The sequence below is a fragment of the Dipteris shenzhenensis genome, chromosome 22, assembly GCF_047967505.1.
Source record: "Dipteris shenzhenensis isolate YYH24624 ecotype China chromosome 22, Dip_SZ_1.0, whole genome shotgun sequence".
NCBI classification, from domain to species: domain Eukaryota; kingdom Viridiplantae; phylum Streptophyta; class Polypodiopsida; order Gleicheniales; family Dipteridaceae; genus Dipteris; species Dipteris shenzhenensis.
Window position 1 is genome coordinate 40,251,318 of NC_141617.1, and position 72,089 is coordinate 40,323,406.

General features: G+C 39.9%; 1 protein-coding gene and 2 pseudogenes across 2 annotated transcripts; all 3 read left to right on the forward strand.

Annotated features, from left to right (window-relative positions):
* The first annotated feature begins 20,096 nt into the window (after positions 1-20,096).
* On the forward strand, positions 20,097-21,050 carry LOC147888102 (phenylcoumaran benzylic ether reductase IRL1-like). The gene is made up of 3 exons (XM_087393968.1): positions 20,097-20,412; positions 20,508-20,642; positions 20,740-21,050. Exons 1-3 carry the CDS (start codon positions 20,233-20,235, stop codon positions 20,995-20,997), a joined length of 573 nt encoding a protein of 190 aa, XP_087250094.1. The 5' UTR covers positions 20,097-20,232; the 3' UTR covers positions 20,998-21,050.
* A 50-nt stretch (positions 21,051-21,100) lies between these two features.
* On the forward strand, positions 21,101-21,882 carry LOC147888103 (phenylcoumaran benzylic ether reductase PT1 pseudogene; annotated as a pseudogene). The gene is made up of 2 exons (XR_015543093.1): positions 21,101-21,533; positions 21,719-21,882. The product of XR_015543093.1 is annotated as a phenylcoumaran benzylic ether reductase PT1 pseudogene (transcript).
* Positions 21,883-42,727: 20,845 nt separating this feature from the next.
* Positions 42,728-59,501, forward strand: LOC147888104 (phenylcoumaran benzylic ether reductase IRL1-like; annotated as a pseudogene).
* The last annotated feature ends 12,588 nt before the right edge of the window (positions 59,502-72,089 follow it).

Here is a 72,089-nt window from a genome sequence, read left to right on the forward strand (position 1 = left end):
TTGAATACCAAGACCATAAACATCATGCACAATGTACCTGTGCCGACTCAACTTCTCTAGAATGATAGGATTCATGAACAATCTCTGCATAGTCGCTTGGGCTTCCAAAAAAGCCCGCACTGGAGAAGTCAAGCCACTATTGAGCATGTGTATTAGGATACACGTATCTAGGCAATAAGCCGAAACCTTTCGGCCGAAGCTTCAATAATGCCTGAAAACATTTTGTCAAAGAAAAAGACATTAAAGAAATAAAATCAGTAGCTACTCCCCATCCCAAATGCCTGAAATGCTAAAGTTACCTGCTGAGCCTATGACATCTTTGAAGATGGAGCCAACTAAGGGTACACAAGCTATTTTTTTCCCCGCCTGGTGTCCTGCCATAAAAGTGTGTGTCCTTAAGGTAGATGTGTATGCTAGAAGCAAGCGTTTGCATGCATTGTGGAAGTAGAATGTAACGTATTTAATTGTGAGAAAGGCTCGTTTTGAGAGATCAAATGGCATGGAAGAGCTATTTACATCTTACAAAAAAATCAAACAAAGTAGATTAAAGGATTGAAACATTTTTATCAGTAAGATGTAAACAGGTCTACCACGCAATGTAAGAACTGTAGCATTGAAATAAAACAAAGCTAAGTTAGAAGGACGTCCGCATCTTTGAAAACACACAAAAAAAAGTCGGAAGGAACGCGCAGAGGCATTGTACTTAATGTATGCATGTCTAGTCAAGAGTCAAGGGAACATTATTCATGACAGTGCTGCTCCATGCAGAGGCACAAAAACAAAAACGCTATCAACAATTAGACTATATACTCCTCTCGTAATCGCCATCTTGTCGTGGCTTGAGATTTATCAATTCCAAGCAACACATACACCCACGAATGAAGAAACGACTCAGTCGGCGGACCTACCAGAAAAAATGAAGGGCATTAGAGATGAGAATTACCACAGCATTGTGCTCTCTTCGTAGTGAGTTGTGCTCTCTTAGCTTCACAAAATTCATCGACTGAAAGGCAAATGTGCATGGGGAGAGAAGGCAAGAACTTTGATTCAAGCGTTTCGAACAATTCCAAGGTACTCATGCCTTTTAGGAAGAAACACCTCCGAGTGACCGAGTACATGATACATAGTTCCCACAGCTCTTGCAATAGCAGTTAAATTTGTTTCATCATTACCAAGACTCATTTGATGTTCCTGTAGAGTCCCAAAAAGGCTCATCTATATGCAACTAAAAGACACTACAAGGCATAGGCCATTTTCCGACGGAAATACCGACGCTTTTTACATTAAAAATTTTTTTTTTCACGGGCGCAAAGGTCGCTATAAAAGTCGTTAAAATCGTCGGAAAAGGAGCGTCGCTATAAACCGTCGCTATATAGCGACGCTGTTAATCGTCGCTATATAGCGACGATCTAAACGTCGCTATATAGCGACGATATAAACGTCGCTATATAGCGACTCTGTTAATCGTCGCTATATAGCGACACTGGTAAACGTCGCTATATAGCGACGATTAACAGAAGGTAAAAAAAATGGTTAGTGGGGCTAAACAGGGCCAAAAGGAAGCCCTGTTTAGCCCCACTAACCATTTTTTTTTTTTTGTAATTACAAAAGAAAGTTTTTTATAACAAAATTTCCCTTGCTTGCAGGGTGATACAAAATTGTTCTTGTGAACGATGAGGAAGAAATGCATATACATATACAACTGTGTTTGAAACAAAATTACCCTGTGAAAGGGCGATACAAAATGGCTCTAACGAGCGGATATGAAAAATGCTACTACCACTACTAATCCGAATCCGAATCCGAATCGTCTTGTTGGGCTGTTCCCTGGTCCTCGGCACCTGCATCTTCTCCCTCGTCCCCGACACCTGCGTCTTCTCCTTCGTCATCGGCACCTGCGTCTGATCCTTGCCCCTGTTGATCGCTCGTCTCTGATGATGGGACGCTTGAGCTTTGACCCTGAGACTGAACCAAATAAATCGAAAATTAGATTGGAACTTAAATTAAAAAGTGAGATTACAAGCAGGAGTAAACTTATACCGTGCGAGCAGCCACCTCAGCCCAATCGACTGTCGCTCCCATTGCCTCTTGCTCAATGAACCACGGCTTGGTTCCTATCCGAAATGCGCGCCGCGTCTCTGCATCTGTAGGAAGACGACCCATCGCAGCTTGCTGTGGATCCAATTTACGAGAGTTAGAGTTAGCTAAAGTGCATGTAATATGTAAGTAAAACAAATAGAACAATACATTAAATGGAAAGAAGTAAACTTACCACGGTTGCCTCGAACGCATACCGTCCACCTGCACCAAAGTGCGAAGTACCTACGACATCCAGCCGTCTCTTCGCAGCCCTCCTCTGACCCTCGAACATTTCAGGATGGTCCCTATTCTGCTTCTTCAAGAACTTCCAATCAGCTTTGTCTGCCCAGCTGGGTTTAGACGACCCCTTTGTAATGGAAGTACGCATGGTTGATCTGCGATGCTTTAGGACCAAACCCATGCGCTCGAGCATATAACTGTTATTAAACTCCACATTTGGCGGATTAGGAAATCTGAGTTTTAACTCATCGATCACCGCCTGCTTCTTTTGGCCATCTTGATACCGCCAATCGATATTTATGCCGCTCTTGAAGTGATGACTCATCAACCGCCTCATGGCGGCCATCACTGCTTTGCCCTTTTTGTCTTCTATTATCTCTCCGGCAGATGTGATTTGATAGGAGAGATCCCCTGATGAGTAAGGGGGACTGACGGTAGCAGAGTCTGAAGGAGTGGAAGCTGCGCGACCGCTTCCGAATCGAGGAGTAGCTGTGGGAGTAGGAGAGGGAAAGGGACCTGACTGATACTGTGTCTCCGGACCAAGTCGAGACCTAAAGAAGCATGAGTGTGCTGACTCGTCTACATCTCCTGAGTCAGCACAACATGAGCCGCCCATCCTACTCTTCCTTCCCTTGCGGGAGGCATGCGCAGGTGATGATCCCGCGGTCGAAGGGGCGCGAGGGGATGGCTGGGCTGTACGTCCACCCGTCGGTGTAGGGGAAGGAATTGCGGAGGTCCTCTGAGAGAGCAGAGAGAAGAATCTCGCTGCCTCCTCATCGCTCATCTGCGCTACAAACTCGTCGGGAGTCCCAACAAATCCATGCGCGGCTAGCAAAGGAGTCCCCTGAGGGGTAGTGGCAGTGCTACGTGGAAGAGGGGTCGGACCAGGGGTAGTCACAGTGCTAGGACCGAGAGGAGTCGGACCAGGGGTAGTCCTCGGGGTAGTCGCCTGAGAGGAATCAAAGTCCTCTGGAGCATATAGATCGTGAGCTCTCCTCCTGCGAGGCTGTCCGTACTCGTCGGATGAGCGACGTGATCCCATGTCTAACATAGACACAAACACAAAAACAGAAAACAAATAAACAAACATGAGCATTCTCATAGGCATAGGCATAGGCAAGAAGAAAGAAGAGGGAAAGGAAAGAAGAGGGAAAGGAAAGAGGGAAAGAAGAGGGAAAGATAAGAGGGAAAGAAGATGTAAAGGAAAGAAAAGAATGAGAACGAGGAAATAGAGAATGAGAGAAAGGGAAAGAGATGAGGGAAAATAGAGAATGAGAGAAGGGGGAAATGAGAGAAGGGGGAAATAGAGTGGGAAATAGAGAATGAGCTTATGCAAAAATAGAGAATGAGCTTATGCTTCTCTCATTCTCTATTTCCGCATAAGCTCACGCATGTGCATGAGCTTATGCGGAAACTTAAGCATAAGCTCATGCACATGCATGAGCATAAGCATGAGAAGGATGAGTTTCCGCATGCTTATGCTCATGCGGAAAAAGAGAAGGAGCTTATGCAGAAAAAGAGAAGGAGAGAAGCATCTCTCATTCTCTATTTCCGCATAAGCTCCTTTTCTTTTTCCGCATGAGCTTATGCTTATGCTCATGGGTGAGCATGAGCTTATGCTCATGTTTCCGCATATGCGAAAATAGAGGAGGAGAGAAGCATAAGCTTCTCTCATTCTCTATTTCCGCATATGCTCACGCAAAAGAGAAAGAGAAAGAGCTTATGCGGAAAGAGAGAAAGAGCTTATGCGGAAAAAGAGAATGAGATCCGCATATGCTTCTCTCATTCTCTATTTCCGCATAAGCTCCTGCGGAAACTTCCGCATAAGCTCATGCTCATGAATAAGCATAAGCTCATGCTTATGCTCATGCGGAAATAGAGAAGGAGCTTATGCGGAATGAGAGAAGGAGCTTGTCATGAGCTTATGCGGAATAAGAGAAGGAGCTCATGCGGAAACTTGCGGAAAATTGCATGCGGAATAAGAGAAGGAGCTTATGCGAAAAAAGAGAATGAGAGAAGCATAAGCATAAGCATGAATGAGCATAAGCATGAGCTTATGCTTATGCTTATGCATAAGCATAAGCATAAGCTCATGCATAAGCATAAGCATGAGAGAAGGGGCTTATGCGGAAATAGAGAAGGAGCTTATGCGGAATGAGAGAAGGAGCTTATGCGCAAAAAGAGAAGGAGCTTATGCGGAATGAGAGAAGGAGCTTATGCGGAATGAGAGAAGGAGCTTATGCGCAAAAAGAGAAGGAGCTTATGCGGAAAAAGAGAAGGAGCACTTGCGGAAACTTGCGCATAAGCTCTTGCGGAAACTTGCGCATAAGCTCATGACAAGCTCCTTCTCTCATTCCGCATAAGCCCCTTCTCTATTTCCGCATGAGCATAAGCATGAGCTTATGCTTATGCTTATGCATAAGCATAAGCATGAGCTTAAGCATAAGCTCATGCTTATGCTTATGCATAAGCATAAGCATAAGCTCATGCTTATGCTCATGCGGAAATAGAGAAGGGGCTTATGCGGAATGAGAGAAGGAGCTTATGCGAATGAGAGAAGGAGCTTATGCGGAATGAGAGAAGGAGCTTATGCGGAAAAAGAGAATGAGAGAAGCATATGCTTCTCTCATTCTCTATTTCCGCATAAGCTCTTCCGGAAACTTACGCATAAGCTCATGCGGAAGAATGAGCATAAGCATGAGCTTATGCTTATGCTTATGCATAAGCATAAGCATAAGCTCATGCTTATGCTCATGCGGAAAAAGAGAGGGAGCTTATGCGGAAAAAGAGAAGGAGCACTTGCGGAAACTTGCGGATAAGCTCATGCTCATGAATGAGCATAAGCATGAGCTTATGCTTATGCTTATGCATAAGCATAAGCATAAGCATAAGCATAAGCTCATGCTTATGCTCATGCGGAATGAGAGAAGGAGCTTATGCGGAATGAGAGAAGGAGCTTATGCGGAAAAAGAGAATGAGAGAAGCATATGCTTCTCTCATTCTCTATTTCCGCATAAGCTCTTGCGGAAACTTACGCATAAGCTCATGCGGAAGAATGAGCATAAGCATAAGCATAAGCATAAGCTCATGCTTATGCTCATGCGGAAATAGAGAAGGAGCTTATGCGGAAAGAGAGAAGGAGCACTTGCGGAAACTTGCGGATAAGCTCTTGCGGAAACTTACGCATAAGCTCATGCTTATGCTTATGCGGAAACTTGCGGAAACTTGCGGAAACTCATGCTTATGCTCATGCGGAAATAGAGAAGGAGCATAAGCATGAGCATAAGCATAAGCATAAGCATAAGCATGAATGAGCATAAGCATGAGCTTATGCTTATGCTTATGCATAAGCATAAGCATAAGCTCATGCATAAGCTCATGCTCATGCATAAGCTCATGCGGAAACTCATGCGCATAAGCTCTTGCGGAAACTTGCGCATAAGCTCATGACAAGCTCCTTCTCTCATTCCGCATAAGCTCCTTCTCTATTTCCGCATGAGCATAAGCATGAGCTTATGCTTATGCTTATGCATAAGCATAAGCATAAGCATAAGCTCATGCTTATGCTCATGCGGAAATAGAGAAGGAGCTTATGCGGAATGAGAGAAGGAGCTTATGCGGAAAAAGAGAATGAGAGAAGCATATGCTTCTCTCATTCTCTATTTCCGCATAAGCTCTTGCGGAAACTTACGCATAAGCTCATGCGGAAGAATGAGCATAAGCATGAGCTTATGCTTATGCTTATGCATAAGCATAAGCTTATGCTCATGCGGAAAAAGAGAGGGAGCTTATGCGGAAAAAGAGAAGGAGCACTTGCGGAAACTTGCGGATAAGCTCTTGCGGAAACTTACGCATAAGCTCATGCTCATGAATGAGCATAAGCATGAGCTTATGCTTATGCGGAATGAGAAGGAGCTTATGCGGAATGAGAGAAAGAGCTTATGCGGAAAAAGAGAGGGAGCTTATGCTCATGCGGAAAAAGAGAGGGAGCTTATGCTTATGCTCATGCGGAAAAAGAGAGGGAGCTTATGCGGAAAAAGAGAAGGAGCACTTGCGGAAACTTGCGGATAAGCTCTTGCGGAAACTTACGCATAAGCTCATGCTCATGAATGAGCATAAGCATGAGCTTATGCTTATGCTTATGCATAAGCATAAGCATAAGCTCATGCTTATGCTCATGCGGAAATAGAGAAGGAGCTTATGCGGAATGAGAGAAGGAGCTTATGCGGAAAAAGAGAATGAGAGAAGCATATGCTTCTCTCATTCTCTATTTCCGCATAAGCTCTTGCGGAAACTTACGCATAAGCTCATGCGGAAGAATGAGCATAAGCATGAGCTTATGCTTATGCTTATGCATAAGCATAAGCATAAGCTCATGCTTATGCTCATGCGGAAAAAGAGAGGGAGCTTATGCGGAAAAAGAGAAGGAGCACTTGCGGAAACTTGCGGATAAGCTCTTGCGGAAACTTACGCATAAGCTCATGCTCATGAATGAGCATAAGCATGAGCTTATGCTTATGCTTATGCATAAGCATAAGCATAAGCTCATGCTTATGCTCATGCGGAAATAGAGAAGGAGCTTATGCGGAATGAGAGAAAGAGCTTATGCGGAAAAAGAGAAGGAGCACTTGCGGAAACTTGCGCATAAGCTCTTGCGGAAACTTGCGCATAAGCTCATGACAAGCTCCTTCTCTCATTCCGCATAAGCTCCTTCTCTATTTCCGCATGAGCATAAGCATGAGCTCCTTCTCTATTTCCGCATGAGCATAAGCATGAGCTTATGCTATGCTTATGCTTATGCATAAGCATAAGCATAAGCATAAGCTCATGCTTATGCTCATGCGGAAATAGAGAAGGAGCTTATGCGGAATGAGAGAAGGAGCTTATGCGGAAAAAGAGAAGGAGCACTTGCGGAAACTTGCGCATAAGCTCTTGCGGAAACTTGCGCATAAGCTCATGACAAGCTCCTTCTCTCATTCCGCATAAGCTCCTTCTCTATTTCCGCATGAGCATAAGCTCATGCTTATGCTCATGCGGAAATAGAGAAGGAGCTTATGCGGAATGAGAGAAGGAGCTTATGCGGAAAAAGAGAATGAGAGAAGCATATGCTTCTCTCATTCTCTATTTCCGCATAAGCTCTTGCGGAAACTTACGCATAAGCTCATGCTCATGCGGAAATAGAGGAGGAGCTTATGCGGAATGAGAGAAGCATAAGCATAAGAGAATAAGAGGGATGCGGAAATAGAGAATAAGGGGGAAAGGAAAGAGAGAAGGGAAAAGAGAGAGGGGGAAAGAGAGAATAAGAGAAGAGGGAAAAAAGAGAAGGGGGAAAATGAGAAAAAGAGAAGGGGGAAGAGAGGGTTCCTACGCCCATCACTGCAGCTAGCGCTTAAGGCGCTAGCTGCAGGCAAATGCAAATAACAAAAAGCTTAAATGGAAAGAAGAGGAAGCACTTACCTGTAAAAGTATGTCCCGCTCGGTGTAGTGGACTGGGCCCACAAAAGAGAGACTATGTCCCGCTCGGTGTAGTGGACTGGCCCTACAAAAGAGAGAAAACAACCCATTTTTTCAAATAAGATGTTAGTGGAAAGAGGAGATCACAAAAGCAACTTCTTGAAAGGAGACAAGGAAAGAGAAGATTGAGGAGACAAGGAAAGGAGGAGATTGAGGAGAAGAGAAGGAAGAGAAATACAGAAAGAAGAGGTGAGTTTCTTTCTTTCTTTCTTGAAATTTCGTTTTTTGTTTGAATCCTTTCTAATCAAGCATGAAAACTAGTTTAAAACTTTAGCAATACAAGTAGAAACACTCAGAAAACCAAAGCTAACAAACAAACAACCTACATTGTTGAAAAAAACTTACCTTTTGAAGAACTTTCTTTCTGGAAACCAAAGAGGGAAAGAGGAGAGAGAGGGTGCACAAGAGGTAGGAGGAGGGTGAGGAGTGGGAAATAGGGTAGGAGGTTGCTTGGAATAGATGGGAGGTCAGTGAAAATAGGTGGGAGGAGATTTTGGAGAGCTTAGTTTAGAGATTAGGAAAGCTTTGAGCAAAACGCCGCGGGTTTCGGCGTTTCGGGTTTTAACCCACAGCGTCGCTATATAGCGACGCTTATTCGTCGCTATATAGCGACGTTTTTAAGTGAAAACGTCGCTATATAGCGACGCTTTCAATTAAAATCGTCGCTATATAGCGACGGAACAGAGCGTCGCTATATAGCGACGCTTACTGTTTGTTTTTTAATGAGGCCTCTTGTGACTCAAACATGCTATGCCTATAATTGTCAATATCTCCTCTTACTACACAGCCTTACTATATAGGATTTTTTGTTTCAATCCTTACTATATAGCGATGTCATTCTTTTTATATAGCCTCAAGAGAAGCTCAAATTAAACATGCTATGCTCATAATTGTGTACATCTCCTCTTCATGCTTATGTTTTGGTTTTATAAGTGTAGATGGAAGGGACGAGTGGAAGCTCATCCGATGATGCGCCAACGCCCGGGAGCACGAAGTGGCTTACGGAGAGGTTATATTGTCATTGCACTCATTGCAAGCGAGAAGTACGACATCAACGTCGTATTATCATGCGCCACTTGCGGATGTATGGGGAGGAGCCGGAACCAGTACCCCCCGTTGGTGTTGCACATGTTGATGGATCATCGGTAAGTCAAAGCTATTTAAGTTCGCAATCTTATTGTATACCCGGAATTAGAAGATCTTCTATTTACACGAATGAGCTTATGACAGGATGACGAGGGTGACGAGGGTACACATATACCTTCTCACTTTCAACAAGACTATAGTCTCCCAGATGACGACGAGGGTATGGTCGACATGATGGATTCCATTTTTAGGGGCACTACATCCCACGTACACGTGATGTCAGAGTCTGAGGTGAAAATGCGAGAGTTGCAATCAACACAATTGTACGAGGGTGCCAGGATGTCTAAACTACGTGCTTGTCTCTCAATCTTGAATCTACAAGTACAGTATGGGTGGTCGGATACAAGTGTCTCGACCTTAATGAGGTTAGCCCTTGCATTAATTTGATTGACTCATTATTTGGATATTGTTTGTTTTGAGAATCATCATTTGGATAGTGTCTTTGTCATAGGTTGCTCCAAAAGATGTTGCCTGCACCAAATACCATGCCCGCATCAAGAGATGAAGCGAAAAAGATGCTAACAATGGTGGGTATGGATTATGATACCATCCATGCTTGCCGTAATGATTGTATTCTCTTTCGTCGTGAGCATGGAGATTTGGCTAGTTGTCCAAAGTGTGGGGAACAACGATATAGAGATGACTTGTAGGGTGAGAGGATACCGGTAAAGGTCTTAAGACACTTTCCCATCATTGCAAGAATACAACACATGTTTCGATGCAAATCCATAGCGGAGTTGATGACATGGCATGCATCTCATCGGTCCACTGATCACACATTGAGGATTCCCACAGATTGTGCGGCTTGGAAGCACATGGATAATCAGTGGCCGGACTTTGCGAGAGAGCCACGCAACTTACATCTTGGGCTAGCCATGGACGGTGTGAATCCTTTCGGGTTACGCTCGACATCTTGGTCGACATGGCCCATAGTCGTGGTGAATTACAATATCCCACCATGGCTAACAATAAAAAAGGGACACCTCATGCTTGCACTACTTGTGCCAGGAAAGTACAAGGCAAGAAACATGGACGTGTACATGGCACCTTTGATAGAGGAGTTACAGATATTATGGAGAGGAGTGCAGGTCTTTGATATTTCCAGAGCTCCTAGGCATACCAGTGATATTTCCGTCAAGGGTATCTTGATGTGGACCATGCATGACTACCCAGGATATGGAGAGTGCGCAGGTACGTGGTTATGTCTTTACATGTACAATGAGGGATTATGCTTTTTTTACTCTCTTTTGCACGCATGTCTTGTACTAACATATTCATGCACGCGTGCAGGGCTTGCTACAAGTGGGTACCATGCTTGTCCTGTTTGTGGACCCGCTCTGAAATCGCTTGCACGCTACTCCAAACACATGAGGAAAAATGTTTATGAAGGTCATGCTCGATACCTTCCGCTCGACCATCTCGCACGTGGAGGTCAGCTTGATCCACCACCATCATATTTAAAAGCAAGTGATTGGATTCAAGCTTGGAGGGAGAATGGAGAGGAACCTCCTCCTGGTATGAAGAGGCTATCGATCTTTCACGAGCTTCCTTATTGGGGTCAGTTACAAATCAATCATCTCTTGGATCCCATGCATATCTTTAAGAATGTGGGGGCTACCATTTGGGCACACTTGGTTGGTTCCAAGGACTCGAGAGGAGTGCGAGAAGACTTGCGTGCTATGAATAGGATGTCTTGTTTGTGGCCCCAAGTGCATGCTTCAGGAAAAGTTGTCCTCCCGAAAGCAACGTGGATCCTCTCTACGAGGGAGGAGGCAGCGATCAAGGCAGACATTGCCTCTTTTCAAACACCGACAGGGTACATGCGTTGCTTGAAAGGAGCATTTTCAAAGGACAATAAGCTTAGTGGCCTCAAGTCCCATGATTGGCACAAGGTCTTACAGGTATTCTAAGTAGAATTAGTGTACCGATAATAGTGATGCATTAGCGTAATTATTATTATATTATATTGTTGACATGATTTCATTGTTGCTTTGATAGTTCATCCTTCCAATTACAATAAAAGGGTGCTTACAAGAAGATGTTAGAAATGCTATATTCAAGATCTGTGGTATTGTGAGGTATGCTTACTATCAATTCGCATTATCTATTTTCTTCATGGACATGTGAAATAGGTGGATATCTCAAATATCTTACATATGCATGGACATGTGAAATAGGTGGATATCTCAAAAAGAGATCTCTATATCGAGCATCGAGAAGGCTAGGGTGGAATCCATCGAAGCCGTATGCTTGCTTGAGAAGCACTTTCCCTCAAGCATTATGACAACTCAAGTCCACTTGCTTGTGCACATAGTTGATGAGGTGGCTATAGCAGGTACCGTTCATAATCGATGGATGTTTTTTCTCGAGCGGTTTATGAAAACTTTAAAGGGGTTTGTAAGACAAAGAGCAAGACCAGAAGCAAGCATGGCAGAGGGATGGCTTGTGCAAGAGTCATTAGTATATATCACAGAGTTTCTTGCATCCACGGATCCTGATATGCCGCAAGCTTGGCACAACAAGGATGATGATCGCATCATTGGCGAGGTCCCCCAAGGAAAAGGGATTGAAAGAAAGATGAGCGAAGAGCAAATGGAGAAATTCAATAAGTTTTGTATCCTCAATAGCCCTGAGATGCAGAAGTGGATTGAGAGATATGAAGTGGCCAAAGCAGAAAGAATAAATGCAAGGACGAGATTCAGAGTAATGTACAGGCGATCACAACCATATCCACGAGATCTGGCTCTTCTCCCTACTCACATGTCACTTGATTGGCTACAACTAGCTATACGTAAAGCCGAACGTGATGGAGAGACAATAAACGAGCGCGAGCGGGAGTTATCATCTGGATGTATGGTGCATGTAAGTTTCTTATCTCTTGATGTAATTAAGTAATTATTTGTGGCAATATATGCTATAAAATAGGTGCATCTTCATTGTTTTAATGATGCTCTTTTACAGTACAAAAAGTACAGTGCATTATGGTCATATGGACGACATTTTCGCATAGAACGCATCGATTCAAAGAGAGTCACGTATGATTGTGGAGTCATGGCTAACTTCACACAAGATAGCCGAGCAAGTGCTTCGGATACCAATCTTCTCTCCTCACAGTTGGATTATTGTGGAACCATACGCGACATCTATGAAATTGATTTCAGACGATTTACTATTTTCATTCTTGATGTAAAATGGTTTAGAACTACTTACAACGGTCCCCATGCAACTGTGAGAAAAGATGGTAGCGGTCTCTTTGCAATAGACTCCACCAAACATTGGACCGATGAAAGTGATACTTTTGTTCTTCCCGAGCACTGTGAGCAGGTGCATACTAATGATTTAATTAGTCGAAGCTTTCGTTTTTTAAGTCCATTGATATATATATAATTGACGACATTTGGCACGTGATTTTTCATCTTCAATATAGGTGGTTTTTCATCCGGATCGTTCTGATCCAAGATGGTGGTACGTGATCCAAGTTGCGCCACGAAGTAAGCAGATTTTTGAAGATCGAGATGTGGATATGGAGATGCCACTACCAAATCCGGATCCAATTGATGAATCTAGCGAAGAAGATGTAGATCACCATATGAGGCAAGAGGAAGATGCGCATAATGACATCGCACGGGAGGAGGATGGAGATCACGATATTGACGAGGAAGACAACAATCGTCAAGATCGATCACCACACTTAAGCTTAATTGAAGAAGATGATCAAATACTTTTAGGTGAACGTACGATGCTAGAGTACGATGATGATATAGGAGATCAACTCGGTATAGAGTTGGAGATAGACTTACTTGGCGCCTTAGACTTGGCTCAAGATGAAACAGTTGATGTAAATGCTCTTATTTAATTTGATTTTTCTCATCTCCAACTTGGACATGAATATATGAGCTTCAAAGGCTTGATGTACATGCTCTCATTTTTTATTTCTCTATGAGCTCAAACATGTATGAAAATTTAAAAAATTTTGTCATTGGAAGAAAATAAATTTTAAGACTTAAAAAAAAAAAAAAACCTCTCTGTAAAACGTCGCTATAATATAGTCTCAGTGTCGCTATATAGCGATTTTTAAAAGTCGCTATATAGCGACTTTAATAGAAGTCGCTATATAGCGACCTTTCATAGTCGCTATATAGCGACTATTACTAACGTCGCTATATAGCGACGATTCTTAAAAGTCGCTATATAGCGACGATTTACGACACCCGATTTTTATACCGACGATTAACGCTAAGCGGGCGCTAATCGTCGGTACGTAAATGTCGCAATAGGATGCGTGTGTAGTAGTGAGAGTTCTCAAAAGGTACGTGGGATTATGGATGCCAATATAACAAACCCACAAATATTCCATGGATTTATTGATGTAAATCAAATTGGTAGTGTGGATGATGGATTTATTGATGTAAATCAAATTGGTAGTGTGGATGATGGAACATGTTATTGGATTCTTAGAAGCCTTGTCATGGTGGAAGAGCAATAAGCAACCAACACTAGCTTTATCATCTACTCAATATAGAGGATCTACCAACTATACGTGTGAAGCAGTTTAAGAATTGATAATGGTAGTAATCGATTATTATTTATTCCAAACAAGAGGAATAAAGAGATTAGCATATGTTGTATTAAGGATGGTGTAAATTGCACCATAGATATAGGAGATAGGGTCAAACCATAACTCTAAGAGGCTCATGTATATTAATAACCCTGTGTCAACAAGGACTAAGTAAATTGTGTAAAAATGTTTGCATAGAGTAATAGCAAAGCTCGATTGGTAATTACATGTGCCTAACATCATATTAGAAAGATATGATAGGATAGGCATATTCAAAACTCTTTATCTCTTAGAAAGATCTAGGTGTACTTGTAAAATTTTTTCATGAACTTACACTAATTGATAGGATCCATTGGACCCTAGCTTAAAATTGGTTTTGATAGGCCCCGACTTATTAGCTGTATAGAGTAATACAAGCATACCCTTCTTTAAATGATTGGGCACAATATGTCGATCATCCGTGTCAGGCTTTCCTTTTATACTGTATCACCTCTTTGTCCACGTAGCTTGAAGATGTATCTCATCCAGGTGGCTTCGCTGATCCAATCGTCCCTTTGATTGCTTTTGGCTCACCTAAATGATGCTTGTAGCTACTCAAAGACTTTGAACCACAAATTCTAAGGGGACAACTGCTTCCAAGCCAAAAGCCATACAAAAAGGTTTGAGATTGGTAGTTACCTTTTTAGCCATTCTATAAGCCCACAAAGCTGAGTATAACTTGATGTCCCATTCTCCTTTAGTAGATTGTATTGTCTTTATGAGCATGAGCTTCAAGGTCTTATTGGCTTCACCATTACCATGAGCATAATAAGTAGTAAAAATTGTGTGCATGATTTTCAATTCCTTTTTAAGTACTTGCATCATATCATTGAGAAAATATGCACCTTCATCACTGACAAGCTAGAGAGGACAACCATACCAGCATATAATATTTGCATAGACAAATTTAGCTATGCTTTGAGCTGAGTTATCTTGGATGCCTTAGTTTGTGCCCACTTCATAGCATAGTCAATGGCAACATGTATATACTTGTTTTGAATAAACTTTGTGGGTTTAAAGGCACCAAAATCCAAACCCCAATGTTGAAAGGCTTCCCAAGTCTTGGGAGGTTGTGAAGGCATAGATTGCTTAGCCAATAATCGTCCAGTGCATTGACATACATCACACTACATACATCTATTTTGAGCATCTTTGAACAATGTCTCCCACCATAAACCTACTTGTAACATTGTTTGAGCAGTTAACTCACCTTGAAAGTGCCCTTCTGATGGACTCGAGTGAGCCTGCTACACCACCCTTGCACGTTCATGAGGTAACACCCATTAGCAAAGAATCCCATCTACACATTATTAGTAGAGCTATCCACTAATCAGAGTATATTTCCAAGCCTTAAGGGCTATTTGTCTGTGCTTTATCTCGAGGCATAGTCTTAGGAAATGTGCCTTGAGACAGGTAATTGACCAACTCAACATATTCATTCTCACAATAATCAATTGCGAACAAATTAGCATGTGGTAGTTCCATTTAAACTCCTTCTGCAATAGCAACATCCAACAAACAATCCATCCTTGAATAAAAAGTCTTGTTGATGAGACAAAGTAAGGCTTGATGATCCGCATAGAACACAAAAGGATTTTCGGGTAAAGAATGCCTTAACTTCTACACACTGAAAACCATTCCTAGAGCTTCTTGCTCGGTGATGCTATAGTCTGACTCTGTAGGTGTACGCAACCTACTAGCAACCACCAAATTTTGTACCAAAATAGTAAAAATCCATTTAGGCTCTTGGATGTAGCACACTGAAAAATGCTCAAGTAAGAACTTTAAAATGTTAGTTTATCTATTTCATGATTTGGCATAGCATTTATGACACACTAACAAACAAGAGCGAGAACTTCAAAATGTCAGTGTGCCATGATCCAATCATACTTGCAAAAGTGGCCAAAGTCCTCTCTAGAAAAGATCCAATCGTACTTGCAAAATCAAGATGTAGAGAGAGAAATACTAAAACTAAAGAGAGAAACCAAAAGCCTAAAATCTTTTCGGTCCCCCACTTTGTGGAGGGACTCAAAAGATCCCCCCACTTTGTGTAGGGTTTAAAAGGTCCCCCCACTTTGTGTAGGGACTAAAGAGGTTCCCCCACTTTGTGTAAGGACTCAAGAGACTCCCCCACTTTGTGTAGAGACCCAAGGGGTCCCCCCAAAAAGTGGAGGGACTCTTGTCCAAGAGGTTCCACCCCACCATCTCTCTATTTCTCTCAATACTCCACCGCCCCCTTCCTCTCCCCACTCTCCATTCCACCATCCCCTTTTCTCTCTCCACCCCACCATCCCGCTACCTCTCTCTATACCCCTTCCTATCTCCACCCCACCTTACAAGCAACTTACAATGCAACCCACCAAGTAATCACTTTTGCTATAATTACTAAAGCAATTTTGTGAAAACTATTTTTTATCATACTTTTGTCACTCTTAGCTGTTTGATATACTTATAAACATTTTGTAAAAAATTCTAGCTTAATGAAATCATTTTTATTTTCAAGCATGCTAGATAAAGATTCAAATTTGAGTATTGAATGGGTGAAACATTATGTCACCATACATTTGTGCATTTTTTGTAATCACATGTAATGGTTTTTTGTGCTCTTATGTTTCAAAAATAGTCCTATGACTCTACCTTAAGGTCACGAGAGGGGATCATCAAAAAATGTATCTACATCAAGTTGTGATTTCTTTGCCAAAACATCAAAAGGACACTTTTATGTCTTGTTATGCTACCAAACTAGTTTTGAGAGCCTCAAGGGATGAAGAATGTTCCAAATTGATTGTTTCATGTCACCCTATACCTTTAATGATCTACTAAGAGTTGCTATTCTTGATAGATTCAATGAATAGGCCACCAAGGAGGGGAGGTAAGTTAGAGGAGGAGTTCTTAATCTTGATGGAGCTGCATTGAGTAGGCGACCAAGGAGGGAGATCAAGTCTATGAAAATCTAATTTGTAGGGTAACTTTTTCGTACTTTCATAGCTAGTTTAGTACCACTCAAGAGAAGGAAAATGTTGGAAGTTGTAGTTAAATAGCACATAGGATATAGATTGAGAGCCTCAAGGGATGGGAAATGTTTCAAATTGATGGTGTCTACATGTCCCCCTATACCTTTGATAATAGATGAAATGTTGCTAATCTTGATGAAGATGCATTGATTAGGCCACCAAGGAGGGGGATAACTTAGAAATAGATGCAGAGCCTATATTACGTAGCTATCATAGAGTATTGTTACTTGTTAGTGCTCTACATTTCTCAATGTTATTGATCATTGTCTTTGCTTCTCCTACTACCACTGTGCATTTCAATTGTTTCCCATCATTCTCTACCTCCAAATCAGAAGTGCAAAGGTGGATCAAGAAGACAAGACTATTATGCATCCTAGAGACACTTAAAACTACATTCCATGCCATTGCTAGTTCTAAGAGACCATAAAATAGATTTTGGAAGGGGACTTTGTGGAGGCTAATGGCCATTGCCATGCCTTCTTAGTCAACTTGATAGGTGAGATATTGTCCTTTCCAGTAAATCATTACATCAAGATACAAATAGCTAACAGCTCTATTTTAGTACAAGTGTTTGGGAAACATGTTTCAAGAGAATTCAAGCTAAGTAACTAGCTATGAGAAGGATAATTCCAATTCTCGTAACATGCTTAAAGCTTTAAAGCTTAAAGCACCTTCATAAAGCCTTAAGCTTTATGCATATGCATAAAACTTTGGAGCTTTAAGCATATGCTTCAAGCCTATATCCTTCCCATTGCTTTCCCTTTCTTTTGAAATGAATGTATATTTAGTTAATTAATTAGTATGCATTTATTTAGGAGTAATTATTTTTGAGAACACAGTGTTGAAATGGATGGAGACTTGACCATTGTGCTCCAAGGAATCCTCACTCTCCCTGAAAAAATGCATGTTTAAATAGAATGCATTCTAAAGTTAAAATAAAATCTCTTAAAAGTTTTAAATAAACTCTCCCATTTCATTTCGTGAAGGATGCCAAGCAGAGGATAAAGTGGTAAGGGTAAAAAGCGATCCTTTGCTAATAGTACTACCTCGAGTAGTAGTATGGACAAGGTTCGGAAATTACTCGCGAAGCTAGATCCCAATACTAGGTAAAGACTCATGTGCAAGTGGGACAAGGAGAGACAGCAAGTGTTGAGTCCGTCGGCCTCTGTATAGAGAGAGAGAGAGAGAGAGAGAGAGACTCATAAATATGTAAGCATAGCACATGGGTTCAACAAAAGGAGTTTTTAAAATTTTTCTTTCATATTTTTACATATAGAAGGGTACCACCTAAAGTGGGTATTCATAGATTGAATAGACAAATGGTTTTTTTTATTCATGAATAATTAATATGTAAGGGACTTTACATAGGCCTGGAACACAATGATATATAGGATTTACATATAATGACCCTTATATAATTAATATACAAGGGACTTTAAGTAGGCCTTGAATGCACGTGATATAGAGGATTTACATATAATGGGCCCCCCAAGAGAGAGAGAGAGAGAGAGAGAGAGAGAGAGAGTCCACAACTGCCAAAAAAAAAAGTCTATCTTGTGACAAGACAATATAGTTTGTGAAATGCTTATAGTTTAGAAATTCACATACTAAAAAGGTAATTTAATTCATAGTCATATAAAATTTGAACTCTTATAAAGAGAAGAATGTGAGAGCAAGAGGGGTTTGAATTTACCCTTTGGATGCATGTCCTACATAGACTTTTCTACTATTGAACCCCTTAAGTATGAATCAAAGGCCCACTTTTAGACTTGTAATATTTAAGGGTCCTTAAGCAGAAAAACGCACCTTGTGCTTAGTTAATTATTATAATTCTTATAGTATTATCTTTGCATTCTTTGGTTGGGACTAATATATCGATGTCTTATTCCTTCCTATTTATGGTTGGAATATCTTCACACTAGGAAAGGGTATCTTATTTGCTCTTGGATAATATTTAGAGTGAATTTTGAAAGCAAACTCTCTCTCTCTATGTGTGTGTGTGTGTGTGTGTGTGTGTGTGTGTGTGTGTGAGCCATCCTTCCCCACCAAGTTTTGTAAAACTAGCATGGGTCTTGGTGGTTGAACATTTGGTTCATGTCATGCTATGTGTGTTTGATTCCTAAGAATCACTTTGGATGAGCCAATTTGTCTCATTGGCATTCAAGTTCTTATGAAGTAAAAGACCATATCTCTCTCTCTCTCTCTCTCTCTCTCTCTCTCTCTCTCTCTCTCTCTCTCTCTCAGGGTCTTTGTTGTAATGCATATATCTACTTGTGGCTCTTGGAGCTTTAAAAATCACATTGTGGTGAAGGGTGGTAATAGTTGGAGGCTATGGGAAACATGAAGGATCCAAGATAATAGCAATCTTTGATGAGCATCCTAACTTCTCAAGTTGTGTGTGTGTGTGTGTGTGTGTGTGTGTGTGTGTGTGTGTGTGTGTGTGTGTGTGTGTGTGTGTGTGTGAGAGAGAGAGAGAGAAGCAAATTCAAGCCTAAGAATAAAAGTAATAAGTTGTGAAATATTTGTAACTCATTAAGCCCTAGCCTAAGGGGTCACACCTAAAAATATATAACTATAATATGTGAGTTTTTAGGTCTAATAAATACATAGAATTTCATGTACAAAAGGGGATTTTAATTCACAAAATCATAAAATGTAAATTATTATAAGAAAAAAAATGTAGGTCCAAAAAGGGGTTTGAATATTACGCCCTGAAGGCTAGATCATGTCATATGTAGGTTTTTTAGCACTATATCCCCTAGGCAAGAAGCATGTTCCACGTTTACACTTGTAGTCTCATTGATTTTGGGAGACCTTTAGTAGAAAAAGACACCTAATGTCTTAAGTATTATATTTGCTTGCCATATTTTTCTTTCAACTCTTTAGGGTTTGCATTTGAGGCCCATTTTGGGCATATTTAAGGGTGAATATGATTCCAACCATAAAGAGGAGGGAATAGCCATCTAAGAGAGCATTCCCACGCCTTGGCTATATTGTAGGAGGCTTTCATAGCTAAAAAACCTCATGGCAACGAGGGAACACTTGGGAGTTTTGTCTCAAAGTGGCTTCGAGTTCTATAAAACACTCTAAAAGTTACGGCTCCCTCCATAACACAATTTGCATTGTTAGTTGGGAGCTTCTCCAACCCGATCAGCAAGTTGAAACTCTTGCGACCAGTCCATTTTTTTGGCTTTCAAAAAATGCAGATGTTTAAAGCTCCTTAGTGGAAATGCCATCTAACCAAAGGGAGTTTGCTCTTGGGGTTAGCGATTTTAGCTTGGTTTTTAAAGCAATCTCTCTCTCTCTCTCTCTCTCTCTCTCTCTCTCTCTCTCTCTCTCTCTCTCTCCCTCGTGTTAAAAAATCATTCTCTTCTTTTTCTTCTTCTCTCTCTCATCATGCATGTTGTTTTGCTGTTTGTGAGTCTTTTCATGGGTCGTTGAAATGTTTCTTTTCATGGGCCATGCTCCTATAACTCGGAATTCGAATGCTCACGCCTGACTTTTGAAATTCTGTGCCTGCAAAGTCCGAAGACCAAGTCATTGTGTACAGGAACCGTCGGAGATCAGTGTCTGCTGTGGCGATGATATAAAACTAGAGCTTCAGCCTGTGAGAGGCATTGTCTTTGGCTCTTCGCTGTGGCCATGGAAGCCCAGAAGAGCAGAGTGCTAGTCATCGGAGCCACAGGTTACATCGGCAAATTCATCGCTCTCTCCAGTGCGTCCTTTCATCACCCCACCTTTGTCCTCCTCCGACCCGCTACCATTTTGTCTAAATCCCACTTGATCGCCTCGTTGCAAGCTTCTGGCATCACTATCCTCAAGGTTCGTTGTACTCTCACTCTTGATTTTTATTTCTCAGTCCTCCTGTGAGTCTTTTCGGTTGCGGCATAGAGATGGAGTGTTTTAGTTTACTGCAGGGCTCCTTGGAAGATTACGAAAGCGTCTTGGCTGCAGTAAAACGAGTAGACATTGTGATATCGGCAGTGACAGAAGAGCAGTTGTTGAACCAGATTAATATCATCACTGCCATCAAGGAAGTGGGAACGATCAAGGTAATCCACTCGGCCCTGCTAGCAATATGGCAGCAGCTTCAAGTTATGGCTTACGTCAATGATTCGTCATTGTCGCTCCCTGTCGTTGTGCATGCAGCGCTTTCTTCCATCAGAATTCGGCATCGATGCTGATCATGTGCAAGGCCTGGAGCTTGTCCAGTCCACTTCCAATTCTAAATTGAAAATTCGTAGAGCTACAGAGGATGCAGGGATACCTCACACGTTCGTGTCGAGTTTTGGCTTTGGACATTATTATCTCAAGAGTCTCATGCAACCGGAACTTCCGTCTCCACCGAGGGATAAAATTAAGATCTATGGTGACGGTAATGTGAAAGGTGATGGATTGCCCAAATAAAAGAGCTAATAACCGATGCATGATTTGCCTGATCTTGTCTAGGTATATGGATTTAGGCTGATATGCACCTCAATTTGGGCATCTTGCTTCGTTGCTAGTCGCAAAGACATGCATATAAATGCAATTTGTTTTGTGGTGCAAATTGTGGGGAATCCGACCAGGCAGCATATCAACAATGAGGAGGATCTTGATTGAAAAAATAACATGTGTTCAAGACTAGAGTGGATCTCTTCAACCTAAAGAGCTTATTAAAATACTTCCTTTGTGTAAGCTTGGTCCTCTCTATCTGCATCTATCATAGAGATATTGATCAATTGTCATATGCTTAACAGTTGTCCTTTTGAGCGAAGAGGATATTGCATTGTACACTATGAAGATTATTGATGATCCAAGGACTTTAAATAAAACTGTGCATTTAAGGCCATCTGCAAATATTGTCTCCCAATCTGAGGTGGTGGAATTATGGGAAAGAAAAATTGGGAAGAACCTTGATAAAACCATTATCTCAGAGGAAGAATTGATAAAGCAGGTGAAAGGTAAGATACATATGGCTAACTCATGCTTGGATTTAGAACTTTATTTGACACTGACATCCAAGAGAGAAAAGAGAGTTCTAAGGGGCCTTTATCTATTGCATGGAGATTTAGCAACTTCTTGATCTAATTGATTTCTAGCTTCTTGATCTAATGGTTTTCTATGGTATTTACTTTTTCATTTACAGGTGCTCCTTACCCAAGAAATATGTATGATGCATACACCCATGTCATATTTGTGAAAGGTGGATATTGTAACTTCGAACTTGGTGCCAATGATGTAGAAGCCTCGCAACTCTATCCAAAAATACAATGTACAACTGTGGATGCAATGCTTGAGAAGTATCTATAATAAAAATTTAAGATGGTAGTATTTACATCTCAATCATGTACTCAGGGGGTCAACATATAAACCCTATACATCACATGCATTCAAGGTCTATTTGTAAAATTCCCTATCTATGACTCTTTCATTAATAAGATGCACCCTTTTCCTATTCAATAAGTTGATTTTTTCCTTACGACACCATTTTGTAAGTGAAAATGTGAGAAAAATAAAACCGGATATTTCCTTCTTGAAGGAACTAAAAAGAAGTCATGATGAGATCAACAATGAAGGAGAAAGAGTACTTTATTCATGAGAGGGAGTTCCAATATATAGACCGGTGATACATTGTATGTGAGCTCAAGAGAGAGCATCCTAGATCCACAAATCACTCCACTGATCTCTCCATAAATCTCTCAATCATCCACTAGAACCTTCCACACTCACACCTACTGATTGACACATCATCAACCACACCCACTATAGGCACACTCACCACACAAGTGGTCACACACATGGACACACAAGCACACACACACAAACATAGGTATACCTTCATCAATTTGTTTAGACACCCCCTCACAAATTGATAACCTTGACCCCTAGCAATAGTCTATGGGAAACTTCGTGGCTTGCCCACCCTTGGTGGCAACACACATGATCCCAACCTAGACTCACTCTAAGTTGCATTGGCAGTAGACTCATTTGGACACCCTAGCTCCAACATGATCTCACTTTAATTTTGGTCCCTGGTTTACAATCTCTCTTGAAGGTTTCTTGACAAAATGACTAGCAATGCTTACAAAACCCAATCCAATCTTTTTAGGAGGACATCCCAAGGCAGAGACCACACACATAAAAATTCTAAATTGAATATGTGGGGAAAGATCCCCCTTTGATGGCATGTCCTTGGCATGTCTTGTCCTTTTCCTTCTTCTCTTCCAAGCTACCATAGTGTGAGGTTCATTGTCATTGGAGGGGTTCTTGGTGTAGCCAATCTTGTAACTCCTTTGCTCTTTGATCTTTCTTGCATCCCATATGCCTTCAAATAGATTGAATATGAAGAGGGTCTTACCACTTGTCATTGCAAGGGCAGTGTCTACTCTTGTACAAAGGTAAGGGTCATATCACTCATGAGGCAATACATGAATGTAAGGCAAAATATGACCATCCAAGTGCAAATAGCCTTCAACTATCATGATAGAAACTACATTCATCACTTAGTCACCTTCAAGCATCAAATAGGCTACATCATTGTTGTCAATGAAGTTCATCATCCAAACATAGACATAGTCAAACATAGTCAAACTAGACAGCAACCCAAAGATCAATCTTGAATCGATGCTAGAAAACATTATACAAGAAGATGACCAAAAGCAAAAGTGAAAAATGATGAACAAGGAAACTTTTAACCACTTTGCCCCTTCAGAATTTCGACCTTTGACCATATATTTGAGTGTTTTCCCCAAACTGAACAATTTGAAGTTGGAGGCCTCAATTGAAGACTTCTAAAGCAACAAACAAAGGGCTTTCTAGTGGAATGGAAGCCGTTACTGTGCAGAGTGTCCAGCGTGAATAAGAGGTGAATTTTCACACTAAATATTGTGGCTCCTTTCAACCTTCAAGAAGGTCGTTGACTCTCAGAATGCAATATCGATTCTTCATGGTTATTTTATTTAAGGCACGGTAATCAATGCACATACAAAAAGTCCCATTTTTCTTCTTGACAAGAAGAACAGGTACCTGAACTACTAGGTCGAATCAACTCTTGAGCCAAATGGTCTTCTACTTGGGAATGAATCACTTGTTGCTGAATGGGATTATGTTTATATGGTGCCTTGCATGGCGGAGCACTACCTAGGATAAGATCAATCTTATGGTCCTTAGGTCTAGACTCTGGAAGGTGAGGGGGTAAGTCTTCTATCAAACAATCAGTATAGGTAGCTAGAAGAGGATCAGGAGACTCCTGCTTAGTTTTTTTAGTCATGGGACTAGCCTTGACCTTGATGACCATAACAAGATATGCTTTGTCATGTTTGGCCATAGCTCTTTTAGCTTGGGTATGTGACAATAAAGACACATAACTACAATGGGAATTGCTTGCGAGACTTGCAAATCATTGATAACACAACAAAAACTATACACAAGAATATGCACGATCTTTCAAAACTCAAAAATGGAAAAGATGATGGGTGTGATCTCCCCCCATAGGAGTGGTGCTTGTCTTCCACTTCCTATGTATTTGATCAGTTAAACAATTTTGAACAACAACTGATACAAGCTCATTTCCTTCTCTTCGTGCACTACTTGGAGATAAAGCCACACACAACCTTTCCAAAAAACATTGCCTTTTCTAGAAATAGAGTTTGTTGTTCCCACTTTAGTAAATAAGCTTAAGCTAAGCCTCTAATGTTCCAAAAATTAAAATATATACATGAGCATTTGCAATTTCAAAAACTAGGCTTTCTTAGTAAGCCTCAAGTTTATTCACCACATCACTGGTTGTGCCTTATGTGCACAAAAATGTTTGCCACCAATAGCCATTGCCCGATTAGTTACTCTTCCCCTGAATCACAACATCCATCAATAATGAAAATATTTCAAGCATAAGAAACCTTGGAATCAATCACCAATATTATTCAATCTTTCAGCATTTAAGTGATGAAAAATCAAAACATCATAGATGGATGGTGTACAAATGTGGAGATGGAACTAAAGAACTGGTGCCCCATTACAATGTTAAACACTAGCTACAAAATCTTCACAAAGTCACTAGCACTAAGACTCAGAGACAAGATGGAAATTTGGATCCGGGAAGACCTAAAGGCTTATATTAAAGGCAGGCATATCTTAGAGGCAATTCTCACTCTTTGGGAGGGATTGGAACACATAGAGGAAACCAGCCAAGATATTTGTTTTCTCAAGATAGATTTCGACAAATCCTATGAAAGAATGGAGTGGGGTTTTATTTTATCATCACTAAAGAATATGGGGATTGGGCCCATCTTTGTAAAATTTGTGAAAGTTCTTCTTCAAGCAAGAGAAAGAGTGGAAATAAATGGCAGAGTCTCTCCCTCCTTTGCTCTCAAGAGGTTAATTAGATAGGGATGCCCATTAGCCCCATTAGCTCCCTTGCTCTTCTCCATTGTGGCAAAATATCTCAGTTGGATCACCCAAAAGGAAGTTGATAGGGGAATGATAGTAGTAGTAGGCATTCACATAGAAGGAAGAGAATAGATTGTTTGCCAGCAATTCATGGGTGACACCAACCTCACTCATGATGATAGTGGAAGTGAGAGAGGGAGAGAGAGGAGTGCACACAAGATTACTAATTGTACACTAAGTTGTATTCCATGAAAACTGAGAAGGTATACATGGACCCCTTAGGGTTAGGGTAAGGGTTTATTGAGGGTTTTCCCATAACTTTTATGGTGCAATTTACACACCATTTTCAACACCCCCTCTTAAATTTCACTGCATAAGAAGAGGGTGCTTTACAAAACACAATTTTTGGATTTTAAGCCTTGTGAACCAAATTGCTTCACATGCTGCATGGGTGGATCCTCTATACTCTACTTTGGTGGAAGACAGTGCCACTATTGGTTCCTTCTTGCTTTACCATGACAAAGCGGTAGAGCCAAGACTAAATAAATATCCACTAGTGGGTCTTCTATCATTTACACTTCTTGCCCAATCAGCATCTGAGTATCCATGGAAGTGTAAGTCAGATGGCTTGTCATAATGTAGTCCATGATCCCATGTACCATGAAGGTATTCAAGTATTCTCTTTTGCTGTAAGGAGGTGAGACTCCTTGGGATTCTGCATGAATTGACTAAGCACACCAATTGCATATAAGATATTTGGTAAGGTGACAATCAAGTAGATCAAGTTGCCAATGAGCTTTCTATATTATTGAGGATCTGAAGCTGGAGAAGTGTCAAGTGGTGACAAATCGATATTGCATTCCATATAAGTAGGGAGTGTCTTGCAGTAATGTAGGTGACAGTGCTTAAGTACCTTTTGAGTGTACTTGCCCTAAGAAATTATAATTCTTGTAGCATTTCTCCATATTTCTATTCTAAAAAAATCATGGAGTTCTCCCATATCCTTCATGTCAAGTTCAGAGGTGAGCTGACTCTTTGTTTCTGACATGAGATGTCCATTGGAGCCAATGATGATTAGTCATCAACATAATGGTGATGATTAGTCATCAACATAAAGCACTACAAGAAGGATGTCTTCTGCAATCTTTCTAATGTAAAGAGATGGATCTAAATTTGATGGATGAAAACTAGATGTTAGAAAGTCACTATAATTCCTTGCATTCCATGCACTAGGAGCGTGTTTCAAACCATAAAGTGATTTTTTCACCTTGCAGACCTTGTGTTTCATCTTGCTCTAATAGCATATCTTTGAAGTTGTACCATGTAGATTTTATCTATGATTTGGTTTGTGCTACACTTAGAGAGGATGGAATCTGATCAGGAGGGGTGTCAATGAAGAGGGAAGCGATTTGATAAGGAGGGGTGTCGATGAAGAGGTTTCTACAAATGATGCAAAGACAAAAATAAATCATGAGCTAGTGAGCAATTTTGATTTTTGGAGCGCCTCCAAATTCCACGTGGATGAAAAAATACTACCCATGGAAGAAAGACAAAATATTTTAATCACAAGAGGGCCCAAAAATGATGATGGATGCATTGATGATGTGGATAGTGGGTGCATATGGTGAAGCATAGTGTGCTTGTGAGGCACTGATGCTAAGGTATTAGTGAGCTGGCATAGCCACATGTTAGATCAGGTGATAGGTAGAGCTGACATGGCATTGCCATGTGGGTAGGTGATGTGCCACAAGTGGATAAGATATAATGCAACATCGATTGGATGAGGCTGCCATGTGGCATAACTTTGACCAAGCCTCTTGGACCCAAGGTAGCTCTTATCTACCATGTCTTGTTAGAGAGTTAACCAACACTATCTAGAATGTTGACCTAGGGTCAACCCTCCTTAACTCAGATAAGGACTAGACTTGAATAAACTAAGAGAAACTTAGAGTAAGACTGGACTAACCCACCTGAACCATGGTTTCTTTCAATCGGTCATGTGTCAACCAACAGAGATACTTGGAGAAGAGAAGGAAAGATGGAGGTCCATCATCAATGATGATGTGGTGACAAAAGAGATTTTTTATTATGACTCCTTGTGTGAGCCGTGGGTTGAGAAATGATTGCTCTTCCAAAAGTAGGGAGCTAACAGGTCCGTTGAGCTTTGGTGCTTGTTCTGCCATGAGGTTGGTTGTGTGGAGTTGCTCGTTCTGCCATGAGGTTTTTTGTGTGGAGTTTTTCGTTCTCATGGAGCCGTGTAGAGCTTGGAAGCTTGTTGAGTGCTGGTTGGTTTGGCATTGGAGGAATCTCTAGGCAGAGGCCATTGAGATAGAAGATTAGAGGCATGGATGCACTACCCATGGTCATTGTAGCTTGCTTAGGTGTTGCTGTTGCATGGTTGTGAGGGTCATGTTACAAGCTAGGTTGACTAGGCGTGTCATCCACATAGATAGAGGTAGCTATTAGCTAGCCATTGAGCTAGTCATTAGTCAAAGGATCTTGCTTGTTGCTGTGCTCATTGTAGTCTCTCATGCTTGTTGATTGGAAGAGTTGTGTGGCATGGCGGTTTATGATGTGGTTTGTTGCTTGGAGATGTGTTTGAAGCTGGAGAGACATTTGAGGTGTTGCATAACCTTGAGTGGATAAAGGTATCCGGCTTGAGTGATGACGATAGGTGTTGATCTGATGTGTGGTTTGCCATACAGTCGACTGATGTGAGAGTCGATTATGGCTATGAGTTGCTTGCCTGGGTTGAAGTTGCTGGAATTCTAGAGCTTGGTATGTCATGGTGGGAGAGGCTCTATATGCAGTAGGGTAAGCCGTGTTGAGAGAGCCTTGTGTGTGCCCAATAGTTCCGTTTGAGGTGCTCATTATGGAGCTCATCATGGAGCTCTCATTGCAGAGTGTTGAGGTCATTTGTAGTGATGTTTGGACTTGGAGACACAACCTTTGGACCCTTTGTATGGAGAGTGGAACTGTGTAGTAACCGTTGGATGAGCCAAGCTTTGCGAACCGAATCACAATGTTAGTCAAGAGCCTTACTATGAGCCTCCAAGGTGGTTGATGGGGTGCAGCCCTAGAGCTGTCTGAGCAACCAATGTGATGTCTCCACACATCAACTCGCCATCACTAACAACTACCAGCAATTTTTAGTAAAGAGCTTCTGGAGTCAGGCACGACTCCCTCAATACTCCATGAAAATTCCTTCTCTAATAATTATTTCTCTATTGCAGACTTCTCTCACATAGAAATGACTTCATGTCTTTCACACACTAAAGTCTCTCTCATTCTTTGAATACCTCTCAGAAGAACTACAATATCTCTTCAAGAAAAGAAGAACTCTCAAACACTAGGAGATCTCTCTCTCACAAATGAATATCTTACATGAAGAAGAAGACCTCAGTGAAACACTTATTTCATTAATTTTGGACTTGTCAATGTACATATTCATTTTATAGATAGTTTTGTACTAGCTTTTCGATAAAAGTTAAGAAAACCCCACTCTTCAAAACATAGATAAAAACATAAAAACGAGCAATTTTTAAGAGTTTTTTGAAGGAAATGAAATCAAAATTATAAAATTTAACATGACACAGAGAGTTTTTTAAAGCAAATAAAATTAAAATTATGAAAATTAATGTAACATCTTATATAGCCTGTTGCATGGTCTCGATTTATTTTTATACTTAAATTTCTATTCAAAAAATCTACTTTAGGAAAATATTCTTCCCAAACCAAAAGGTGACACTACCTTTTTGGAATAAAGAGTTTATTTACTTACACTACCATTTTGTAATAATAATGCAAAACTAAGAAACATAATTCTTACATTACTTTATAGTGCAAAAATCCTAGTATAAACTTTTATTTTCAAGAATCCTCATTTAAAAGTTTAACTTTTCCTTAACTTGTTGATAACTTAAATAAATAAAAATCATTTAAATCCATGGAAAAACTGTGTGTACTCTATGTGTGTGTGTGTGTGTGTGTGTGTGTGTGTGTGTGTGTGTGTGTGTGTGTGTGTGTCTATGTACGTGCATACATAGGTACATGCATACAAACGTACGTACATATGTATTATACACACATACACACACATATACATAGTTAAGGTCCATGCACATGTGAGATTAATTTACCATGAGAGTCCTCTAAAATCTCCAAAACTTAATAATGGTGTTAATAAATGCCTTTTTAGAGTTTCAAAACTCTAAAATCTCCAAGAGTTAATGACAGTGCCAATGAGCACCTTTTAGAGTTTCAAAAAGCAACAATGGTATAATCTCAAAGAACTTTATAATGATGCCAACATTAAGCACCTTGCAATAGTTTCAAAAGCGTTTTAAGAACACACCTTCAGATGATGCATCTTGATGGAGGGGGAAAGAGAGAGAAAGAAGGAAAAGGTAGGGGAAGGGGGAGAGAGATGGAATGGAGGGGGAAGGCTTAGGGAAGGAAAGAAGGTAAGGGGAAGAGAGAGAGAGAGAGAGAGAGAGAGAGAAGGGGGGGAGGAGAGGGCAAGGAAGGTCGTAATTTTATTTTATTTTATTTTTTTGCAGCCCCTTGCATGGCCACGGGGAAGGAAAGAAGGGAAGAGGAAGAACAAGGGGAGGGAAGGAGAGAGAGAGAGAGAGAGAGAGAGAGAGAGAGAGAAGAGAGAGAGAGAGAGAGAGAGAGAGAGAGAGAGAGAGAGAGAGAGAGAGAGAGAGAGAGGTTTGAACATTTAAAGGGTGCCCAAATGATACTTTGCACAGGCCTCAATCTAGGGGATTTTAAGTGCCTTGCAAAGTATAGTGGCTATTGGGTCCCACTATGCATTATTTAGAACCAGAACAAGGGATGCATGGGCAAAAACATGGAAATGTTTGTTCTTGACCATCAAAATGGGATTAGATTGTCATGATATTTTTCACATGCCTATATGTGGGTGAGTTCCAGTCCTTCATAAAGTATCGTGGCCATCAGGTCCCATTTGCATGACTAGAATACCACTAAGGCATTATTCAAATCCCAAAGAGGGGATGCATGGGAAAAAATACGGAAATGCTTGTTCTTGACCATGCAAATGGAATACAATGGTCATGATATTTTGCATAGGCCTCAAACTAGGTGAGTTTATATCTCTTGCAAAATATAATGGCTATTGGGTTCCATTTGCATGACTAGAATACCACCGAAGCATTATTTAGAACTAGAAGATCTGATGGTCATGATATTTTGAATGGGCCTCAATGTAGATTATTAAGAGTTTCTTGCAAAGTATCGTAGCCATCAGGCCCCATTTTCATGACTAGAATACCACCAGGTCATTATTTAGAACTAGAAGAGGAGATGCAAGGGCAAAAACATGGAAATGTTTGTTCTAGACCATGCAAATGGGACCCGATAATCATGATATTTTTTACGAGGCTCAATGTGTATGATTTTAAGTCCCTTGCAAAGTATCATGGCCATTGGGTCCCATTTTCATGAGACTAGAATACCACGGGGTAGTCGATAGAGCGAGCGAGAAAAAGCGAGCGGGCCCAAAAAAGCGAGCGATCTTTTCCACAATCCCTTATAGAGGTAGCCAACATAGCTCTGTGAAATCCACTATTTGGGAAGAATCTCCAAAATGAAACTTAACCTACTTTCCATATTTGGGAGAGTAAAGCAAGTTGATAATATATTATAATTATCTTGATAATGTAACTTGGACTTGGTAGCATAGGAGAGACTAAAGCAACTAACACTTTTCCAACAACTCAATTCTCATATCCTTTAGTGAGTCTATTGACGATGACTTGCACAATTTATTGATATTTCATAGTCCCTCATATGGCTGCAAGTTGTATATTCATGCCTATGAGTCTCACTATATATGCATGTCAAAAGCTTTTATTGATTTGCTTTCTCTTCATCAAGATCCTAGGTATTCATTTTCCTCATATAAAGTTGCAAACATATCTCACGCCTTTTTTAATGTTTTCATTGTATTTAACTATCCAAGCACAACATCTTGTACATTTTGCTTTCTCAAATGGTAATTGTATTTGTCCTTCCTATCCCATTTAAATTGTGCATGTGAAATACATTATGTCTATGAAATACATGTTTCTTGTAGTTGACATGATTTGGGTGTCAAATGACTTGTATACAAACCCGAGGTCAAAAAGTGATGTTTTGGACTAACAGCACAAGAAAAGATACAAAATTGATCAGAATTATCTCAATAATGTAACTTCCAATATGTGTCATTAGTAATCAAAATAAAGTGAAGTGTCACTTCAAAACGTGGGATTGCATCACATACACAACAATTCTTCTGCATTCAAAATGGGTTTTATTTTCCTACAATCAAAACATCCACATTGCTTGAAATTATACTTAATAACATTAATACCACTTCACCCATATGTGGGAGAACCCAAGTATCATTTGAAAGCATAGGATTGCATAATACATAGAGAAATATTACCACATTACTGTCAGCTCACCCATATGTCAAGAAACCCAAGTGTCATTTGAAAGCATAGGATTTCATAATACATAGAGCAATATTACCATATTCAAAATGGGACTTCTTCTCACAAGTATCACCAAGCTCTCATCAAAATGGTCTTTTAAATCATATTCTACTCCTCTTGGCACTCATCATCAACAAAGTAAATGCGAGCTCGTGACCTATCTGAATGCCTCTCATCATATCTTCTTTTAGTTGACATGAATCTTGCCATTTCTTCTGCATAGCATGGTAACAAACTACAATCAAACATACATTCAATGAAACCATAGTAAGTCAAAATGTTAAAGACACAATAACAACAATCCAAAAATATCCAAATGTCATCAAAGAAAGATCTAAGTTCAGTACCATACTAATCATCATATGGATTTGTGATGGGGTCCACTCTATCTTCATCCCCATCACCATCATGCTCTGACCTCACCCGTTTCCCGGAATGGTCTGCTACAAGTGGCTCAACAATGGTAGCCATAATACTGCTATCTGAATCAAAAGAAAAACAAGGTCTACCAGTAGCCTGACAAGCACGCATGAGAGGAGCTGTGCCACAACCCATCTCTAAAACCAATCCTCCTGGAACACATAAGAGAGACAAAAGGCACCCAACAAAGTAGCAACATCGCTCAAGTCCACCTCGAGCCATCTGAGAAGACATAGGCACTATTGTCCTCTCACTGAGAGGCACATAGTGAGTCCATAAATCAGATAGCGGATCAATGGAAAGGTTTTGAAATAGTGGAACACTCTCTTCCAAATAAATTGATGGAGTCTTCTTAGCTCTACATACTAGAGCCAACATAGATGACTGCATCTGTGAATCATGCATAGAGAACCACATACCAAAGAATGACCTTAGCCAACAAGTATCATAGCATGAAAGACTACATGTGACCACACATATGGAACAAAAATGAAATATATGATTTTACCATCAAAATCTAGCATGCATACTACATGTAACATGGCATCTATCAATCCCACATAAAGAAACACATTAAAAATTTCATGAATGTAGCATTACAACACACCATGCATGGAATTGTAGCATACCTTAAGAGTTATACCATGGTATTTACAATATCCATGTGGAAGCTTGTCATGAATGACTACACGTCTGACAACTTCCAAGCCTTGAACAAATGCAAAGCACTCCATCCACGAAATACAGTGTCCTACAATCAAATGACACTATCTCATACAAGAAAAATGGGAATAGAGGACATATAACAACAATAGTGCTAGATATTGAACCTTACCTACCATAGGACATATAACTGCCAGCCAACCACTATCTGATAATGAAGCTGCTGCAACGGCAAGCCCATAACGCACATGGTCCTCCAATAAGAGGTTCCAAACTGGGATGGGTTCTCTCTCATCAAGTGGAAATCCAGTGGGAAAGTCAACCAATATAAAATCCGCAACCCACTTAATCTTCTTACCCAACCGCATGTAGTCTCGATCAGGGCTAACTACATTCATGAAAAACTCATGCAAAATAGTATACTTTTCATTTTTCTTGGACTGTGAAAAGTCCATGCCCATGGTTATGTAATCACCCACCATACAAGCATATAATGAAGTGATACCACGAGTCGATAGACTATCTGGTGACTGTGCCTTATGAAATACATAATGTTGTACCAACTTTGTGATAGATTGTGAACCTACATGGAAAATTTTTATCAAACACAACCAAAGGAAATTTTGAAACACCGATAGTAAGAACAAAAATAAACTAGAACCTTACTTGCATGCTCCATTTGATCCTGATCTTGCCTTGGTGGACTAGATGGCTCCTCATCTAAATGGATAGGAAAGAATAACATTAGTATACTATTCCAAACCCTCATCATAAACAACATTAGAAACTCAACATGTATGTATATTTCTTACCTTTCTTTTGAGCTTGTTCTTGTTTTTGTTCTTGTGTTTTTGTTTTTCTAGAGCTTCCCCCCATTTTATCCTTACTTTCTTCAATGTCCTTAGATGAGGCATATTTCTTGTGAAAGTCTCTCTCATGCACCAAGACTTGTCCCTTGGGGAAGTCTATCCACCAAGGACAATTTGCAAGTTCCCATTGAGAGTGATTGTGCATGCCAGGAGGATACATACAAGCAGCATGACCAATTTCCACCCAACTCTTGCACAAATTTGGAATCTCTAAGATCTTTCTCTCTCTTGCCAAATGAGCAAGATACCTACAAATCAACAATCACTAATTATTTGGACCTCCTATATAAAGAAAGGTTCACAAAAAATTTGAGACAAATAAAAATGATTGTCAAGTTCAATGTTGTTATAAGCTTCACAAAACATATAGAAAGGCACCATCATTAAAACTAAAAGGGACCAACCTGTAGACGACCCTGTGAGCAGCCATGTCCAACTCAGAGAGACCGTCTGCTTTCTTTCCTCCCTTACTCTCAATCTTTGAATCCTTTGATCGTAGAGCTAAGAACAAATGCTTTCTTCCTTCTAATTTTATGTCCTCCATGTACTGTTGCATTGTGTAATCTTTTGGTGTCTCTAAAGGAACGCCCATGGTTGTTACAATCCTCAAGTCATCAAGAACTTTCAAAGCCTGGATCTCTACTTTCTCAAGAAATATCTCTCTATTAATCCATCTACACAAGTGAAAAACATAGTATTCACACAACTAAGACTTATGGCACTTTTATAATACATACAAACACTGCAAAATAAGTTTATTTATGAAAGGAACAACTCACCCTCTATACTCCACATCCCCCACAGGCATGAAATACATATCCCTCATTGGTTTAGTAGCCTCCAACAAGGAAAGAAAAATGATTTTTTTCTCCAATCTCAAATCAGACTTTGCTATGAGTTGTAGCTTCTCCAAAGTTACACAAGAGTCCAGACCATCAAATCGCAAGGCAAATAACTTTTCCAACCAGGCCTCACCCAAGCCTGGATCTATGCAATTCAAAACCTATCCAAGCATTGCATGTTAGATGCATAAAATGATTAAAAAATGTAACAACAAGAAGAATTAAACCCTCACCTTTCCCATCCTGTCAGCAATTCTCTTTTGAATTAGGACGCGTTGCATTCCTTCAGCTTCTATTCTTTGGTCTATAGGCATCTTTGTGGATATCTTATCAATTGCTTTTTTAAGCTCTGTATTGTACTCAACCTACACAAAAGATTTCCTTTTATAGAAAGAAAAGGAATGAAAGAGAATAAGCACCAAGAGAAGTGTAGCATTAAACCTGAAAGACCAATCTTGCAAGATAGCCTCTTGTCAATGGAAACCAGGGCCTTTTTCCTTTACTCTCATGAGCCCTCCAGTTCTCTATGGATTTCACTTCATTAGGAGACAATGATTTCATAAATATCGTAGGATCACACTCACAAATGTTGTGTGCATTTATAAGTGTGTCTCGGAGGCTAGGTTTGATGATGGCATGCTCATTCATACTACAAGATACATCAAAAGATTAGTTCCTTTGTACAAAATAAAAATAATGAAGGTAAAGAATTATACAAGACAAAATAATGGAAGAAAAAAAGGTATCAAAGTACTTACAAATTCATGCGCTGTAGCCCAGCCAATAGAGCAATCTCACTTATTTTTCTAGGATCAATTATTGTGCAAACCACTCTTATGTGTCGTTTTTTGTTTGTAGGAAAGATATCCTTTATAACACTCATCCAAGCAGTAGTCCTATGATTTCCCTCCCAAACAAAAAACATCCTTCTTGACATAAATTTAAATTCATGACTTGATAGCAAGTCATTCTGAAACTCTTCATCAACATCTCTCCAAGTGGGAGACCACCTCTCCATCATATCATCTGTCAGTACTACCTCCTCTCCATCACTTTTGCAAAATGAAAGATCCTTTCTCTGGAAGGTAGCCCTCCACTTGGAATGCGCTTTTTAGTGAAGACACATCATCACGCAATCCTCGTACTCGTGCATAGGGGATCAACCTACATAATGGAATGCGAGGACAATGATCTGAATCAAGCATCCTACATTTTCCAATCACATCACCTCCTCCTTCCACTTGCACTTCAGTGTCATCCAATTCAACCTCCTCCAATCTTGGTCCTTCATCTCTTGGAGCAGAGGATGTATCAGGCTCAGAACCTGTTGCACTCCCTGGTTCTTCTGTCCCACCTACTGATGATTGGGCAGGGGGATCTATTTTCTTTCCTCTTGTTGACTTTGGAAGCAGAGCCTCTTGAGGCTTTTTACCTTTCCTTCCAGTCATCCTGAAATAAAATACAAAAATAACACCTTTTCATACACTGGTGACATATGAAATGAGATTGCAAGACAATGAAAATCTAATCCAAGAGCAAACATAGCATAGCAAACTATAGAAAAAATCTATTGTTCATGGCACATGCTATTCTTCTCCAAAACATTCTATGAAGATCAAGAGTTCAATGTGAGCACAACTGTTAAATTTTTTAAACACTAACCAGAGTCATGTTTAAACTATCATTTTGAACACATGCATTTAGGGTCTTTCATAGAGGACTTTCCTCAATCAAGGAGTTCCTCCTTTAACTTGAGGCATGATTCAAGAATGCAGATTAAAAGCAAAAGCATACAATGTGTTGGCAAAATCAACCTTGTGGTCAAAATAACTTGCAGAATTGAAAGCTACATAGATGACATTTATGTCGACCTTATATCTACTTCACTCTTCCTCTTTGAGATCTTATATCCAAAGAGCATTCATATCTAATAAAAATCTTAAAATGTATAGGTTGAATGCAACTGTGAAAGCACACATTAGTAGTGTGCATTTTAGTGCTATTTCTACCAAAATGGACAGCGCATCAACACGCTGTCCATTTCGGTGAAAAGGGCATATAAAATGCTACCCCAATACAAGGCCACTATTGAGCAAGACTTGACACAGTAACTCTGGGATCTGGAAGCTAACTTTATTTTCAAGTCACCATGCAGGTCAAGTGTGGTAGCATTCTTGATCCCAACAACCAATCTTATTGTAGTAAGACTGTTGCAAGTGTGGGAGCATGTCAATGTCCTAAACTGTGAAGCTCTTTCTACCAAAATTGACAGCGCATTGACACCTAAATGCCACCACACTGAAATTCTATTATGAAGCCTAAAAGAGGCCAATTTTGATGCTTGGGATACTGAAATGGACAGCGCGTTGACACGCTGTCCATTTTGGTGTCACAAGCATCAAAATTTCCTTCTTTACTCAAATATGAAGGTGGTACATGAAAGATACAATGGAGGATTTTAGATGTCTTTTTCCATTGAAATGGACAGCGCGTCAAGAGGATTTTAGATGCCTTTTTCCATTGAAATGGACAGTGCGTTGACACGCTATCCATTTCAATGGAAAGGGTATCCAAAATGCTCCTACAAAAGCTTAACCCCATGGCTCTTCCAAATGCTTAAGGACTCACTAGAGAAGTCTTGGAAGATTGAAAAATTGGAGGATGAGGATGTGAGGAGAAGAAAGATTCACAATTTCGAAATCAATTTGAGGTGCATAGACAAAAATTGATGAAAGTTTTTTAAGTTTTTGGTATACCCCCAATGCTTTTTAGTATACCTCCCTTGACATGATTTTGATCTACTTTCAATGAGAAAGGGCAGCGCGTCCTTTCTCATGGAAAGTACATCAAAATGGACCCAATGATTTTGATCTACTTTCCATGAGAAAGGGCAGCGCATCCTTTCTCGTGGAAAGTAGATCAAAAAAAGGATGTGTGTAGCTTGGCTGATTCCCAAAAACAAAAGCATGGGCGAGGGAGTGTGTACCTTGGCGGACGAGATAGAGAAGATGGGAGTGCACGAGACCTTTCGTGAGGGAGGTGAGTGGAGCGTGGAAGGTGGAGGCCTTCAACGAAAATCTCTGCTAAGGAAACGAGAATGGAAGGTGAGTGGAGCGTGGAAGGTGGAGGCCTTCTGCGAAAATCTCTGCGACCTTCAACGAAAATCTCTGCCAAGGAAACGAGAGAGCCAAGGAGAAGGGAGGAAACGAGAGAGCCAAGGAAACGAGAGACCCAAGGAGGAAACGAGAGAGCCAAGGAGGAAACAAGAGAAGGCGAAGGAGGTGCTGGAGCTACGTCTGGCGATGGAAGCACGTGGAGGAGTACTGCCGAGCCCTGAAGCATGCACTGGAGGGGCGCAATCGCCGAGAGATGGGCGCCGAGCTGTCGTGGGAAGGAGACGAAGGGGCCAGGGTCGAGGAATGTGCGGAGGTAGCGTGCAACCCACCAAGGAGGTAGCGGTGACAGAGGCGAGGAGGAAAGGTGGCGGTGTTGCAGCAAGTGCAGGAGGGAGGAGGAAAGGTGGCGAAGGTGAGTGCAACTGAGTGCGGTGCCACGAAGCTATGCAGGGAGGAAAGGTGGCAGTGTTGCAGCAAGTGCAGGAGGAGGAAAGGTGCAGGAGGAGGAAAGGTGGCGAGGGAGGAGGAAAGGTGGCGATGTTGCAGCAAGTGCAGGAGGGAGGAGGAAAGGTGGCGAGGGAGAGGGAAAGGTGGCGAGGGAGGAGGGAAAGGTGGTGAGGGAGGAGTGTGAGGGAAGTCGAAGGAGGAGAAGTCGAAGGAGGAGAGATGGCGAAGGAGGGAAGAGATGTCGAAGGAGGGAAGAGAAGGCGAAGGAGGAGAAGAGATGGCGAAGGAGGGAAGAGATGGCAAAGGAGGGAAGAGAAGGCGAAGGAGGGAAGAGATGGCGAAGGACGAGAGATGGCGAAGGAGGGAAGAGATGTCGAAGGAGGGAAGAGAAGGCGAAGGAGAAGATGGCGAAGGAGGAGAAGTCGAAGGAGAAGGCGAAGGAGAATGGCGAAGGAAGAGAAGTCGAAGGAGAATGGCGAAGGAGGAGAATGGCTAAGGAAGAGAAGGCGAGGGGGAGAGAGAGCGCGCGGTGAATTTGAGACAGCGAGAGACAGTGAGAGACAACGAGAGACAGCGAGAGACAGCGCAAGAGATCGAATCAATCGCTTCCTCTCCTCTCAACCTGCCTCTGGCCTCGCTCCTTTTGTATTATCGCCTCAAAGACATCCTCAACGACAGAAACTTCGCCTCAAAGACATCCTCAACGACAGAAACTTCGCCGATTCTGGGCGTGGCATCGAACTTTTCACGCAATCTTGGATGCCTCTCCACTCCCCCCCCCCGCGCCCTCCTTTTCATGATCCATGGATATGGCAATGACACCAGCTATCCTCTTCGCCCAAATGGGTTGCGCTATCCTCTTCGTCCAAATGGGTTGCGCCGCCTTTGCCTTGGATCTCGAAGGCCATGGTCGTTCCGGTGGCCTCAAGGGCTACATTCCCGACTTAGATGTAGTCACTCAAGACTGTTACGCCTTCTTTACTTCAATCAAGAAGCAAGAAGAATTCAAGCACCTTCCCTGTTTTCTGTATGGAGAGTCCATGGGAGGAGCTATCAGCTTGTTGCTTCATTTCACCGAAGGAGGAGAAGTCGAAGGAGAAGGCGAAGGAGAAGGCGAAGGAGAGAAGGCGAAGGAGGAGAAGTCGAAGGAGAAGGCGAAGGAGGAGAATGGCATGAGGTTGGAAGTTGAAGGAGGAGAAGTCAAAGGAGGAGAAGTTGAACGAGAAGGCGAAGGAGGAGAAGGCGAAGGAAGAGATGGCAAAGTCGAGGGAAGAGAAGGCGAAGGAGGAGAAGGCAAAGGAGGGAAGAGAAGGCAAAGGAGGAGAAGGCAAAGTCAAGGGAAGAGAAGGCGAAGGAGGAAGAGATGGCGAAGGAGGAAGAGAAGGCAAAGTTGAGGGTGATGGCGAAGTCGAGGGAAGAGAAGAGAAGTTATTCTACCTTCAGTCGCCCCGCTTCCATATTTAGCTATTGAGTCAAGGAAGGATTTATTACTAAATCTTCACTAAATCTTGACTATACTTGATTCTGTTCATATTGACAGAAGGTAACTGTTCATATTGATTCTATTCTTAAACATATTCTCTCGTTCAGTTCCTTTCTCATTGATCCAACTAAGCTTTCAGAAGACAATCATATCTCTTACAACAAATTCAACACTTCAGAGCGTCAGAGCAATTCACCTACATCATTCTTACATGACTAGCATTTCATGCATAAATGTATGCATTAATTAACATTCTACCATTAAAGTTACAACGTTAAAGTTTTGTAGGCAAGGATATTAAATTTTTCCTCTTACCAGATTCGTGTTTGCAAGTTATGGAGCCTTTATTCAGATTACCATCTCTTGAAATGATTACCATTTTCATGGAAAAGAAACAGGATATTATGAACCATGTCATGGAGCCTTTATGAAGATAATTGTGACGGCGTCATCTAACTCGCCACCTTTCAAAGACATAATTTTTTCACGTCTTCTCTTCTTTTGTCATCTCTTCCTTCTATCAACATCTTCTCTTCCGCTTCCATGTCCTCTTCTATCAACCTCTTTTCTTCTATTTCCATCTCTTATGCTTCCATTTGCTCTTCTGATGCCACCTCTTCTCTGGCAATGTCATTTTTAATCACACTCTTCTACTGGCTACATCTTCTTTTGTAAATGAAGAGCCGCTACCTATTCTAGAGATCCGTCTTCTTTTGCGCTTGCAAATTGATGAAATTGTTCTCGTAGTGGGTGGCGCCAATCCTTTGGTGTTCATTTGTGCATCTAAAACATGCCTGCATCTGTGTTCATTCGCTTTGGAGAATCAGAAACATTGTCCATTCGTTACGACACTCCTTTATTGGAGGTCTCCCTAGAAGATCTCAAGGAACACTTTCACCTTGCGGATGAGGAGATTAGTCTACATCAAGAAATTGGAGTGGATGACATTGCCATAGTGCTTCCCTTGGTGGACTTGGAGGACGGTCAAAAAGGGTACAAGATCAATGGAAAACAACATTTAACCTTCAGAGTTGAGGTGATAAGAAGGAAAGATTCTCATAGTGACTTTCAAAATGCTGAAGTGAATAGTGTTATTTCACTTATAGAGAAGATGCCTTTGAATAGTTCTTTGCATGTTGCATTAACTTCTGCAGTTAGAGTTGAGAAGGTTGTTGAACTGCCTAAAACTTATGATGGGTATGTTGTCTTTGAACTCCCCCCTTTGCCTGATGGATCTCCAATGTTTGGAATGGAACAAAATGCCGATGGTCATGTATGGGCAAAATATTCAACATGTTCACAAGACTTTTTCAATGGAATTGTAAGGATGAGTAGATGTTCTAGATACTTGAGATGCTGTAACGTTCATTGTCCTTACCTTGAATGAATAGGAGTTCTAAATGATACACAATGGAAGGGAAAGCTTAGGAAGCCCACTATGCCTGGTCCAATTGATCCAACCTTGGGATCAATTGTCTGCAAGCATTGTTTAGAAATCCCAGAGTGTGTTTATCAATGCAGTGCTATCATATATTATTGCTTGCCTCATGAAAGAGCGAAGACGACAAGATGTGCTGTGCATGTTGGGTTCCATGACCATCCTGTTGAGAAAGGAAAAAGTCGTGCGAAGGAATTGCAAGTGGATGATCTTGTTTCAATGCGTGCTAGGCTAAATGCAAATTCATCTTGCAAAAATATTGAGGTCTCAGTTACACAAGACCTTATGATGGATATGTTGCTTGCAAAGGAGGGGGTTGCTATGGAACCTCTAGATTACCAACAATTTGAAGAGGTTTTGGATACAATCACACCAATGACACAAAGGAGAAGGCTTCAGAGAATAGTGCAGAGTGCAAGATGTGATGCTAGAGGAGGAGATGGTGAAATGGATTCAATACTGGGTTTGAAAAAGAGATGCAGATATCCATATGTGCAAAGTATCTTGTTTCCTGGGCAGTTGCAAGATGAACAACAACCACATATTTTCAAAATGTCGACCATTGGTCCAGGATCAGGGGTTGATTTGGTGAATCGAATGTGGCCAGGAGGTAGCCTTGGATCACAATGGGTGCATTTTGACCACGTCCATCGAGTAAAAGGATGGTCAACTATGGGTGCTCATGTGTATGACCCTTACATAAGGGAACTCTTAACAATAGCTATATGTGAATTCAAGGTGTAAGATACCCATGCACAAGTACAATTCTGGAAGCTTTTGAATAGTCAGATGGAGAAGAATGGTTTTGAACCACCTGAATTTCGAGGATTCATGGCAGATGGAGCAGGAGCAAATTGGCTTGCTATCCGCACAGTTTACAATGGTGGGCCTGAAAATGTAATGGAGGGTAAAGAAAGGACTTGTGGTTTTCACTGGGAGATGAGCATGGTTGAGCATACCAAAAGATGCATTAAGCCACAATTTCAGGAGGAGCATAAGGTTCTATGTAGGAAATGGAGGGAGGCAACAACAACTGCTTCTGCAGACCAATGCAAGAGAACATTGACCTTGTATTGGTCTCCATTGCATGTGAAAGAGGGTGAGTTGCCAGCACTCCACACATGGTTGGCTTGGTGGGATGTTAGAGTCAACCAATGGGGGGGAATGTTTTTGCACCAAGAGAAAAATTCTGGGTTTGTTCCTACAGTAAATCTTTCGGAGACAAAACACTCTAGCATGAGAGTAGCACATGGGTATGCAAGACACATAACATTGTATGAAGCTTGTGCTGCAGATCTTGCAATGAGTGTCCTTCACAGTGCTCACTATAATGCCTTTTTGAATGGAAAACACTTGGGTACAGGTCCGAATTTGGATGTTCTACGACAAAGAATACTTGATGGTGGTGGATCTAGTAAAGGAGATAGAAATAGGCTTGTTGATTTGTCACACACTGTGATTGAAGAGGCTGGGTTACACTCTCCAGAGATGGATAGACCGATGACAGAAGCGATAAGTATGAGAAGAAAGAGGAGTTCTACATGTTCAACTGAGGTCCATGCACTTGATAGTCATCGCCCTGAATACATCACTGTCACTACAAAGAGAGTGATTGGAAAAAGACGACAACTTGATTTTTTAAATCCTACAAACCAAGTAGTTTGTAGAGAGGCAAACATTCATGATGCCAATTGGGCAATTAGGAGAACTGAAGCACATAGTGTTGTCACATGCTTTGGTTACTTGACAGAAAGTCGGAGACGGTGTGGGGCAATGATCAATGTGCTTGGTAGAAGTGCAAGCAATGGTGTGCCAGCGCCTTGCTTTAAGGGAAGAAGGCAACATTCCAATGGATTGACAGAACAATTTGTTTGGTTTTGCAATAGTACTGTGACCCATACATGGAAGGTGGATAATTCCATTCAAGGTGTTCCTGGAAACTCTCCAGGTGTGTGGAAGGTTGTATATGGGACATCAATTACTATGGATGAGAGGGAGACCCTGGTAAGGGCAGGATTTGTATTTGAGACTGATGATACTATTGGTGTCATGAGCTTCCCATCTCGTATGCAAAAAATCAGTACGGCAAGCCATGTGCGCCCATCTTGTCGTGATGGAAAGCTTGTGTCATGGAGAACTAGGTTGAATAAAGAATTCAAAGAAAGGATAAGCAAGGTAGTTGCAGAGAATGGGGAGGTTGTAAGAGAGAGCACTATTATTCCAAATGAGGTGCATCTTTTCCACATTCGTACATCAGGTTCAATTTCCAAGGGGCTAACATACTGTGTCTCAATTTCAGAATTCCCACGTTGTACATGTCTTGATTTCACTCAAAGGGAGATAAGTAAAACTCCTTATATGCCTTGCAAGCACATATACTTTGTGTTCATTGTAGTGCTAGGATTGAGTGATACAGTGCATCAGTTTATGCATCAAGCAGCGTTGACTAAGATTGAGTTGTTTCAAGCACTGGCTGGAAAAAGAAATCCATCTTCCATAGACTAGATGATGTGAAAGACATTCTGTTGTTCTTTGCTGAACATGCGGATTATAGAGGTAGGGATCCTTCTATGTTTTTGTAATCGAAGTAAGGATATACTTCTGCAAGCATTAGAGGCAAGATATGTCAGCCTTTAATGTGAATAGTAGAAGATGCAATAGATGTAATGTTCTTTTTTGCTCTTCATGCCTTCCATTTTTTGGATCAGATGTTTGGAAGATGTACTTCTGCAAACATGGAAGGCATGATATGTACATGTAGAGGTATGAGGGTTTGGCTATATTCTACCTGCTCCTATGTTGTTGTCTCTCCATAAGGATTTCATATAATGCATGTGTAGCCTGATGTGTAGCCTGATATTTGTCTTCATGATGCATGTATGGAATATGTAATCATATAAGCATGGCAGGCATGATATGTAATGTAAAACTTGTGTGCAATGTTAGTTCTTTTTCAAATCTCGTATTCAGTACCACTATGTGTTTGTTTGCCAAATTTATTGTAATGTAAATATATGAGAAGGAAGGAGATGTGCAATTTGAACAATGTGCCCTCTAAGTAGTCTAATGAATCATATATTTTATATACTATTGAATCTCTCTCCATAATGAGTCTAATGTGATAGCATGAGAAGGAAGGAGGGAAGCAATATCATTTTGGGGCATGACTCCTCTCTCCAATGAAATTTGATTAATCATATAGTGGTTCAGGGGCTGCTCGCTTTCATGTTGTTTAATCACGCTCGCTTAATTGGGCTCGTTCGCTTTTCCTTGCTCGCTCTTTGGTAATCCTCGAATACCACCGAGGCATTATTTCGAACCAAAAGAGGGGATGCATGGGCAAAAACATGAAAATGTTCATCCTTGACCATGCATATGGGATATGATGGCCATGATATTTTTAACGGGCCTTGATATAAGTTATTTTAGGTCCCTCATAAAGTATCTTGGCCATTGAGTCCCATTTGTATGACTAGAATGCCAATGGTGCATTATTTTGACCCAAAGGGGATGCGGGGGCAAAAACATGGAAATGTTTGTTCTTGACCATGCCATGGGATATGATGGTCATGATATTTTTAATGGGCTTCAATATAGGTGATTTTAAGTCCCCTTCAAAGTATCGTGGCCATTGGGTCCCATTTGCATGACTAGAATCCCACCGATGCATTATTGAGAACCACAAGAGAGGATGCATGGGCAAAAACATGGAAACGTTCATTTTTTACCATGAAAATGAGATTTTATGGCCATGATATTTTGCATAGATATCAATATATGTGATTATAAATCCTTGTTTAAGTATCATGGTCATCGAATTACATTTTCATGACTAGAGACGCATTATTTTGATATGTGGTCAAAAGTGATACGGATCTTGAAAACTAACTCATTCTCTTACACCAAATGAAATAGTACCTAGTGATAATCTTTGTACCATTGTAAATTAGAGGACTACCAAATTTCATCTCACTTCTTGAATGGATGCCGAGCATGGCCATGGAAAATCGACATCTTGGACCCACATGCCGAACCCATTTCATGCTATCACCTTACCAACTCTGTGAAGACTTGGAACATGCATTTGTATTTAAATTTTGAGACTAAATACCCTAAACCCTAGAAAATGATGTTAATTAATTTTTTACGCTTTTAGTCATGTTAATATCGATGCTGTAGGAACTAAAACCCAATCCTAAATCACATCTCTTTCATTATTCTCTCCCATTCTTTCCACTAGGTAGGTTGATTTTCTTTGGTTTTCTTAAGTATTCCTTTCCTTTCCCTTTCCTTCCCTTTCCCCTTTCCCTTTCCGTCCCTTTCCCCTTTCCCTTTCTTTCACTTTCGCATCCCATCCCTTTCCTTCCCTTTCCCTTTCCTTTCCCCTTTCCCTTCTTTTCCCTTCCCCTTCCCTTTCCCTTTCTTGTTTTTTCTCCTTTTTTGTCTTCTCTTTTCTCCTTCTTCAATTTTTCCCTTTTTAACCTTTCTCTCTTCTCATTTCTCCCTTTCCTTCTTCCCTCTCTTTCTTCTCTTTTCTCCCTTTCCTTTCCCCCTTTTCTCTTTTCTCCCTTTTCTCCCTTTCCCTTTTCCCTTTTCTCTTTTCTCCCTTTCTTTTTCCTCTTTTTCTTTTTTCTCTTTTCTCCCTTTGTTTCAAAATGTATGTTTAATTAATTGAATTCACTATGAGTGTTAGCATTTATGAATGCATTTTTTTTTAATGCTTAAAGCATGTTTTTTATGAATGTATGTTTTTAAGAATGTGGGTTTAGTAAAGCATGAAAGCTTAAAGCAAATGCTTAAAGCTTGAAAGCTTTATGCCTGGTTTGAAGCATATGCGTAAAGCTTTAAAGCTTTAAGCATTTGATTCCAAGCTTTAAGCCTTTGAGCATTTGATTCAAAGCTTTATGCATGCATGAAGCTTTAAGCATATGCTTCAAAGCTTTATGCTTCTATAAAGATTTAAAGCTTTAAGATTTATGCATATGCTTTATGCTTTGCAACGGGAAACTCTCACGGAACCTACAAATCCTTGAAAAACACAGCAACACTCTTCAAAAATACGCACAAACTCTCAAAACTCACAAACGGAAGAGACAGAACAAGCCTGCTGGGTACAATCTCCCCCCATAGGTGTGGTGCTCTCCTTCCACCTTCTATGTATTTATGTAAATTTGCCCAAAAAGCTCCCAAGCAAAAATCATAGAAAAAACCTGTGTGCTTTCTTCCATACCCGATTTTACAAAAAGCCCATCCACCTTCTAGAATAGCTAGCTTTTTCTAAAAATAAAGCTTTTTCTAACTTTAGTTTATACACTTAGCCAAGCCACTAATAATCCAAAATTCAAATATGTACATAATCTTTTGTAATATCAAAAATTAGGCATAAGCCTTATTCATCTCTGCATCACTGGGGAGTGCGCCTACACACCCAAAATATGGTGAATCATGCTTGCCAAATGCCATCACCCGATCAATTACTCTTCCCCTGAATTCACACGATCAATAGTAATGAAATATTTCAAACATAAGATAATCTTGGAATTAATCACCACAATTAATTAACCTTTCAGTGTTATAGCAATGTGAAATCAATAAATCACAAGTGAGTGGTGCACATATATGACACATACCATCTCATGGTGCACCTAATGCTACACATGAATAAAATTGTATGGATGGTGCACACATGCTACACAAACCGTCATCGCGTAAGTGGTGCACATAATGCTACACACTCATATAGCACACATGCATCAGCTATGTGACAAAAATTAATGGGATAATTCCAATTCTCATAACATGCTTAAAGCTTTAAGCATATGCTTTAAAGCTTAAAGCACCTTCATAAAGCCTTAAGCTTTATGCATACGAATAAAATTTTGGAGCTTTAAGCATATGCCTCAAGCCTATATCCTTCCCATTGCTTTCCCTTTGAAATGAATGTGTATTTAATTAGTTTAATTAGTATGCATTTATTTAGGAGTAAGTATTTTTGAGAACACAGTGCTGAAATGGATGGAGACTTGACCATTGTGCTCCAGGGAATCCTCACTCTCCCTGAAAAAATGCATGTTTCAAAAGAATGCATTCTAAAGTTACAATAAAATATCTTAAAAGTTTTGAATAAACTCTACCATTTCATTTCATGAAGGATGCCAAGCGGAGGATAAAGTGGTAAGGGTAAAAAGTGACCCTTTGCTAATAGTACTACCTCAAGTAGTAGTATGGACAAGGTTCGGAAATTACTCGCGAAGCTAGATCCCAATACTAGGGAAAGACTCATGTGCAAGTGGGACAAGGAGAGACAACGAGTGTTGAGTCCATCAGCCTCTGTGGAGAGAGAGAGAGAGAGACTCATAAATATGTAATCATAGCACATGGGTTCAACAAAAGGAGTTTTTAAAATCTTTCTTTCATATTTTTACATACAGAAGGGTACCACCTAAAGTGGGTATTCATAGATTGAATAGACAAAAGGTGTTTTTTATTCATGAATAATTCATATATAAGGGACTTTGAGTAGGCCTGGAACACACGTGATATACAAGATTTACATATAATGACCCTTATATAATTAATATACAAGGGACTTTAAGTAGGCCTTGAATGCACGTGATATAGAGGATTTACATATAATGGGCCCCCCAAGAGAGAGAGAGAGAGAGAGAGAGAGAGAGACTAGAGAGAGAGAGAGCCCACAACTGCTGCCAACAGAAAAGTCTATCTTGTGACAAGACAATATTGTTTGTGAAATGCTTATAGTTTATCAAGTCTTGGGAGTGCACCTAATAATACACAACCATGACATGGTTCAACGTAAGGGTTTTTAATCCAATAAATCCATAGAAATTCACATACTAAAAAGGTAATTTAATTCATAGTCATATAAAATTTGAACTCTTATAAAGAGAAGAATGTAAGAGCAAGAGGGGGTTTGAATTTACCCTTTGCATGCACGTCCTATGTAGACTTTTCTACTATTGCACACCTTAAGTATGAATCAAAGGTTCACTTTTAGACTTGTATTAGAATTGTAATATTTAAGGGCCCTTAAGCAGAAAAACGCACCTTGTGCTTAGTTAATTATTAGAATTTCTTATTGTATTATCTTTGCATTCTTTGGTTGGGGCTAATATATAGATGTCTTATTCCTTCCTATTTATGGATCGAATATCTTCACACTAGGAGAGGGTATCTTATTTGCTCTTGGATAATGCATTTAGAGTGAATTTTCAAAGCAAACTCTGTGTGTGTGTGTGTGTGTGTGTGTGTGTGTGTGTGTGTGAGCCATCCTTCCCCACCAAGTTTTGTAAAACTAGAATGGGTCTTGGTGGTTAAACATTTGGTCCATGTCATGTTATGTGTGTTTGATTCCTAAGAATCGCTTTGGATGAGTCAATTTGTCTCATTGGCATTCAAGTTCTTATGAAGTAAAAAACCATCTCTCTCTCTCTCTCTCTCTCTCTCTCTCTCTCTCTCTCTCTCTCTCTCTCTCTCTCTCTCTCTCTGTCTCTCTCAGGGTCTTTGTTCTAATGCATATATCTACTTGTGGCTTTTGGAGCTTTAAAAATCACATTGTGGTGAAGGGTGGTAATAGTTGGAGGCTATGGGAAACATGAAGGATATAATAGCAATCTTTGATGAGCATCCTAACTTCTCAAGTTGTGTGTGTGTGTGTGTGTGTGTGTGTGTGTGAGAGAGAGAGAGAGAGAGAGAGAGAGGGAGAGAGAGAGAGAGAGAAAATCAAATTCAAGCCTAAGAATAAAAGTAATAAGTTGTGAAATATTTGTAACATAGCAGGCCCTAGCCTAAGGGGTTACACCTAAAAATATATAACCATAATATGTGAGTTTTTAAGTCTAATAAATACATAGAATTTCATGTAAAAAGGGGATTTTAATTCACAAAATCATAAAATGTAAATTATTATAAGAGAAAAAAATGTAAGTCCAAAAAGGGGTTTGAATATTACCCCCTGAAGGCTAGATCATGTCATATGTATTTTTTTAGCACTATATCCCCTAGGCATGAAGCATGTTCCACTTTTACACTTGTAGTCTCATTGATTTTGGGAGACCTTTACTAGAAAAAGACACCTAATGTCTTAAGTATTATATTTGCTTGCCATATTTTTCTTTCAACTCTTTAGGGTTTGCATTTGAGGCCCATAGATAACACAACAAAAACTATACACAAGAATATGCACGATCTTTCAAAACTCACAAATGGAAAAGATGATGGGTGTGATCTCCCCCAATCGGAGTGGTTTTGCCTTCCATTTCCTATGCATTTGATCGATTAAACAATTTTGAATATTCCCACTTTAGTTCATAATCTTGGGCTAAGCCTCTAATGTTTTAAAAATTAAAATATATACATGAGCATTTGTAATTTCAAAAACTAGGCTTTCTTAGTAAGCCTCAAGTTTATTCACCACATCACTAGTTGTGCCTTATGTGCACAAAAATTTTTGCCACCAATAGCCATCGCCCGATTAGTTACTCTTCCCCTGAATTCACAACATCCATCAATAATGAAAATATTTCAAGCATAAGAAACCTTGGAATCAATCACCAATATTATTCAATCTTTCAGCATTTAAGTGATGCAAAATCAAAACATCATAGATGGATGGTGCACACATGTGACACATACCATCGCATGGTACACACAATGCTACACATGCATAAGATCATACGGATGGTGTAAACATTGCTACACATCACTCAAAAATGATGTTGACCCAAAGGCTTTGAAACGCCGTAAACTTCCATGACATTCTATATTATTTCCAACTGATCCAACAAAGGGGCTAGATACACATCCATGTTTTTCACCTTGTGCTTGCTTGGCACAATGAGTGCCAACACCAAATTCCCATTCTTTATGGTCATCCAAGGAGGAATATATTGTTGGCCATGTGGACCATGATCTAGATTGATGTCCAAAGGGATTACCATCATCCATAGCTAGCCCACCAAGACGCAAATGATGAGGCTCAAGACCAAACTCTGGCCACCTCTTCTCTATGTGTCTCCAACCCTTTTTATCCATAGGGATCCTCAATATTCCATCCATCAAGTGGTTGCGAGAATGCCAATCCATAAGTCCAGCTAATGATTCACAACAAAACAAGTGCACGATGTGTGTTTAGATTGGCATGTGTCACAGTACCTTTCTCATAATCTTGTCTCCTTGTGTGTCTTATCGATATCGAGACACACCACATTGTGGATAGCTTATAGAGTGCTTGAATGTTCCTCTATAAAGGATGCAATCATTGGGACATGCATGAATTGACTTGTAATCCATTCCCAATGATGCCAACATCTTCTTTGCATACTTTCTTGAGTTGGACATTGTATTTCCCTTTTGGAAGTAGTGTTTGGAATAACCTAGGACATTGACCCATTCAATGAATTTGAAGCAACAATTGACCCATTCAATTTCCTCTTGGAAGTCGTTTTTGGAGTAATCTGGGACATTGACCCATTCAATTTCCTTTTGGAAGTAGTGTTTGGAGTAACATGGGATATTGACCCATTCAATGAATTTGAAGCAGCAATTTGGAAGTACTTGCATGAAACTATAGTTTGGACTACATCCAAACTCTTACTGGAAGAGGGACATAATGCTAGTGTCTGATCATCCATAAGTTGCTTGTAAATTTAAGATCAAAAGAATGGACACAAGACGAGAATGGCTTGCCCCGTCATATAACATGATGCTTCACGTCGCAAGCTCTCCTCTCAAGACTCATGTTATGCTCCCTATTCACTTCCACATCTTCATCTGTTTCATTTTGGGGTGAAGGAGCATCAAAGTAAGTGTTTATCATGTCCTACATTGTTTCATTCTCATTCAAAGCATTTTCCTCTTCACCACTTCTATTATGGTTCTCTTCTAGCTCTCCATCTTCCCTTAGAGTGTTTTGATATCCTTGGGTCAACATCGACTCATGAGGATGATTATGCAGTGTGTGTGATCTCAAACTTCCCGAAAAACTTCATCTCCCTACATGAAAATAATTTAGTTAATCATCTCACATAAGTCACATATAGGCACAAAAGGTTGGCACAAAAAGTTAGTACATGAAATGAATTTAATGAATTCACTCATAAAGAAGCTAAAATATGGCTCATCATTTAGTTGTATCTCTAGTAATGGTTGAAAGCGACCATATCTCTTTATGGCTATTATTGATATGTTGCATGGTCTCCTTTTTTATGCTGTGCATCATGCACAATCACATAGGACTTGTTGATAAAGATTTGCTCTACTAGTCTCTTCTTCGGTCTTTGATGAGCATAAAGACATCTACAAAGGCTACACATGATCATTAAAACACCATAACCCATACATGAGAAAAAAATATGCCAAAAACTAAACCCATCTTGTTTAATCATTGACCATGCTCTGTTTTGTTGATATTTCCATCAAAAAAACATTCTAGAAAAGTACTAGAGTCAATATTTTCATTGATATTAACGCTAAAAAAAATGTCCAAAATGTTCTCTATAGATAGGACATTGAGCACCATATTTTATAATCAAAAAATATTTTAATCTATCACATACAGCTAATGGGGGTTCCATAACATGTGCTCACATAGTTTGATGTGTAAAGCATAGCATTATGGCCGTGCATTAGGATTATTTATGGACCAGAAGAGGGGATGCATGGGCAAAACCATGGAAATGTTTGTTCTTGACCATGCAAATGGGATCTAGGGATGTTTTTATCGAATCTATGCTTATATGTTAATATAAAATCTTGGCAAAAGTTTTCAAGATCATTTTTTTAGTTTCATAACAGTAGTAGAATGTAGTACTTTTTTATTTTTTTTCATTTGAATTTTGAGGGAAAAAACGTAAATTGTGGCAAAACTTTAAATTTTTTTGCATAAAAGTTTCAAATCTTGGAGAATGTTTCAAACATTTATTTTTATTAGGGCATACAAACTTTTGGTGGCAATTTTAAAGTTTAGCTTCTTAACGAAACTAACTTGAAAATATCATCCATGATGGGATCTGATGATCATTGGATTTTGCATGGGCCTCAATATAGGTGATTTTAAGTCCCTTGCAAAGTATCGTGGCCATTAGGTCCCATTTCTATGACTAGAGTACCACCGAGGCATTATTTTAAACCAAAAGCAGGGATGCAAGGGAAAAAGCATGAAAATGTTCATTCTTGACCATGCAAATGGCCATGATATTCTGCATGGACCTCAATATAGGTGATCTTAAGTCCCTCACAAAGTATCGTGACTATCGGGTCCCATTTTCATGACTAGTATACTACCAAGGCATTATTTTGAATCAAAACAAGGGATGCATGGGCAAAAACATGGAAATGTTTGTTCTTGACCATGCACCAAATGGGATCCGATGTTCATGATATTTTGGATGGGCCTCAATGTAGTTTAATTTAGGTCCCTTGTAAACTATGGTGTCCATAGGGTCGCATTTGCTTGACTAGAATACCACCAAGGCATCAGTTTGAACCAGAAGAGGCGATGCATGGGCAAAAACATCAAAATGTTGGTTCTTGACCCCTAGTCTGGCAACTCAATATGTTACTACCCTCATCCAAAATCCAGGGTATGGGGGGCTAAGGTCCATATATAATATGCATGGATTTCCTTTAAAAAATTCAAATATGCAAGCAAAAAATATGAAAATTTTGTGTCCCTCCTCCCACAAAATATAGGTATATATCTTGAAAAATATGCAATATTTTAAGAATTGTACATATTTTTCATAATATGTGAGGCCCAAGGGGGGGGGGGGGGGGCGGCGGGTCTTTTGGATGAAGGGGGGTAAAAAAAAATATACACTAAAATATGAAAACCCATCTTCTCTTAAATTAATGTAACTTTTTCATGTGTTATCCAAATTTCAAGGTGTAAAGACATATTTGAAGCTCTTTTAGTGTAGAACAAAACCATGTTGATTTGAATAATTTCTACTCATGGGAGATTGTTAAATTCATCTCATGGGGATGCATGGGCAAAAACATGGAAATGTTTGTTCTTGACCATGAAAATGGGATATGATGGTCATGATGTTTTTAATGGGCTTCAATATAGGTGATTTTAAGTCCCCTTCAAAGTATCGAGGCCATTGGGTCCCATTTGCATGACTAGAATCCCATCGAGGCATTATTGAGAACCATAAGAGAGGATGCATGGGCAAAAACATGGAAATGTTCATTCTTGACCATGAAAATGAGATTTTATGGCCATTATATTTTGCATGGATATCAATATATGTGATTATAAATCCTTGGTAAAGTATCATGGTCATCGGATCCCATTTGCATGACTAGAAGACCATTGACGCATTATTTTAATATGTGGTCAAAAGTGATACGGATCTTGAAAAATAACTCATTTTCTTACACCAAATGAAACAGTACCTAGTGATAATCTTTGTACCATTGTAAATTAGAGGACTACCAAATTTCATCCCGTTTTGTGAATGGATGCCGAGCATGGCCATGGAAAAGTGACATCTTGGACCCACATCCCGATGCAATTAAAATGGTAATAGACCCTAAAACAATGCCCATAGGCTTTAGAACTTCACAACCCATTTCATGCTATCACCTTACCAACTCTGTGAAGACTTGGAACATGCATTTGTATTTAAATTTTGAGACTTAATACCCTAAACCCAAGAAAATGATGTTAATTAATTTTTTACACTTTTAGTCATGGTAATATCGATGCTGTAGGAACTAAAACCCAATCCTGAATCACATGTCTTTCATTATTCTCTCCCATTATTCATTGATCCTCTATAATTTATCAAGACCTCCAAAGCTTGGAAGAATCTCTCCACACCTAAGGATGATCGCCACACCTTGCAAGCATCCCTTTCCACCAGGTAGGTTGATTTTCTTTGGTTTTCTTAAGTTTTCCTTTCCTTTCCCTTTCCCCTTTCCCTTTCCTTCCCTTTCCCCTTTCCCTTTCCTTCCCTTTCCCCTTTCTCTTTCTTTCACTTTCCCATCCCATCCCTTTCCTTCCCTTTCCCTTTCCCTTCTCTTCCCTTCCCCTTCCCTTTCCCTTTCCTTTTCCCTTTCTTGCTTTTTCTCCTTTTTTGTCTTCTCTTTTCTCCTTCTTCAATTTTTCCCTTTTTAACCTTTCTCTCTTCTCAAATTTCTCCCTTTCCTTCTTCCCTTTCTCCCTTCTCTTTTCTCTTTCTTCTCTTTTCTCCCTTTCCTTTCCCCCTTTTCTCTTTTCTCCCTTTTCTCCCTTTCCCTTTTCCCTTTTCTCTTTTATCCCTTTCTTTTTCCTCTTTTTCTTTTTTCTATTTTCTCCCTTCATTTCAAAAGGTATGTTTAATTCATTGAATTCACTATGAGTGTTAGGATTTATGAATGCATTTTTTTTTTCTTAATGCTTGAAGCATGTTTTTTATGAATGTATATTTTTTAGAATGTGTGTTTAGTAAAAGCTTGAAAGCTTAAACCAAATGCTTAAAGCTTAAAAGCTTTATGCCTGGTTTGAAGCATATGTGTCAAGCTTTAAAGCTTTAAGCATTTGATTCCAAGCTTTAAGCCTTTAAGCATTTGATTCAAAGCTTTATGCATGCATAAAGCTTTAAGCATATGCTTGAAAGCTTTATGCTTCCATAAAGATTTAAAGCTTTAAGATTTATGCATATGCTTTATGCTTTGCGACGGGAAACTCTCACGAAACCTACAAATCCTTGAAAAACATAGCAACACTCTTTGAAAATATGCACAAACTCTCAAAACTCACAAACGGAAGAGAAAGAACAAGCCTGCTAGGTACAATCTCCCCCCATAGGTGTGGTGCTCTCCTTCCACCACCTATGTATTTATGTATATTTGCCCAAAAAGCTCCCGAGCAAAAATCATACAAAACCCTCTGTGCTTTCTTCCATACCCCATTTTACAAAAAGCCCATCCACCTTCTAGAATAGCTGGCTTTTTCTAACTTTAGTTTATACACTTAGCCAAGCCACTAATAATCCAAAATTCAAATATGTACATAAGCTTTTGTAATATCAAAAATTAGGCATAAGCCTTATTCATCCCTGCATCACAAGAGTTGCACCTATGCACCCAAAATATGGCAAATCATGCTTGCCAGATGCCATCCCCCGATCAATTACTCTTCCCCTAAATTCACACGATCAATAGTAATGAAATATTTCAAACATAAGATAAATCAACCTTTCAATATTTTAGCAACGCAAAATCGATAAATCACAGATGAATGGTGCACACATGTGACACATACCATCTCATGGTCCACCTGATGCTACACATGAATAAAATCCTATGGATGGTGCACACATACTACACATACCGTCATCGCGTAAGTGGTGCACACAATGCTACACACTCATACATCCGCCGTAGCTATGTATCCATCCATGTAGGAGCACACATGCATCACTACGGAACAGCGAGCACACATGCATCAGCTACATGCATCAGCTACTGACAAAAATTAATGGGATAATTCCAATTCTCATAACATGCTTAAAGCTTAAAGCACCTTCATAAAGCCTTAAGCTTTATGCATATGCATAAAATTTTGGAGATTTAAGCGTATGCATAAGCATATGCTTCAAGCCTATATCCTTTCCATTGCTTTCTCTTTCTTTTGAAATGAATGTGTATTTAATTAGTTTAATTAGTATGCATTTATTTAGGAGTAATTATTTTCGAAAACACAGTGCTGAAATGGATGGAGACTTAACCATTGTGCTCTAGGGAATCCTCACTCTCCCTGAAAAAATGCATGTTTAAATAGAATGCATTCTAAAGTTAAAATAAAATCTCTTAAAAGTTTTAATTAAACTCTACCATTTCATTTCATGAAGGATGCCAAGCGGAGGATAAAGTGGTAAGGGTGAAAAGTGACCCTTTGCTAATAGTACTACCTCGAGTAGTAGTATGGACAAGGTTCAGAAATTACTCGTGAAGCTAGATCCCAACACTAGGGAAAGACTCACGTGCAAGTGGGACAAGGAGAGACAGTGAGTGTTGAGTCTGTCGGCCTCCGTAGAGAGAGAGAGAGAGAGACTCATAAATATGAACTTTTTACATATAGAAGGGTACCACCTAAAGTGGGTATTCATAGATTGAATAGACAAAGGGTGTTGTTTATTCATGAATAATTTATATATAAGGGACTTTAAGTCGGCCTGGAACACACGTGATATACAGGATTTGCATATAATGACCCTTATATAATTAATATATAGGGGACTTTAAGTAGGCCTTGAATACACGTGATATAGAGGATTTACATATAATGGGCCCCCCAAGAGAGAGAGAGAGAGAGAGAGAGAGTCCACAACTGCTGCCAAAAGAAAAGTCTATCTTGTGACAAGACAATATAGTTTGTGAAATGCTTACAATTTATCAAGCCTTGGGAGTGCACCTAATAATACACAACCATGACATGGTTCAACATAAGGGTTTTTAATCCAATAAATCCATAGAAATTCACATACTAAAATGATAATTTAATTCATAGTCATATAAAATTTGAACTCTTATAAAGAGAAGAATGTAAGAGCAAGAGGGGGTTTGAATTTACCCTTTGCATGCACGTCATATGTAGACTTTTCTACTATTGCACCCCTTAAGTATGAATCAAAGGTCCACTTTTAGACTTGTAATATTTAAGAGCCCTTAAGTGCTTAGTTAATTATTATAATTTTTTATAGTATTATCTTTGCATTCTTTAGTTGGGGCTAATATATAGATGTCTTATTCCTTCCTATTTATTGTTGGGATATCTTCTTGCTAGGAAAGGGTATCTTATTTCCTCTTGGATAATGCATTTAGAGTGGATTTTCAAAGCAAACTCTCTCTCTCTATCTGTGTGTGTGTGTGTGTGTGTGTGTGTGTCTATGTGTGTGTGAGCCATCCTTCCCCACCAAGTTTTGTAAAACTAGCATGGGTCTTGGTGGTTGAACATTTGGTTCATGTCAAGTTATGTGTGTTTGATTCCTAAGAATCGCTTTGGATGAGTCAATTTGTCTCATTGGCATTCAAGTTCTTATGAAGTAAAAAATCATCTCTCTCTCTCTCTCTCTCTCTCTCTCTCTCTCTCTTTCTCTCTCTCTCTCTCTCTCAGGGTCTTTGTTCTAATGCATATATCTACTTGTGGCTCTTAGAGCTTTAAAAATCACATTGTGGTGAAGGGTGGTAATAGTTGGAGGCTATGGGAAACATGAAGGATCCAAGATAATAGTAATCTTTGATAAGCATCCTAACTTCTCAAGTTGTGTGTGTGTGTGTGTGTGTGTGTGTGTGTGTGAGAGAGAGAGAGAAAAGCAAATTTAAGCCTAAGAATAAAAGTAATAAGTTGTGAAATATTTGTAACTTATCAAGCCCTAGCCTAAGGGGTCGCACCTAAAAATATATAACTATAATATGTGAGTTTTTAAGTCTAATAACTACATAGAATTTCATGTACAAAAGGGGATTTTAATTCACAAAATCATTAAATGTAAATTATTATAAGAGAAAAAAATGTAAGTCCAAAAAGGGGTTTGAATATTACCCCCTAAAGACTAGATATGTAGGTTTTTCTAGCACTATATCCCCTAGGCATGAAGCATGTTCCACTTTTACATTTGTAGTCTCGTTGATTTTGGGAGACCTTTAGTAGAAAAAGACACCTAATGTCTTAAGTATTATATTTGCTTGCCATATTTCTTTCAACTCTTTAGGATTTGCATTTGAGGCCCATTTTGGGTATATTTAAGGGTGAATATGATTCCAACCATAAAGAGGAGGGAATAGCCATCTTGGCTATATTGTAGGAGGCTTTCATAGCTGAAAAACCTCATGGCAACAGGGGAACACTTGGGAGTTTTGTCTCAAAGTGGCTTCGAGTTCTATAAAACACTCTAAAAGTTACGGCTCCCTCCATAACACAATTTGCATTGTTAGTGGGGAGCGTCTCCCACCTTTGTCCTCCTCCGACCCGCTACCATTTTGTCTAAATCCCACTTGATCGCCTCGTTGCAAGCTTCTGGCATCACTATCCTCAAGGTTCGTTGTACTCTCACTCTTGAAATTTTATTTCTCAGTCCTCCTGTGAGTCTTTTCGGTTGCGGCATAGAGATGGAGTGTTTTAGTTTACTGCAGGGCTCCTTGAAAGATTACGAAAGCGTCTTGGCTGCGGTAAAACGAGTAGACATTGTGATATCGGCAGTGACAGAAGAGCAGTTGTTGAACCAGATTAATATCATCACTGCCACCAAGGAAGTGGGAACGATCAAGGTAATGCACTCGGCCCTGCTAGCAATATCGCAGCAGCTTCAAGTTATGGTTTACGTCAATGATTCGTCATTGTCGCTCCCTGTCGTTGTGCATGCAGCGCTTTCTTCCATGAGAATTCGGCATCGATGCTGATCATGTGCAAGGCCTGGAGCTTGTCCAGTCCAATTCCAATTCTAAATTGAAAATTCGTAGAGCTACAGACGATGCAGGGATACCTCACACGTTCGTGTCGAGCTTTGGCTTTGGGCATTATTATCTCAAGGTTAGCACATGGAAAGAAATAGGATGGGAATGGAAAAAGGTGGTCCCAAGTGGTCCCATGCATATTTATATCCTATTCCCATCCCACCATGTGCTAACAAAAGAAGAACTAGGGATGGGTTTAGGAGGAAAAGGACATATGGCATCATTTCATGTGTTTAAGAGGTGGGGACCTTATGGGGACAAGGACACATCATCCTTCCATGTTTTTGAATTCTTAAAAAAGGGAAACCCATTCTTGCTGCCAGGGTCTAGAGGCCATGGTCCTAGAGGGGAGAAAAAGTGGCTACTCCAATTCTAAATCCATCCTAGATCACTTGGTGTAGGATGGGAGTAATGATGAAAAAAATATTCCCTCCTAAACCCATGCTAGTCCCATCCATGTGCTAAGGCCCTAAGTATATGGATTTAGGCTGATATGCACTTCAATTTGGGCATCTTGCTTCGTTGCAAAGACATGCATATAAATGCAATTTGTTTTGTGGTGCAAATTGTGGGGAATCCAACCAGGAAGCATATCAACAATGAGGAGGATCTTGATTGAAAAAATAATATCTGTTTAAGACTAGAGTGGATCTCTTCAACCTAAAGAGCTTATTAAAATACTTCCTTTGTGTAAGCTTGGTCCTCTCTATCTGTATTCATCATAGAGATATTGATCAATTGTCATATGCTTAACAGTTGTCCTTCTGAGCGAAGAGGATATTGCATCGTACACTATGAAGATTATTGATGATCCAAGGACTTTAAATAAAACTGTGCATTTATGGCCATCTGCAAATATTGTCTCCCAATCTGACGTGGTGGAATTATGGGAAAGAAAAATTGGGAAGAACCTTGATAAAACCTTTATCTTAGAGGAAGAATTGATAAAGTAGGTGAAAGGTAAGATACATATGACTAACTCATGCTTGGATTTAGAACTTTATTTGACACTGACATCCAAGAGAGAAAAGAGAGAAGGGGCCTTTATTTATTGCATGGAGGTTTAGCAGCTTCTTGATCTAATTGATTTCTAGCTTCTTGATCTAATGGTTTTCTATGGTATTTACTTTTTCTATTTACAGGTGTTCCTTACCCAAGAAATATGTATGATGCATACACCCATGTCATATTTGTGAAAGGTGGATATTGTAACTTCGAACTTGGTGCCAATGATGTACAACTATGGATGCAATGTACAACTATGGATGCAATGCTTGAGAAGTATCTATAACAAAAATTTAATATGGTAGTATTTACATCTCAATCATGTACTCAGGGGCTCACCATATAAACCCTATACATCACATGTATTCAAGGTCCATTTGTAAAATTCCCTATCTATGACTCTTTCATTAATAAGAGGTGCACCCTTTTCCTATTCAATATGTTGATTTTTTCCTTACAACACCATTTTGTAAGTGAAAATGTGAGAAAAATAAAACCGGATATTTCCTTCTTGAAGGAACTGAAAAGAAATCATGATGAGATCAAGAATGAAGGAGAATCACTCCACTGATCTCTCCATAAATCTCTCAATCATCCACTAGAACCTTCCACACTCACACCTACTGACTGACACATCATCAACCACACCTACTATAGGCACACTCACCACACAGGTGGTCACAAACATGGACACACAAGCACACACACACAAACATAGGTATACCTTCATCAATTTGTTCTTACACCCCCTCACAAAATGATAACCTCGACCCCTAGCAGTAGTCTATGGGAAACTTCATGGCTTACCTACCTCTGGTGGCAACACACATGATCCCGACCTAGACTCACTCTAAGTTGCATTAGCAGTAGACTCATTTGGACACCCTGACTCCAACATGATCTCACTCCCTGGTTTACAATCTCTCTTGGAAGTTTCTTGACAAAATGACTAGCAACCCTTACAAAACACAATACAATCTTTTCAGGGGGACATCCCAAGGCAAAGAACCCTTATTGACCACACACACAAAAATTCTAAATTGAATATGTGGGGAAATACCCCCCTTTGATGGCATGTCTTCTCCTTTTCCTTCTTCTCTTCCAAGCTACCATAGTGTGAGGTTCATTGTCATTGGAGGGGTTCTTGGTGTAGCCAATCTTGTAACTCCTTTGCTCTTTGATCTCTCTTGCATCCCATATGCCTTCAAATAGATTTAATATGAAGAGGGTCTTACCACTTGTCATTGCAAGGGCAGTGTCTACTCTTGTACAAAGGTAAGGGTCATATCACTCATAAGGCAATACATGAATGTAAGGCAAAATATGACCATCCAAGTGCAAATAGCCTTCAACTATCATCATAGAAACTACATTCATCACTAAGTCACCTTCAAGCATCAAATAGGCTACATCATTGTTGTTAATGAAGCTCATCATCCAAACATAGCCATAGTCAAACATAGTCAAACTGGACAAAAACCCAAAGATCAATCTTGAATCGATGCTAGAAGACATTATACGAGAAGATGACCAAAAGAAAAAGTGAAAAATGATGAACAAGGAAACTTTTGACCACTTTTCCCTTTCAGAATTTTGACCTTTGACCATATATTTGACTGTCTTCCCCAAATTGAACAATTTGAAGTTGGACGCCTCAATTGAAGACTTCTTAAGCAATAAACAAAGGGCTTTCTGATGGAATGGAAGCCGTTACTATGGAGAGTGTCGAGCATGTATAAGAGGCTTATTTTCTTGCTAAATATTATGGCTCCTTTCAACTTGTCAAGAAGGGTTGTCGACTCTTAGAATGCAGTATCGGTTTTTCACGACTATTTTATTTAAGGCATGGTAATCAATGCACATCCGAAAAGTCCCATTTTTCTTCTTGACAAGAAGAACAGGTACCTGAACTGCTAGGTCAAATCAAGTCTTGAGCCAAAAGCTCTTCTAATTGGGAATGAATCTCTTGTTGCTCAATAGGATTATGTCTATATGGTGCCTTGCATGGCAGAGCACTACCTAGCATAAGATCAATCTTATGGTCCTCATGTCTAGACTGTGAAAGGCGAGGGGGTAAGTCTTCCATAAAACAATCAGCATAGATAGCTAGAAGAGGATCAAGAGACTCTTGCTTAGTTTTTTCAGTCATGGGACTAGCCTTGACCTTGATGACCATAACAAGATATGCTTTGTCATGTTTGGCCATATGTCTTTTATTGGATATGCGACAATAAAGACAAATAACTACGATGGGAATTGCTTGTGAGACTTGCAAATCATCGATAACACAATGAAAACTATACACAAGAATATGCACGATCTTTCAAAACTCACAAATGGAAAAGATGATGGGCGTGATCTCCCCCCATAGAAGTGGTGCTTGTCTTCCACTTCCTATGTATTTGATCAATTAAAACAATTTTGAACAACAACTGATACAAGCTCATTTCCTTCTCCTGGTGCACTAGTTGGAGATAAAGCCACAAACAACCTTTCCAAAAAAGCTTGCCTTTTCTAGAAATAGATTTTGTTGTTCCCACTTTAGTTAATAAGCTTGGGCTAAGCCTCTAATGTTCCAAAAATTAAAATATGTACATGAGCATTTGTAATTTCAAAAACTAGGCTTTCTTAGTAAGCCTCAAGTTTATTCACCCCATCACTGGTTGCGCCTTATGTGCACAAAAATGTTTGACACCAATAGCCATCGCCCGATTAGTTACTCTTCCCCTGAATTCACAACATCCATCAATAATGAAAATATTTCAAGCATAAGAAACCTTGGAATCAATCACCAATATTGTTCAATCTTTCAGCATTTAAGTGATGAAAAATCAAAACATCATAGATGGATGGTGCACACATGTGACACATACCATCGCATGGTACATATAATGCTACACATGCATAAGATCATACGGATGGTGCACACATTGCTACACATACTGATTTCATGTAAGTGGTGTACACATTGCTACACAATCATATGGCCATAACCATATATCTAGCCATGCGTACGGATGGTGCACACACTGCTACCCATATCGTCGCTCATCATATAACTGGTGCACTCACTCAGTGCTACACACTCATCGCATAAGTGATGCACATGCTACTACACACTCGTTCGAATAGCGACCACACACTGCTTCAACTGTGCGACAAAATGCTAGATCCCACAACTAAATACTGAAACATTTTAAAAACTTGAAATTATCCCAATTCTCTTAAGGGGTTCAAAGACAACTCATTCTCCTTCCATCTCCCCTACATTAGGAACAAAGTAACCAACATTTGGAAGAACACCTTTGGAGGCTCAGCTAGCACAATGGATAAATGCAGCACAATTAAAAAAAGGACCAAGATCTTCCTCCAAGCAATAAGAAAGAGGGGTATCTGAGCGAGAAGCAAAAGAAGACAAGATCTTGAAAATCACGTCAGAATCTTAGAAAGTGACTCCACTGAGGCAAGGCAAAAAAGGCTCAAATAGTGCAGAGAAGAGCTTTGTGCAAAAGCCACAATAGAAGCATCTCAGGCAAGGATTTACACAAGAGTCTAATGGGCAGGCAAGGGAGATAGAACCAACAAGGATATGTTCTGAATTTGCCAGAAAAAATATGCTGAAGAAACTCTGGACTACATTTTTTAGGATGATTTCTTGATTGAGGAGATTCTAATTACCATAGCCTCCCATTTTCAAAGAATCCTAGGAAACCTAATTATCTTAAATGCACCATTACTGTGACTTAAGGCACTGAGACTATGACTCTAGAATGCGACAAGAATCTTCCCTCTTGGCCTATATTGTCACATACCCAAGCTAAAAGAGCTTTGTGCAAACGTGAGAAACCATATCTAGTTATGGTCAATAAGATTGAGGCTAGTCCTGAGACTAAGAAAACTAAGCAAGGACCTTTGGATCCTTTTCTAGCTACCTATGATGACTGCTTTATGGAAGACTTACCCCCTAGCCTACCTCAATCCAGACCTGAGGATCATAAGATTGACCTTATTCCAGGTAGTGCACCACCGTGTAAATCACCATATAGACACAATCCTACTAAGAAGGAAGAGATTCAATTTCAAATAGAAGATCTTTTGGCTAGAGGCCTAATTCAACCTAGTAGCTCACCACCATTTGGGCCACCCGTTCTTCTTGTTAAGAAGAAAAATGGAACTTTCCAAATGTGCATCGATTATTGTGCCTTAAATAAAATCATAATGAAAAATCAATACCCCATTCCAAGAGTTTATGATCTACTCGACAAGTTGAAAGGATCCAGAATCTTTAGTAAGATCGATCTTGAGTCAAGATATCATCAAGTGAGAGTGATCAAGCCTGATATTTTCAAGACTACTTTTAGAACCCAAATTGGTCACTATGAATTTCTTGTTATGCCTTTTGGATTGACCAATGTACCTACCACATTTAGTCGAATGATGAATCGTATCTTCCTACCCTATTAAGACTTTGTGGTAGTTTTCTTTGATGATATCATGATTTATAGCAAGAGTCGAGAGGAACATGAGAAACACTTGGATCTTGTTTTCTCTCTCTTACATGAGAAGCAACTGTATGCCAACCCGGAGAAAAGTTCTTTTTTCCCGCTTGAAATTGAATATCTTGGACACATTGTTTATCTGAAGGAATTTGAGTAGATCCCAAGAAGGTTAAAGTGATAGTAAATTGGCGACAGCCTAAAGATATCCATGAGTTACAATCTTTTCTAGGTCTGTGTAGTTTCTATCACACATTTGTTAGAAATTTTACACACAAGGCACATCCATTGACCGAACTACTACGTAAACTCGTGCTTTCTCTTGGGGTGAGTAGCACACTTTAGCTTTTCAACAACTTAAGGGTGCAATGATGCACACACCAGTTTTGACCATGCAGGACTTTACGAGACCCTTCTTTGTAATGGTTATTACTGATGCTTGTGGACAGGGTTTTGGGGATGTGCTCATGCAAGGTAACCATCCAATTGCATTGGAGTCATGTAAATTAAAACCAGCAGAGCTAAACTATTCCACATATGATAAAGAATTAGCCGCTGTGGTGCATGCCCTTAAACTCTAGAAACACTATGTTATGGGTTCCGAGTAACTCATTAAGACTGATCACTAGAGCCTTAGACATCTCCTTACTCAGCCGGTGATCTCGAATCGCATTGAATGGGCTACCTTTATTGACGCTTTAAACCAATGATCCAATATCAACTAGGAAAAGACAATGCAGTTGCCGATGCACTGAGCTGTCGGCCTAGCATAAATAATATCTCAGTCATCGAGGGAAGCACTTTCAAGCCTATGAAGGTAGACTATCCTACTGATTGAGACTTTTTAAAATTTTGGCATAAGATTAAGCAAGCTAATAGCACCCCTATGGCCTCATATTCCATTCATAATGACTATCTATTCTACAAAAAGTGCTTGTGTGTCACTACACCATTTTGACGCTTGGTACTAGAAGAGGTACATTAGCCATTGTACATGGGACATAGAGGCATCACTGCTATGTATAAGACTATAATTCAAGATTTTTTCTAGCCTAAGCTTAAAGTTGATGTTGCAACTTTTGTTGCACAATGTCTTATTTGTCGAAAAGTCAAGAGCTACAAGGGCAAATATCAAGGTTTACTTATGCCTTTACCAACTCTTGATGGCCGGCCCATGGGAGCAGATTTCTATGGACTTTATTACTGGATTTCCTACGACTAGCTCAGGTTTTGATATGATTTGGACTATCATTGATAGATTTAGCAAGCAGGATTACTTTATTCCTTGTAAGAAGACCTTGACCGCAGTTCAGGCTACTTATTTGTTCATCAAGAACATCTTTATACACCATGGCCTTCCAAAAGTAATCGTGTTAGACTGGGATAGTAAATTTTGTAGTAACTTCTGGAATGCACTCTTTGACAATCTTGGTATGAAGTTAGATTTTTCCACTGCCTTTCATCTTGAATCTAATGGCCAAACCAAGGTCACACAAAATACTATTTGTGACATGTTACGTGCTTACGTGTCTGGTCAACCAAGCAAATGGGACAAATTTATACACATATTACAATTTGCCTACAACACTAAGCACTCTGTTATAGGCAAATCTCCATTCCAAATTGTCTATGGAAAGACCATTCCTACTCCATTGACCCGCCTTAAGCACCAAGTAGAGGCTGCTGATTGATTTACTGAAGATTTCTCTAGCATCTTGGCTACTGTCAAAAAGAATTCGAGCATGCTCAAGCTATGTATACTGCACGTGCAAACAAGGGTAGAAAGAAAGTTGTATTTGATGAAGGTGACCTAATCATGTAACGTATTGAGAAGCGCCAACTTAAGAGTATTGAGACACACCTTGTAGTTAAGTTTGCTCCTAAATCCTATGGTCCCTTTAAAGTTTTGGAGCGCATTAATGACAATGCCTATTGGCTTGAATTACCACCTGATTGAAAAATTCATAATTCTTTTCATGTGCACCTCCTCAATTCTTTCCATGGAGACCCACCAGTTCGACCTATTTTAGGTGATGCACCATTGCTTCAAGGAGAGACCTAGCTCTTAGAGTCAGACTAGATCATTGATCAACAAATCCCTCAAATGAGATGTGGATTTATCTTCTTACATTTAAGAACCACCCCATTGAGGATGCTAAGTGGATGCCCAAGCGATATTTTTGCCAGTACCCTGATTTATTGAATACTTTTTTGTCGCGCAATTGAGGGCAATTGTGAGTTCAAGCAAGAGGGATGTTACAAGAATTGGAATTATCCCATTAATTTAATCCTTCAGTATTTAGTTTAGTGAGATCCAGCATTTTTATTGCGCAGCTGATGCATGTGTGCTCCTACATGGCTAGATATACAGCTGCAGTGACTGTATGAGTGTGTAGCATTGTGTGCACCACTTATGTGATGATGGTATGTGTAGCATGTGTGCACCATCTGTATGATTTTATTCATGTGTAGCATCAGGTGCAACATGAGATGGTATGTGTCGCATGCGTGCACCATTCATCTATGATTTATTGATTTCGCATTGCTATAATACTAAAAGGTTCATTGATTGTGGTGATTAATTCCAAGGTTATCTTATGTTTGAAATATTTCATTACTATTGATTGTGTGAATTCAAGGGAAGAGTAATTGATCGGGCGATGGCATGTGGAAAGCATGATCCGCCATATTTTGGGCACGTAGGCGCAACTCCAGTGATGTGGGGATGAATAAGGCTTATGCCTAATTTTTTTATATCACAAAAGCTTATGTACATATTTGAATTTTGGATTATTAGTGGCTTGGCTAAGTGTATAAACTAAAGTTAGAAAAAGCTAGCTATTCTAGAAGATGGATGGGCTTTTTGTAAAATCGGGTATGGACGAAAGCACAAAGGTTTTTTGTATGATTTTTGCTCGCAAGATTTTTGGGCGAAAATACATAAATACATAGGAGGTGGAAGGAGAGCACCACACCTATGGGGGGGAGATTGTACCCAGCATGCTTTTTTTGTCTCTTTCATTTGTGAGTTTTGGCACACCTATGGGGGAGATTGTACCTAGCAGGCTTGTTCTATCTCTTTCGTTTTGAGTTTTGAGAGTTTTTGTGTATTTTCAAAGAGTGTTGCTATGTTTTTCAAGGATTTGTAGGTTCCATGAGCATTTCCCATCACAAAGCATAAAGCATATGCATAAATCTTAAAGCTTTAAATCTTTATGCAAGCATAAAGCTTTGAACCATATTCTTAAAGCTTTATCCATGCATAAAGCTTTGAATCAAATGCTTAAAGCTTAAAGCCTTGAATCAAATGCCTAAAGCTTTAAAGCTTTACGCATATGCTTCAAACCAGGCATAAAGCTTTTAAGCTTTAAGCATTTGCTTTAGGCCTTCAAGCTTTTATTAAACACACATTCTAAAAAACATACATTCATAAAAAACATGCTTTAAGCATTTTTTTTTTTAAATGCATTCATAAATCCTAACACTCATAGTGAATTCAATTAATTAAACATACATTTTGAAACAAAGGGAGAAAAGAGGAAAAAGAAAAAGAGAAAAAAGAAAGGGAGAAAAGAGAAAAGGGAAAAGGGAAAGGGAGAAAAGGGAGAAAAGAGAAAAGGGGGGAAGGAAAGGGAGAAAAGAGAAGAAAGAGAAAAGAGAAGGGAGAAAGGGAAGAAGGAAAGGGAGAAATGAGAAGAGAGAAAGAGTAAAAAGGGAAATTTTGAAGAAGGAGAAAAGAGAAGACCGAAAGGGAGAAAAAACAAGAAAGGGAATAGGAAAGGGAAAGGGAAGGGGAAGGGAAGAGAAGGGAAAGGGAAAGGGAAAGGGAAGGAAAGTGATGGGATGGGAAAGTGAAAGAAAGGGAAAGGGGCAAGGGAAGGAAAGGGAAAGGGGAGAGGGAAAGGAAAGGAAAACTTACGAAAACCAAAGAAAATCAACCTACTTGGTCGAAAGGGATGCTTGCAAGGTGTGGCAATCGTCCTTAGGTGTGGAGAGATTCTTTATAGCTGTGGAGGTCTTGATAAGCTATAGAGGATCAATCAATAATCGGAGAGAATAATGAAAGAGATGTGATTCAGGATTGGGTTTTAGTTCTTACAGCATCGATATTACCATGACTAAAAGCGTAAAAAATTAATTAACATCATTTTCTAGGGTTTGGGGTATTTAGTCTCAAAATTTAAATACAAATGCATGTTCCAAGTCTTCACAGAGTTGGTAAGGTGATAGCATGAAATGGGTTGTGAAGTTCTAAAACCTATGGGCATTGTTTTAGGGTTTGTTACCATTTTAATTGCATCGGGATGTGGGTCCAAGATGTCAATTTTCCATGGCCATGCTTGGCATCCATTCATGAAACGGGATGAAATTTGGTAGTCCTCTAATTTACAATGGTACAAAGATTATCACTAGGTACTACTTAATTTGGTGTAAGAAAATGACTTATTTTTCAAGATCCGTATCACTTTTTCACCACATATCAAAATAATGCATCAATGGTCTTCTAGTCATGCAAATGGGATCCGATGACCATGATACTTTACTAAGGATTTATAATCACATATATTGATCTCCATGCAAAATATCATGGCCATAAAATCTCATTTTCATGGTCAGGAATGAACATTTCCATGTTTTTGCCCATGCATCCTCTCTTATGGTTGTCAATCACTACTACACACGCATCCTATTGCGACGTTTACGTACCGACGATTAGCGCCCGCTTAGCGTTAATCGTCGGTATAAAAATCGGGTGTCGTAAATCGTCGCTATATAGCGACTTTTAAGAAGCGTCGCTATATAGCGACGTTAGTAATAGTCGCTATATAGCGACTATGAAAGGTCGCTATATAGCGACTTCTATTAAAGTCGCTATATAGCGACTTTTAAAGGTCGCTATATAGCGACACTGAGACTATATTATAGCGACGTTTTACAGAGAGGTTTTTTTTTTTTTTTAAGTCTTAAAATTTATTTTCTTCCAATGACAAAATTTTTTAAATTTTCATACATGTTTGAGCTCATAGAGAAATAAAAAATGAGAGCATGTACATCAAGCCTTTGAAGCTCATATATTCATGTCCAAGTTGGAGATGAGAAAAATCAAATTAAATAAGAGCATTTACATCAACTGTTTCATCTTGAGCCAAGTCTAAGGCGCCAAGTAAGTCTATCTCCAACTCTATACCGAGTTGATCTCCTATATCATCATCGTACTCTAGCATCGTACGTTCACCTAAAAGTATTTGATCATCTTCTTCAATTAAGCTTAAGTGTGGTGATCGATCTTGACGATTGTTGTCTTCCTCGTCAATATCGTGATCTCCATCCTCCTCCCGTGCGATGTCATTATGCGCATCTTCCTCTTGCCTCATATGGTGATCTACATCTTCTTCGCTAGATTCATCAATTGGATCCGGATTTGGTAGTGGCATCTCAATATCCACATCTCGATCTTCAAAAATCTGCTTACTTCGTGGCGCAACTTGGATCACGTACCACCATCTTGGATCAGAACGATCCGGATGAAAAACCACCTATATTGAAGATGAAAAATCACGTGCCAAATGTCGTCAATTATATATATATCAATGGACTTAAAAAACGAAAGCTTCGACTAATTAAATCATTAGTATGCACCTGCTCACAGTGCTCGGGAAGAACAAAAGTATCACTTTCATCGGTCCAATGTTTGGTGGAGTCTATTGCAAAGAGACCGCTACCATCTTTTCTCACAGTTGCATGGGGACCGTTGTAAGTAGTTCTAAACCATTTTACATCAAGAATGAAAATAGTAAATCGTCTGAAATCAATTTCATAGATGTCGCGTATGGTTCCACAATAATCCAACTGTGAGGAGAGAAGATTGGTATCCGAAGCACTTGCTCGGCTATCTTGTGTGAAGTTAGCCATGACTCCACAATCATACGTGACTCTCTTTGAATCGATGCGTTCTATGCGAAAATGTCGTCCATATGACCATAATGCACTGTACTTTTTGTACTGTAAAAGAGCATCATTAAAACAATGAAGATGCACCTATTTTATAGCATATATTGCCACAAATAATTACTTAATTACATCAAGAGATAAGAAACTTACATGCACCATACATCCAGATGATAACTCCCGCTCGCGCTCGTTTATTGTCTCTCCATCACGTTCGGCTTTACGTATAGCTAGTTGTAGCCAATCAAGTGACATGTGAGTAGGGAGAAGAGCCAGATCTCGTGGATATGGTTGTGATCGCCTGTACATTACTCTGAATCTCGTCCTTGCATTTATTCTTTCTGCTTTGGCCACTTCATATCTCTCAATCCACTTCTGCATCTCAGGGCTATTGAGGATACAAAACTTATTGAATTTCTCCATTTGCTCTTCGCTCATCTTTCTTTCAATCCCTTTTCCTTGGGGGACCTCGCCAATGATGCGATCATCATCCTTGTTGTGCCAAGCTTGCGGCATATCAGGATCCGTGGATGCAAGAAACTCTGTGATATATACTAATGACTCTTGCACAAGCCATCCCTCTGCCATGCTTGCTTCTGGTCTTGCTCTTTGTCTTACAAACCCCTTTAAAGTTTTCATAAACCGCTCGAGAAAAAACATCCATCGATTATGAACGGTACCTGCTATAGCCACCTCATCAACTATGTGCACAAGCAAGTGGACTTGAGTTGTCATAATGCTTGAGGGAAAGTGCTTCTCAAGCAAGCATACGGCTTCGATGGATTCCACCCTAGCCTTCTCGATGCTCGATATAGAGATCTCTTTTTGAGATATCCACCTATTTCACATGTCCATGCATATGTAAGATATTTGAGATATCCACCTATTTCACATGTCCATGAAGAAAATAGATAATGCGAATTGATAGTAAGCATACCTCACAATACCACAGATCTTGAATATAGCATTTCTAACATCTTCTTGTAAGCACCCTTTTATTGTAATTGGAAGGATGAACTATCAAAGCAACAATGAAATCATGTCAACAATATAACATAATAATAATTACGCTAATGCATCACTATTATCGGTACACTAATTCTACTTAGAATACCTGTAAGACCTTGTGCCAATCATGGGACTTGAGGCCACTAAGCTTATTGTCCTTTGAAAATGCTCCTTTCAAGCAACGCATGTACCCTGTCGGTGTTTGAAAAGAGGCAATGTCTGCCTTGATCGCTGCCTCCTCCCTCGCAGAGAGGATCCACGTTGCTTTCGGGAGGACAACTTTTCCCGAAGCATGCACTTGGGGCCACAAACGAGACATCCTATTCATAGCACGCAAGTCTTCTCGCACTCCTCTCGAGTCCTTGGAACCAACCAAGTGTGCCCAAATGGTAGCCCCCACATTCTTAAAGATATGCATGGGATCCAAGAGATGATTGATTTGTAACTGACCCCAATAAGGAAGCTCGTGAAAGATCGATAGCCTCTTCATACCAGGAGGAGGTTCCTCTCCATTCTCCCTCCAAGCTTGAATCCAATCACTTGCTTTTAAATATGATGGTGGTGGATCAAGCTGACCTCCACGTGCGAGATGGTCGAGCGGAAGGTATCGAGCATGACCTTCATAAACATTTTTCCTCATGTGTTTGGAGTAGCGTGCAAGCGATTTCAGAGCGGGTCCACAAACAGGACAAGCATGGTACCCACTTGTAGCAAGCCCTGCACGCGTGCATGAATATGTTAGTACAAGACATGCGTGCAAAAGAGAGTAAAAAAAGCATAATCCCTCATTGTACATGTAAAGACATAACCACGTACCTGCGCACTCTCCATATCCTGGGTAGTCATGCATGGTCCACATCAAGATACCCCTGACGGAAATATCATTGGTATGCCTAGGAGCTCTGGAAATATCAAAGACCTGCACTCCTCTCCATAATATCTGTAACTCCTCTATCAAAGGTGCCATGTACACGTCCATGTTTCTTGCCTTGTACTTTCCTGGCACAAGTAGTGCAAGCATGAGGTGTCCCTTTTTTATTGTTAGCCATGGTGGGATATTGTAATTCACCACGACTATGGGCCATGTCGACCAAGATGTCGAGCGTAACCCGAAAGGATTCACGCCGTCCATGGCTAGCCCAAGATGTAAGTTGCGTGGCTCTCTCGCAAAGTCCGGCCACTGATTATCTATGTGCTTCCAAGCCGCACAATCTGCGGGAATCCTCAATGTGTGATCAGTGGACCGATGAGATGCATGCCATGTCATCAACTCCGCTATGGATTTGCATCGAAACATGTGTTGTATTCTTGCAATGATGGGAAAGTGTCTTAAGACCTTTACCGGTATCCTCTCACCCTGCAAGTCATCTCTATATCGTTGTTCCCCACACTTTGGACAACTAGCCAAATCTCCATGCTCA

What these genes read in the sequence shown, in the direction of transcription:
- LOC147888102 (XM_087393968.1), top strand. Translation starts at nt 20,233, where the DNA reads ATGGAAGCCCAGAAGAGCAGAGTGCTAGTCATCGGAGCCACAGGTTAC. An exon ending in CTGGCATCACTATCCTCAAG is followed by an intron (nt 20,413 to 20,507) that starts GTTCGTTGTACT and finishes AGTTTACTGCAG; the next exon opens with GGCTCCTTGGAAGATTACGA. An exon ending in AGGAAGTGGGAACGATCAAG is followed by an intron (nt 20,643 to 20,739) that starts GTAATCCACTCG and finishes TTGTGCATGCAG; the next exon opens with CGCTTTCTTCCATCAGAATT.